The sequence below is a fragment of the Rana temporaria genome, chromosome 2 (assembly GCF_905171775.1).
Source record: "Rana temporaria chromosome 2, aRanTem1.1, whole genome shotgun sequence".
Taxonomy (NCBI): Eukaryota; Metazoa; Chordata; class Amphibia; order Anura; family Ranidae; genus Rana; species Rana temporaria.
In genome coordinates this window covers 282,877,721-282,943,874 of record NC_053490.1, presented here as the reverse complement: position 1 = coordinate 282,943,874, position 66,154 = coordinate 282,877,721, and the positions used below count along the sequence as shown (strand labels likewise).

General features: G+C 43.9%; 1 protein-coding gene across 1 annotated transcript; it reads left to right on the top strand.

Annotated features, from left to right (window-relative positions):
• Nucleotides 1–23,714: 23,714 nt before the first annotated feature.
• Nucleotides 23,715–63,615, top strand: KDM1A (lysine demethylase 1A). The gene is made up of 19 exons (XM_040337123.1): nucleotides 23,715–24,187; nucleotides 37,864–38,029; nucleotides 41,465–41,607; nucleotides 43,112–43,190; nucleotides 43,266–43,358; nucleotides 44,206–44,312; nucleotides 46,398–46,479; nucleotides 50,086–50,180; nucleotides 50,718–50,860; nucleotides 51,027–51,117; nucleotides 52,070–52,204; nucleotides 52,320–52,393; nucleotides 52,486–52,597; nucleotides 52,692–52,824; nucleotides 55,575–55,762; nucleotides 55,863–55,977; nucleotides 59,651–59,778; nucleotides 61,275–61,421; nucleotides 63,031–63,615. The coding sequence occupies exons 1-19, from the start codon at nucleotides 23,876–23,878 to the stop codon at nucleotides 63,205–63,207; spliced, it is 2,520 nt and encodes an 839-aa protein (XP_040193057.1). The 5' UTR covers nucleotides 23,715–23,875; the 3' UTR covers nucleotides 63,208–63,615.
• The last annotated feature ends 2,539 nt before the right edge of the window (nucleotides 63,616–66,154 follow it).

Sequence of the window (66,154 nt, the reverse complement as noted above, 5' to 3'; positions counted from 1 at the left end):
ACTAATCACCACTTCCTGTAATTGGAAGCGGTGATCACTGTCTTGTCACACACAGCCAATCACTCCCTAGAGCACACTTAACCCCTACAGCGCCACCTAGTGGTTAACCGCTTCACCACCAGTGTAATCAGTGCATTTTTATAGCACTGATCGCTGTAAAAATGACAATGGTCACAAAAATGTGTCAAAAGTGTCTGATGTGTCCGCCATAATGTCGCAGTCACGAAAAAAATCTAGTAAAAAATATATTAATAAAAATGCCATAAAACTATCCCCTTTTTTGTAGACTGTATTACTTTTGCGCAAACCGATCAATAAACGCTTATTGCGATATTCTTTGTTTTTTTTTAACAAAAATATGTAGAAGAATATGTATCGGCCTAAACTGAGGGGAAAAAAATGTTTTGATATATTTTTTGTGCATATTTATTATAGCAAAAAGTAAAAAATATTACATTTTTTTTCAAAATTGTCGCTCTATTTTTGTTTATAGCGCAAAAAATAAAAACCGCAGAGGTGATCAAATACCACCAAAAGAAAGCTCTATTTGTGGGGGAAAAATTACGTCAATTTTGTTTGGGAGCCACGTCGCACGACTGCGCAATTGTCAGATAAAGCGTCGCAGTGCCGAATCGCAAGAAGTGGATCGATCTTTGACCAGCAAAATGGTCCGCCCGTTAAGTGGTTAATATATGTTGTGTGAATATGTTTATCGTAACAATTTACATCAGGGTATTTTTTTTTTTTTATCTAGAAAAAAGTTTATTGAAGCACAAGTAAAACAAACATACATCAGGGTATTTTAAATTGGCCTTATCCTGTCCTGCTTAGTAAGCCAAGAGGAGCCACATCAATGCTGAAACAGTCCACAACCAACATTTTTATGAAAAGAGCACCCTCTAGTGGTCAATTTTAGTTTTTAATTTTTCTTTATACATTTTTTAGTGAAGTGAGAATTTCCTGGATTTTAGCTTGTGAGTTGGTGTGAATTTGCTAATGCTAACTGATCACCAGTGTGGAAAAGAGACTTAAAAGCTTTAGCTTGGATTGTTCATTTGGGACACTGAACACAGATGTATTCTGCCTGACTGTTAGGAAGGCCACTAAAAAAATTAAAATAAATAATCTGCTACACCTCTTCCTCGGTCACTGGTTATTCAGTTGTGAGTTAGATCTTGGAGGAGGTTAACACTGTGGGTTCTTTATATTAGATAGTAGTTTGTTCATTGTGGAGCACAGGGGACCTATGCGGTAGAAGCCTTTTTTGGTTAGGAGGTTGCAAATATACTGTACCTAAAGCATGAGAAAGATGGGACACGAAAATTGTTTACTTTTTCACCATATTTGAGTAAGCAAACACTAGATCCTGGTTGGAATAGTGACTGCTGATAAAAGTGACATACTTGAACAAATAACACATAAAATAAACAGGATTTGTTAATTTTCATGATCTAAATGCAGATTTTTCAAATGAAAAGAGTAAGTGCAATCCATGAAATTTTAATCTGGTCTTCCAGATCCAAGATATGGATGCATAGGAGTTTGCCAATGGATTTAGAAAAGATTGCCATATGATTTAGAATGTATATTTATTTCGCTATGAGGGAATGATCTTCTTGCGGCATAGATGTCAAAGAACTGCTGGTTTGTCCAAAACTCGCCAGTCTAGCAAATTCAACCTAAGAGTTGAACAATAGATGCTAAATGAGGTCTCCAAGAACCCCAAAATTTCTTCTGCAGGTAAGACGGTGTCAAAGTGTATGCATCTACAATCAGAAAAACGATACCAATGTAGCGCTACCCCCGTAGGAGCCGCTTAATATTTGTTTGGTTCTGCACTCTGCCGCTCAACCCCAAGAACTGTCTCAACCCCTCTGGCACACCTGCTTCACAATGTAAGGCCCTGTACACACGATCAGTCCAAACTGATGAAAACGGACTGAAGTTCAGTTTCATCGGTTAACCGATGAAGCGGACTGATGGTCTGATGTGCCTACACACAACGCGGTGACGTAAAACACAACGACGTGCAGAGAAAAATGAAGTTCAATGCTTCCAAGCATGCGTCGACTTGATTCTGAGCATGCGCGGGTTTGGAACCGATGCTTTTGCGTACTAACCATCGGTTTTGACCTGTCGGTCAGGCGTCCATCAGTCCAATTTTAAAGCAAGTTCTCTGTTTTTGGACCGAAGGACAAGAGACCGATGGGGCCTACACACGGTCGGTTTGGACCGATGAAACTGAACTTCAGTCCGTTTTCATCAATTTGGACTGATCGTGTGTACAGGGCCTTAGTGTATAACCCAGCAACAGAAAGTGACACAATAATGAAAGAGCATATAGTATATTTACTGAGACCCTGGGTTCTGTCACTTCATCAGTTGGGGCAGTAAATAGAGACTCACACAAGATATCAATGAACAACTTGTAAAAGTTTACTATGATGAAAAATAGTGAAGGCTAACATGGTGTGAATAACAGATAAATAACACAAGTATTGATTGGCGGAGATATTTGTTCAAAGCAATAAGGTCACACCGCTGTATCCAATAGCAACCTGATAAGGGTATATGTGAACAGGTGCACAGTGGAATAGGTCCTCAATACTTTAATACCTGTATTGAAGCACCTCCCCACTGATGCCTCAGCACACAGACCACTGCACGCAGAATACACAACAGTGAACACAATAATAAAAGTACAAGTTCCAACTGTATGTTGCTAAATGGCTCGCCCTAGAGGGCAGTTCAGAGTGATACACAATTGTATAGCAGTAAAGCCATGTGAAAGGATGAAGTATTGAACGTTCCTCCAGTTCCAGTTTTCTTGTCTTCAGCTAGCTTAATTATACCGCAGTGTGAGGTGGTGTATGTATTTGTAATCCAAAATAGCAAAGGAAACAGATACTGCAGAATTTGGTGAGATTGATTACTTAGCTGCAAACTATCCCCACTTGTAATTCCTTCTGTGAGTGAACAGTACAGTACTGACCTTGCAGCATGGGGGTAAAGGAAACAGAAATCCCCAGGATCCAGCTATAGAATACTCAGGTGCAATAGATCCACAGCCGTGGGACTACAGGTCTCATCAACGGCAGTCTGTATAGCAGGCAATCACTTAACAATAGTACAGTCACTACATGGATAGGCAAATGCCTTCTCACCAGTACAGCCTTATGGACATAGCAGCTGTGCACTTGTCCTTGCGTAGTGCAGCTGGCTCAGGACCATTCTCTAAAAGTGTTCTGGGTGGCTGTAGATTTTTCTGTGCACTCCAAATCATCTGGGACTCCACGCTACATGCGGCTCCAGTGCGCACTGCCTTCCTCAATACCCAATGACATCACAATGTTCTATCCTGCCCTTGGGTTTTAAAATAAGCATATTTTAATTTAGGCTTCATTCACAACTGTGAATAGGCCATTTATATGTAGGAGACCCAACAGGGGGTTTCCAGTGATTAGCTACAGGCAGACAGCTCACTGAAAGCAATGGGAGGCATTATCCCATAGCTATTTGCAGTTACGTGCATGTATTCACGCAAGACGTGATTACCTGCAAATGGTCAACCCAGGACACAGACTATCTGTGTCCAGAGATGATTGTTTGCAGGTATATTCTTTGTGAGCAATTACATGCAAGCAGCCGCAAATAGCTGCAGGAACTTCCTGCCTCCCAACTCGCTCGGAACTCGTGGGTTCTTCCAGTGAATTGGTATAAGTCGCTTTGCGGCATTGAGGAGGTGAGGAAGAGCACTGCATTTATAATGAGAGAGGGGGATGGGGGAGATGTGGAGCAGGAAGTGCTTCGGGAGAAAAGCACATCTATGCCTAGGCTGTCTGATATGCGTCTGCATACAGCAAACCAAAAGGGTGAAACCAACGGACAGTCCCACCAAATATGGAGAAGTGTTTCCTTTTGCCCGCATCCCCTCCAACACAGCTCAGAGACTGATAGATAAATTCTAGCAAGGGAGGTGGGCACTCTATACCACCGGGACAGCAACTTATAGTTGTTTTCTTGTGTTTTACAGTCTATTGAGCTAGAGTGTGTGAGATTGTTCCTCAGTGAACTCACACCTGAGATCCCATTCCCTAATGAAGAATGGCTTAGGGTTAGGCTGAGCTGAATCGAGTAATTTATAAAGAGCCAAGATCATATGCGGTTGAGGGTCTTCAGCTGTCCATATGCGATCAAACTCTGTAAGGTTAGTTCTAATCGGGGATAGGTGGCGTTGTCAGGAGACAAAATCAGAGAGTTGACGATATCTCCAAAAGTCAAAGGAGAAACTACCAAGCCGCTCCCAGAGAACATCCAGCAAAATTAGGCTGTTACCTAACACCCCCATCAGTTATCGAGGGGCCAAAAAAGGACAACTTCTCCCCAGGAGGAAATCAGGCCTAAGGACCTATTTAACCTGTCCCAAATTCTGAGAACATGTGCTGTTAGTGGGGATACCCAATCTGATAAACCCCTATTGCTGGAAGGGACCCAACTGTGTAGGATAAATTACGGCCTGTCATAGCCTTTTCAAGGGGTACCCATAATTTAGAGTAGGGATGAGCCGAACACCCCCCTGTTCGGTTCGCACCAGAACCTGCGAACACACTAAATGTTTGTGTGAACTTTATAACCCTGTTAAAGTCAATGGGACTCGAACATTTGAAATCTAAAGTGCTAATTTTAAAGGCTAATATGCAAGTTATTGTCCTAAAAAGTGTTTGGGGACCTGAGTCCTGCACCAGGGGACATGTATCAATGCAAAAAAAAGTTTTAAAAACTGACTTTTTTCGGGAGCAGTGAATTAAATAATGCTTAAAGTGAAATAATAAAAGTGAAATATTCCTTTAAATTTCGTACCTAGGGGGGGGGAGTAAAGTAAGCATGTGAAATAGCGCATGTTTCCCGTACTTAGAACTGTCTCTGCACAAAGTGTCATTTCTGAAGGAAAAAAATAATGAATTGTCGGGTCCCGGCAATTCAGAGAGAATTCATTCATGAAAAAAAAAAAGCGTGGCAGTCCCCCCAAATTCAATTACCGGGCCCTTCAGGTCTGGTATGGATATTAAGGGGAACCCCGCCGTCAATTTAAAAAAAAATGACGTGGGGTTCCCCCCAAATATCCATTCCAGACCCTTCAGGTCTGGTGTGGATTTTAAGGGGAACTCCATCCCAAATTTAAAAAAAATGGCGTGGAATGACGCTGCTGAAGCTGTGACATTTCTTATATTGGTGAGGCGGGGCCACCCGTCACGTGACCCTGCCCCCTCTGATGCAAGGGGGAAGCCTGGGGTTCCCCAGTGAGTAGCAAAAGCTCTATAATATTATAAATTATTGGGGAGGCCAAGGCCTCCTAGTCGTTTGGGTCCAAACAAATGAGGTAAAGAGGCTGCGGAGCTCAGTAAAAAAGCATCTAGGCCATTTGGTCGGGATCCACCTAGAAGCCCAGACAGGCAGCTGGCTCAGCCTCTTAGCGATCTGCCAAGAACCTGAGCCAGACACTCCCGCCCCTCCACAGCCCAGTGTTCCTGTGAGCGCTGGAGGGGCAGAGCAGAGAGACAGTAACTGACAGTCACTGCTCTGAGCGGAGGGGGAGACCTAAGCAATCAGCGGTATTTGATCGCTCAGTTCTTACTGCAGAGCCAGCAGCAATGCTGTATCCTGGCCTAGGCCAACAAGGCCCAGGCCTGGGGCAGCACTTTGCAGGGGGGCAGCACAGAAAGAGTCCCCGCCGGCTTGTGCTACACTGTTAGTGTAACGCAAGCTGCTTCTAATTTTGACTGTCCTATCATCCTGGACCACAAACCTTCCTCATTGTGCTATATGTTTTCTGCTGCACCATTGGCATGGTTATATCTTCTTTTTTTTCACAAGAAAAATGTTTATTCAAATTTTTACAATACAAGCGATGCATAAACACAGTTAGTCACAGAGAAAGCATTACACAGAATCTCACCAGTTCGATGTGTTGCTGGTATGAACAGGAGAAAGGCGGTGAAAGGCTAGCATACACCAATACAATGAGATACCAAATTGGGAACAAGAAATCATAGCAAGGTTACTTAAAGGAGGTTCCGGGGGGGGGAAGCAGGAGGAGTGTAGAACAGGGGGGGAGGAGAAGGGGGGAGGGAAAAGGTGGGGGAACCTCATCCAAGCAGTTAAACATACCCTGAACATACAACGTATAGCTTCCAGGAAATCATAACAGAGGGCCATTGTCATCATTGTCACCAGTAAACTCTGTGCCCCAGGCATCTATCCATCTCGACCATATCTTATCAAATTTAGTAGGACCGTTTCTATTAGCAAAGGTGATCTTGTACAGTGGCAGCACCGAGTTCAATACCGAGCACCATGAGGACACTGTGGGAGGTGCAGCACTCTTCCAGTGGAGGAATATCTCCCTACGGGCATAAAAAGTACCGTAGCTGAGGAATAATTTAGTGTATTTACCCCGCACCCCAGGGCCGAAGACATTCAGCAGCATTGATTTTGGGCTAGCTCCCAGGTCCAGAGCGGTAATTTGGTCAAGGGCGTCAGCCACTCCCGACCAATAATCTCCGAGGCGGGGGCAGGACCAGACCATGTGGAAAAAGGAGGCAGCCCCTAGATTACATCTGGGGCAAGCCACCGGGATGTTAGGACTCATAATTGTCAACCGTTTCGGGGTGAAGTAGGCCATGTGGAGGAATTTGACCTGCATGAATCAGTCTCTAGCCGAAATCATAGTTGTAACGAAGGAAGAAACACATGTCTCCCATTCGTCCTCTGACAGATCAGGAATGTCCATCTTCCATTTGTCCAGAGTTTTTTCAAGTTTCTTTGTGGGAGTTATGAACTAACAGAGATACAAGGAGGACAGGGGCTTGTCTATGATCTTAGCGTTAAGAAACCCCTCCACAGAGTCTGATTCCAGTGTGAGAAGTGGTGGTAACTGTTTCACATAGGCATGGCGTAGCTGATAATATCAGAACAGCATCCATCCCAGTAGTGAATAGGCGTCCTGGAGATCGGAGAAAGAACGCAGCCTGCCTCCCCTAACAATGTGCCTCAGTTTCACTATACCCTTTCCCGCCCAGACCTGTGGATCCGGAACCGAATTCATGTGCGGCAGATTAGGATTACCCCAGAGGGGGATGTGAGGTGAGAACGTCTCGGGGGAGACAAAACGGGTCCTGGTCTTGTGCCATACCGTAATGGTTGTACGCATCAGGTCTGTGATGCCAGGGTGGGATCTCGCCCCCCTGAACACCACATTACCAAGGGAGGAATACGACCCCATTATAGCTGCTTCCAGAGTCACTGCCAGGTTATCGCGGGGTTGGGAGAACCACCATCTGACCGTCACCAGGACAGCCGCCCAGAAGTAGACCTGGAAGTCCGGTAGGGACAAGCCCCCCCCCGATCAATGGGAAGCTGAAGGGTGGAGACAGCCAGCCGCGGGGGCCTCCCATTCGAGATAAAGGAGGACATTATACTTTTTATCTTGGCAAAAAACGCGGCGGGTGGAATCATAGGGGAATTTTGAAAGAAGTAAAGAAATTTAGGCAAATATACCATCTTAATCAGATTTACTCTACCCACCGGTGAAATGGGGAGATTCCTCCAGGTTGTACATTTCTGCGAAAAGTTTTTCAGCAGTGGTTGGAGGTTCAGCTCATAGTATGAGGACAGCGGAGTCCCGACCCTTACTCCCAGATATTTAAATTCAGGTGTCCAGTTTAGGGGGGTGCCCGTCGGCGGGTGAGGGCCCGACGCGTGTAGTGAGAAGAGGAGTGATTTTCCCCAATTGACCTTGATGCCCGAGAAGGAGCCGAAGACATCCACTATCTGAAGCGCGGGTGGGAGGGAGGAAGTATCCTTGAGGAAAAGGAGGGTGTCATTGGCATAAAGGGATATTTTATCCACAATTACACCTATCAGAATCCCTTTCACCTAGGGGTCAGATCTGATGCGAGCAGCCATGGGCTCCATGGCTAGCGCAAACAGACCAGGGGAAAGCGGGCAGCCCTGCCTGGTGCCCCTAAACAGAGGAAAAGACGATGACAGTGAGTTATTGGTGCGTATCCAGGCTGTAGGATTGCGGTATAGCATCTGAACCCACCCAATAAAACGGGGGCCAAACCCAAATTTACGGAGGACGGCCCAGAGGTAGCGCCACTCGACCGAGTCGAAAGTCTTCTCGGGGTCTAAGGAGGCCACCACCCCCGTACCGTCCCCACCTGCCTTGGAGAGATGGGTGAGGAGGCGACGGATATTAATATCGGTTCCCCTGCCCGGCATAAAGCCAGACTGATCTGCATGGACCAATGCGGTGATCACAGTGTTCAGTCGTCCAGCCAGCACCTTGGCCAAGAGTTTGGCATCCACATTGAGGAGAGATATTGGTCGGTACGAGGAACATTGTTCAGGGGTCTTACCCGGTTTAATAATGACAACAATTACCGCCTCAGCCATCGTCGGGGGAAGAGAGTCCCCCTCTGTGGCTTTTTGGAGCACAAGTTTAAATAATGGGAGAATTTCCTCTGCATACGTTTTAAAGAATTCGGCAGGGATGCCATCCGGGCCCGGCGTTTTGCCATTCTGCAAGGATGCTACCGCCCGCTGAAGCTCCTCCAATGTGATAGGGCCATCCAGCGCCTCCCTGTGTGTGGAAGTCAGGCACGGGAGCTCCGTCCCATCAAGGTAGTCCGCAAGCTCTGCATCCGTGCATACCATCCGAGAGCTGTAGAGCTCCTGGTAGAAAGATGCAAATCTGGCATTGATAGCGATGGGATCAGTCAAGGCCGTCCCATCAGAGTCGCATATCGCTTAAATAGTCACTGGAGAGGAGCTTTCCCGCGCCAGTCATGCCAACATACTACCTGTCTTCTCCCCATGCATAAATATTCTTTGGGACTGGTGTAGGAACTGAGTTTTTGTGGCTGCTGTGCGGAGCAAGAGAACATCTCTCAACGCTGCTTGAAAATCTGAATAGACCCTGGGGGACCCAGTAGTGGAGTATTCAAGTTTGAGTGCGGCCACCCTCCCCTCAGCTCTTAGGTGTAACGTCACACCAGTGGCTTCCACTGGGTACAACTATAGTTGCTTCTTTCCCAGTCAACTCTCTTCGTTTCTTCCTTCTTTCCGAATACACTCTCACTTCCTGCGGCCTATTTAAACTCCCAGCACTGACAGGAAGGGGTTCCTCTATTGCTGACAGAACGCCACTGTCAGCTGGGCTTCCAGTCTCACCTGATCTAAGCTCCAGCTTCCTGAACTGGACTCCTTGTTCGCTACAGCTCACAGCAACCAGGTCCAGGCTCCCAGGACGCTCATCCATGCCCAGCTCTCTTCAACCGCAAGTACTCTGCTATAGAAACCAAATGCTAAACGCTGATCTCCATACTTGCTACTTTGCTTCCAAGTTCATGTTTATTGCAATGCTGCCGAATGCTATGGAGATCTGCTGAAGTCTCTACTATAGCTTTCATGTTAAAGTTCATTGCTATAGATATCAATTACTATGCACTGCTCTCCATACTTGTCGCTTGCTTCCAAGTTAATGTTCACTGCTACAGATACCAGCTCTCATGTTAATGTTCACTGCTACAGATACCAGCTCTCATGTTAATGTTCACTGCTACAGATACCAGCTCTCATGTTAATGTTCATTACTAACCCCTAGTTTGCAGTCCCAGTACTGCAGCTATACTTATCCTTATACCATTAATACCAAGATTCACTTTAATGTTGCTTATGCTGGAATAAGCACGATTTACTTTACTGAGGCTGTGATGATAGAACCCAAACTCTTAACTGAGTTAAGAGTGAAACCTGGGTTCGAACCTGAGAAGTCTCCGCAGTTGCGATCCATAAACCTGAAACTAATTTGGCGTATTGTTACATTAGGGTGTCCTCCCTGAGGTCCCTCTGGACCCAACGAATGTGGGACTGCAAACTGCCTCTAGTAAAAGCCTTAAATGCATCCCAAAACATGGTCAGGGCTATAGAGTGATCCAGATCCTGCCAATATTGCATTGCCTCCGATCTATACGGCTCCGAGATCCTCGAATCCGACAGCCAAAACCTGGACAACCTCCACAGGCTCTCCCCCGATGCATGAAAACACATAGTTTCAACACAAGTGACGCGTGGTCAGATATGCCACGGGGGAGAATAGAGACGTCCCGAACTCTAGAGAGAACAGACCCCCCAGCATAGGCAAGGTCTATACGTGAAAGGGTCTTATGTGACAAGTGTAGGCCCGCTGGGAAGGGTTGCGCCACCTCCACACATCAGTCAGGTTGGAAGCCTCTGCCCAAGAGAGCAGCTCTGAAGATGAGCCCGCTATGGGTGAAAGTCTGTCCATCCCAGAGTCCGGAACTAGATTAAAGTCCCCCAGTATCACGACATTGTCTGTGGCAAAAGCGGCCATCTTAGAGATCAACTGGTTAAGTAGGCGTATGGAGGCCGGGGGGGGGGGCAGGTACAGTCCCACCACCACCAGCTCCAACCTATCCACTATGGCATGTAACATAACAAAGCGGCAGTCCGGATTTATTTCCAGTGCCAGCAGTCGAAACAGCAAGGATTTATGCACAAGAATGCTGACCCCTCTGGAGTAATTGGTATGCGTGGAGTGGTATAGATGTCCCACCCAAGGTTTCCGAAGACTCAAGAGCTTGCCGCCCGTTAAGTGAGTCTCCTGCAATATGCAGATTTGGGGGCGATACGTTTTAAGAAATTGAAACACCAATGACCTCTTCACAGAGGATTTTAGCCCCCTGGTGTTCCATGATATTATATTGCATTCAGCCATAATCACTTAGTGGCACATTTTCAGACCCGGATACATTCTCCAGAGTTGGATGCAGAGTCCGGGCCACTGCGCAGGTCAGGACAGAGCATCTCAAATAGTCTATGACATTCATAAAAACATCACTTGTGAAAAAACAGTACAAAAACAAGGTATACCAAAACATCAAATCGCAGTTCACCTTGGGATCTCGCCTCCTTCATTAACGTATCGCAATCAAGGAAGTGAAGCAACTTGAAGATAAGGGTGCAGGGTGGCGCTCCCTGTGGCCCCCTAGTGGATGGTATGCGATGGGCTCGTTCCACTGTAAAAAATGGGGAAAAGCGTGCAGAAGGGAGGATAAGTTACAGCAAGCGCTCAGCAAAGGCGGTGGGATCCGTACCCTCAGCCCCCTCCCCCCGGAAGACCCAGCACCCGCAAGTTATTTCGCCTGTTACAGTTCTCGGCGTCCTCGGCTCGGGCCTCCAGTGCCTTAACTTTAGTTTTTAACACATGCACATCATTTCCCTGGTCACGTACTGTGTCTTCAGTTTGAGAGACCCTCTGCTTCACTTCAGCCATGCGACCCCCGGAGTGTATCAAAGTCCTTCCTGATAAACTCCACATGGGTCTGAATGTGGTCTACCTTGCCTGTCAGGGTAGTGTTCGCCAGCATCACAGCCTTGAAATCAGCCGCCGTGGCTGGCAGCCGCTCCGGATCGTCGGCCTGGTTCTCCATCTGGGCAGGATGTTTAGGCGAGGCCGCGGCTGCGGCCTTGCCCGTGATGTCCGGTTTTGCGGCCTTTTTGCCTCTTTTCTGGTAGCTGCCTTTTCTCATACCCCAGGAGTACCGCCGAGGCTGGGGGCACACAAGGGGGTCTTTTTAGGTGGCTCTGCACCCTATAAAGGCTGGATTTAGAGCCGATCTGCTGGAGCTCAGACACTAGATGTCTGCTCCCATTGCCATCCGGACACGCCCCCATGGTTATATCTTCTTAGTCCTCTCCATAAAATTATCAAAAATTTGTGCTTAAAGTAGAACTATAGGCAACACTTTTTTCATTTTGGATAGAATAAGGGAGAGTTATAGCCCCTGTCAGTTTCTTTTTTACCATCCCTGTCTCATTGCAGAGAATTCCCTTCACTTCCTGCCCCATCACCAAACAGGAAGTGAGAGGAAATCTATGAAAATTAAGGGAATCCAATGCCCCCCCCCCAGTCCCTAAGAACTAGTGTCCCCAATTTCAGGGTGGATCTTAAACAGAAAGGGTGTGTCCTTGACAGGAAGGGGTGGGTCATTTTTAAATTAGGGGGTCACAAGTTTAGTCCGCCGCACGGGCCTATTGATTTCGACGTGGACGTAAACGACGTAAATCGCTATTCACGGACGACTTACGCAAACGACGTAAAAATTTCGAATCTCGAAGCGGGAACGGTGGCCATACTTTAACATTGTAACAAGTGAAATATTTGCGCTGTAAAGTGTTATACAAATTAATGTGTGTGTGTGCATATAACCACATACATATACAAGTACAAAAAATGGGTGGGGAAAATCCAAAAAAGGGGAGTGACACTAATATACCAGTAAACAATATTGTTGAATAGTCCTTAATCGAGGGCACAGTGCTGAAGAGGTCCAGGTACAACAAAATCCAACCATGTAGGGGTGCAGTTCATCAATACTACGTGGATAAGAGCCCCAGTTTTTGCACCTACATGTGAGTGCATCTCCACTGGTTTAAATCAGAAGACATTGCTACCCCTCTCTGTGACGTTATCACACCATTTGATTTCTACCCCTTTTTTACTTTTTCATGTAATACACCTTATGGAGACCCGTATGTGATATCCAACAACGGACCACACCCATCAGGATCAGGCTGATTTAATCCAGCTTGCCAGATTAGAGGTGAGCTGCTGGGATCACTAGAGGTGCATATATGAGATCTTGGTTACGGCTCACTCTCTATCTTTCACCCTTTTTGGATACAAGGCCTCCTTCTTCTGAAATACTTTGACCCTTATTTTTATTTTTATATTTATTTTTATTTCTATTTTTATATTTTATTTTTTTGTTGTGTTTTTCAACATTTTTCACTTCACAACGTTATTGATTGGATTAAGTATTGATGAACTGCACCCCTACATGGTTGGATTTTGTTGTACCTGGACCTCTTCAGCACTGTGCCCTCGATTAATGACTATTCAACAATATTGTTTACTGGTATATTAGTGTCACTCCCCTTTTTTGGATTTTCCCCACCCATTTTTTGTACTTGTATATGTATGTGGTTATATGCACACACACACATTAATTTGTATAACACTTTACAGCGCAAATATTTCACTTGTTACAATTATCACTTTTTGTCTATCGAGGTAGACCTCTTTTTTATTTGCAGCAGTATCCCCACTTTTCACTTGTCCCCTCACTCTAGACAGCACAGGAGTTCACTTCACTCATACTTTAACATTGTTATTCCATCTAATAGATGGAATAACTTTAGGCCTGATAATGCCTAACGTAAACAGCATAAAAGTAATGCGTCGGCCGGGCGTACGTTCGTGAATCGGCGTATCAACTAATTTACATATTCTACGCCGACCGCAATGAAAGCGGACATCCTAAATATTGCAATCTAAGATAGGACGGTGCAAGCGGTCGTATCTTAGATATGTTTAAGCGTATCTCTGTTTGAGCATACACTTAAACATAAGTCGGCGTAGATTCTGAGTTAGGTCGGCTTATCTACTGATAAGCCGGCCTAACTCTTAGGCCCCTTTCAGACCGAGGCAGGAGCTGCGGTGGCGGTATAACGCCGCTAAAAATAGCGGCGCTATACCGCCGGGATTGCCGTGGGATTCGGCCGCTAGCGGTGCGGTATTAACCCCCGCTAGCGGCCGATAAAGAGTTAATACCGCCCGCAATGCGCCTCTATAGAGGCGCATTGCGGGCGGTATTGCCGCGGTTCCCATTGTTTTCAATGGGAAGGAGCGGTGAAGGAGCGGTATACATGCCGCTCCTCTCACCGCTCCAAAGATGCTGCTGACAGGAGATTTTTTTGTCTCCCGCCAGCGCATCGCCTCAGTGTGAAAGCCCTCGGGCTTTCACATTGAGTCTGCAGTGCAGGAGTTTTTCAGGCGGGATAGCAGCGCTATTTTTAGCGCTTTACCGCCTGAAAAACTCCTCAATGTGAAAGGGGCCTTACTGAATCTACCTAAATGAGCAGAAACTTCTGCTCACATTCTGGGGTAAGGCATTGGATGGGCAAAAGCACCATCAAAGATAAATAAGCAGGTTTGGCTCAATATAGTGTGTCTGCATGGTAATGTAGAGTAGCACAGTGTATCCAAACCCAAGAACAAAAACTGAATGTATTGCAGCTTACCTTTCCTTTGATCACTCTGCTGACTTCCATCGTCCAATCATGCTGTTTTTTTATATTCTTTGCATGTGATTGGGTATTCTTTGCAAAGTGAAGCTTTACCTCATTTACTAAGCTCTGGAGCAAAGTTCACAGCCTACTTGCCTTTAATAAATCCACCCCAAAGTATCAGCATTGGATCTGACTGATAGCAAAGCACCTAGCGTTTTCAAAAGGTGGACCTTTACCCTTTTTTAAAAATAAATATTTTTAATAAAATTACCATGCTAGTATGAAATAATCCTATATTTAAAATCAGGATATGGAATATGAAATTCATTAATAATACAAACATTCTGTGCTTTTATTTACAATTGCTGTTTTTCACTTCCTGGTTATGTGAGGCACTGGTGATGTTACCTTGGGCTCACAGCTGCATCCTGGGAAGTTCCTGTCACATGTTTCAGGAACCAGAGTTCAGTTCCAGGAACTAAAGGGAGATGGATTAATCTGCAATTAGTCAAAATGGCCATCTTGGGAGGAATGGGGAGGAAAACAAAAAGATTTATGCAAAGATTAAAAATCCTGCAATTATCGGTTTGTAGATTATCATTACTAAACATTCCTAAAGATGGCTTTGTTGTAATTTTTATGAGAAGGGTGAAGTTCCTCTATTATAGCAGCCTATGTATTTCATCAGCAAAGTCTTATAAAGTGGTAATTGCTAAATGTAAAAAATATTCCTTTAAGCTAGGAGTGGTCAAGACTATTAGCGAGCCCCTTGCCCCGCTACTGGTAAAATCTCTGCCAATACACCATCCTCACTGACATATAGTATTGTGTATAATCAATAAACAGCTCGTGTATACAGTCTAAGTGCAGTTCTGGTAGCTGTAAAGCACAATTCATGTTACTGACGTCAGACCGCTACAAGAAGATTTAATCGGATGGTTGCCAAAGTTACTGCAATTTTTGTTTTGATCCTTGCCTTGTTACAATAATGTACATGGAGCAAATGCATGCTTATTGTATCACTGGAGCATATTTTTTCAGACCTGCTCTATCATAACATGCAAAAGGGGAGAATTTTTAATCATTTCTTGTATTTCTCTTCAAATGCATAATGATTTGGTTAATAGAATATTAACTATCAGCTCCTACAGTATATTCAGCTTCTTTAGCTAAGCCTTGAAAATAAAAGATAGAAGCTGATTGGCTGCCATTAACAATTGCTCCAGTTTTGATAAACTCCCCTCTATGCATACCCAGAAAGTAACACAGATCCACACCTCCTTCAGGACACGTGATTTTCTAGTAAAGAAGGAAATACCATTAAAGAGGAAGTAAACCCTAATGGGTTTTACTTCCTCTGTCTTTCCCTGCAAAGCAAAAGCATAATGGGCTAGTATGCATTGAATACTAGCCCAGTATGTGGCACTTATCTGCAATTGAAACCTGCGCTGTCCCTGCTGGTGGAAGCCTCCATCTTCTGCCCTCTTCCTTCCGGGGGCCGCTGACTCCGGCTCTTTGACTAGCTCATACGTGCGGGAGCCCTCAGTCATGGCACATACAAGCGAAGAAACGGTACGGAGGTCCGTTTCTTAACAGTGCATGCGCCAATGACAATAAATATCTCCTAAACGGCGCACGTTTAGTAGATATTTCCACTACCTATAGGTAAGCCTTATTCTAGACTTATCTATGGGTAAAAGTTAAAATAAAACAAGGACAAGGTGCGCCAGACTCAGTGTAGTATTTAGGGGTTCATTTAATAAGACAAACAAGCTACTCACAAAGGGATGATGATATCAGGCACATAAGTAGTAAAGGGTCCGGAATCACTATGCGGTCCATAATGCAGTCCGTGATGTAAGGAGTTGAGTCCCAACAATAATGGTGGTAAGCCGCTAGAGCAGTGATTCTCAACCTGGGGGTCGAATGACGATTTGCCAGGGGTCACTGAATCCTCTCCCAGCCTTTTTGTAGCCGCCCAGCTGGGCTGTTCCTGGAACCTGCAGCCGCCAACTCTACGTCTTTGAGTCTGATTCACAAGGGCCCTTGCAAGAATCAGTAATTAATGTAAATTAGTGAGACTCTCATGAACCTAGGAATGGTACCATTCATCTAACTGAGAAGGCAGTCTATGCTCGCAAGCGCCCCTAACGGGCAGTTCTACAAATCAGTCAATATCTGTGTTGCGGCCGGGTGGTGCACAATAAAATTATAATCCACGGGTGACAGTTAATGAAGAAACTATGCAAAAAAATGTCTGAGGTAGCGGAACGTTGGTGGATTGATCGCTCGTCAGCGTCAACCGCTTCTGTGTAACACTGGAACAGTTAACTAGGCCGTTAAGCTCTGGCTATGGGCCGAATACGGGTTGGTGGCCTGTGAGATGGCGCTAGGTATCTGTACTAAACAAGAGTCTGAAGTCGAGCAGGTGCTCTCTCACCCAACAGGCCGATCCGCCTGATCTCTCCTCAGGAAAAGGGCGCGTTGATAGATACTACTCCGCAGTCTGAAGAGTCCCAAACGAGGGTGCTCCACTGTGTTTGTTGTCAGCTGGGCTGCCTCTTCGATCTCCAGGAACACAGGCTGGATGCTGGGGTCTTGCTTCCTTCTGGATGGCTGGTCCCCTGGTGAATAGGCCCAGGCTTCTGGCCTAGTAGCACGGCTGGGTTTATCAGCAGCTCTGCAGAGGAGAAGAATGCAGGTCCCGAGAGCACGAGGTAAGCCCCTCCCTTCTCTTAAATAACTTTCCACGTCCATTCTAACTGGCTGAATGGAGTTGTCACTTACTCCAATGGTACGGGGCAATGCAAGGGGCGTAGTTTTTTTTCTCCTTAGAGTCAAATGGAGTCCATATCTCCTGCTACTCATAGCCCTGCAATGCATAACTTCATAACAATGTCTAACATATTTTACAAATGTGAATGTAATTCCAGCGGGGAGGGCCTGCTGAGATTCTGACAGGGTGACCCTGCTACATATATATTTATATCTAGATCAGGAGCAGACTAGATCAGGACAAGGCAAAGCAGGGATCAAAATCGTGACGCCCCGGGGGAAGGGAGGAGAAGCCTTAAAAGGAGTTGTAAAGGAAAAAAAATGTTTTGCTGTAATGACTGTTTACAGGGTATAGAGACATAATAGTTAACTGATTCCTTTTAAAAATTATTAAAAATAGATAAAAAACAATCATATAATGTACCTGCAGTTTCTAGTTTTGTTTTTGCATGTTGTTTCCTTCTTCTCTGATGTACAGAGTCACAGAGCCAATACAGGGCAGTGATGGTTTGGAAAACGAAACTGATTGGTGCTGAGGGGTTTTAGACACACAGTAATTACACCTCCTTGATTAGTGACCACAGAGAGAAAGCTCCCAGTACTGTGGTTATCAGAAAACAGACAACCAGGAAGTGTGGAGATCAGAGAAGAATTTTTTTTTTCATTATTGTGCTCATTAGACTTAAAAAAGAAAAAAAAATGTTTTACTCATTTGGAAATGCCTGTTGCTATGCGGTCCCACAAAATCTGCCTTTGGAATCACCTAGGATTCTGACATCATCTCCCTCTAATGCTCCTGGGAAATGTGTGTCATCATTTCCCAGGATTCAGTGCGCTACCCAATTATCACTCCCCATCCAAGACTTCCAGGAAGTAAGTGCTTGTGGGCTTCACAATGCCCACAAGCAAAATGACAACGGTGTGGACATAGTTTTATAAACTATCTTTTTTGAATAACTATGCGGAGCGGCGGCGGATTGTAAAATAGTAAGTGACCGGATTTATATTATATATTTATATTATAAAAACGCATGATGAAAGGACATACATTTTAAAAATGCTAATTGTGGTTGGAACCACACTTTAAGATAAAAAAAAATCCTTTACAAGCCCTTTAAGTAGCCACCAGGCAGCTGAACACTAATTAGTGTGATTGCAATAGCCTGCTGGGTCCTGGGAGACACCTGCTGGTGGACACTGGAACTGCAGCAAACAGCCCAAATAAGGATAGTGCCACCAGCAGGTGAACTTAATCCTAACAGATTCCCCCTCTTAAGGAGCGGCCTCTGGGCGCTCCATAGGGCCCCACCACCAGGGTCTGCAAGCTGACGAGCGCTCCACTGTTCATGTCTAAAGGCCTGGTGAGAACTCCGACACCGGGGTCCCAAAACTGTCTGGGTTCTCTGCTGGTCAGATCCCTAAGGAGGCGCAACACCAAAGGCTTATTCTTAAAAGCAGCATATGTCCCAATGCTGGGACGCCAAAGGACACCCGACTGCCCAATGCCAGAGTTCCTGGTTCGTGCAGGTACCCCGATGCCAGGAAATTCCTTCACAACTGGACCTTCTCTCTCTCTGTTGCTAAAGGCTGCTCTGCACTGTACCCATCTCTCGGGTCTACCCAGCGCATAGGTTACCCTACTCGGGTCCCCAAATGCACCAGGGATCGCAGAGATGACCCCTGGGTCAGGACAAAGCTCAAATGGAACACTGTCCTTTACCATGGGACCTCTACTACCGGGGCTGTAACAGCAGATTTGGCTCTCAAGGTCAAAGGGGAGATCTGGACCTCCTGACCTTGGCACAACAGGATCCTCTGGCTGCAAAAAGAACTCAGGATGAGCAAATGTAGGGATCTTGACCCTCCCACACAACCCTTTTTATCCACATAACACTGGATTTTTAGAAGCCTCAGACACATCAGTAGGTGGGAGTTTAACCCGATCAGAGTCCAGCTTAACAGCAAGTAGGGATTTGGCATAGTCCAGAGGGGGCGGCAGCCCCGGAACCAGCATAGTCCAGAGGGACGGTAGCCCCGGAACCAGCATAGTCCAGAGGGGCCGTGGCACCAGATTAACAGGCTGGGCAGCGGGCACATCAGACTGGGTAGCAGCCCGGGAACCAGCATAGTCCAGCAGGGCAACGGCAGCCCGGGAACCCGCCTTGGCAAGCTTGTCAATAGATGGCAGGTCACCCGTGGCAGATTAGGCAACAGACGGCAGCATGGAGAAGGATTGTACACCATCGGCAAGCGGCAGGAATGAACACCATCAGCAGTCGGCATCAGCATGGAGGAGGCAGGGACCCCATCAGCAGGCAGCAGCATGGAGGAGGCCTGGACATCAGCAGCAGGCGGCAACATGGAGGAGGACTGGATCGCATGAGCATTCGGGATGGAGGAAGACTGGATCGCATCAGCAGCAGTCGTCTGCATGGAGACTGGATCATATCAGGCACCGGACCGGAGGGAACAGGATCAGCAGGCAACATGGATAGTGGCAGAGTTATAAGAGCAGGAGATGAGTTTTGTTTCTTTTTCTTTGGCTTAGATATTGGAGTCCTGCGTGTAGTTGCCTTGTGCTGACCAGATTGTATTGCTGATGGTGGAAAGGTAGTAACAGTACTAGGAAGAATAGAGGGAAGAGTATCAGAAATACAGGAAGAGGCCTGAGATGTTTCCATGGGTAACGGCACTACAGGGGAAGTGTGCTAACTGGTGGCAGGGTACTTATGTGACTCATCTAGCACTGGGGATATGATCTATGACCAAGCTTGTAGCATAGGTTGCAATAAAGTCAATTTGTCTCTCCCTTGCTCAATTAAACAGTGCACAGAAGCAATACATTCCAACACCACCCGTTGAGAAAATAGTAGCTCAGAACAGACCTAAATTAAAGGTTGTACTTAACTAAATGAAAATTTACCCTCAACGGCTAAAGCATGTGCTGTTAAAATGCTTCCAAGCAGCTCCTCCTCAGTTAGATCCTGCCAAGTGAATGACACAAATCCTTATCCTCTACTGCAAGCTGCACAAGGCAAATAACCTGCACTCTCAGCATTGTGAAAGGAAAAAAACATCCAAAGCAACTGGCTCCCAGTTCCCAAGTGTAGCCGATCTGGTCGTTGGCGGGCGTAACGATTATGTCAGGATCAGCGTCTAAGGTGACCAGACACATAGGCTACACAGAGGAACTGAGACCAAACAAAGGATATATATATTAAAGTGACATTTATTTACAGTGAGAAATAGCAAACAATAAACACAGCAAACACGCCACACAGTAAACATGAACTACCCCAAACAGAACCAAAAACCACACTAACAAGAACTGTTGAACCTGAACAACTAACTAATATATATACAGACCAAACTAGGGACAAGGGTACAAGGATTGCAAGGAACTGTCCTCCCCTAATATATGCCAACTCTTTTTTATTCTCTGCAAGGAAGGGGGATCACGGCTGGAAACAGAACAGAGGGAGGCAGGAGCAAGGCACAGACTGGATCAGGGAACAAAATCTGATGCCTCGGGGGAAGGAAGGAGATGCCTTAAAGAGGAAGTAAACCCTCTTAAATTAATACAGGGAAAAAACCCACTTGCCAAAGAAAGGCATAATGAGCTAGTATGCATAGCATACTAGCTCATTATGTGGCACCTACCTGAAATCGAAGCCCCCGAAGTGCTCCTTGTTCCCCTCCACCGCCATGTCCCCTCACAGCTTCTTCCTGGTATCGCTGCTCCGGCTGTGATTGGCAATGACGTCACTCCCGCGCATGTGCGCAGGAACAACATGAACCCACGCATGCGGAGGGACCTGCATAATCCCATTCAGAATGCCGGGACGCTCAGTGTGCCTGCGCCGTTGTCTTCGGCGCACAAGCGCCGTAGACATCGGTGCAGTGTTTTCTGCATATATCTCCTTAACCGTGTAGGTTAAGGAGATATTTCTTGCACCTACAAGTAAGCCCTAATCTTGGCTTACCTGTATGTTCAAGTTGTCAAAGTGGGTTTACAACCACTTTAAAGTAGCCACCAGGCAGCTGAACACTAATTAGTCAGATTGCGATAGCCTGCTGGATCCTGGGAGAAACCTGCTGGTGGACACTGGAACTGCAGCAAACATCCCAAAGCAGGATAGTGCCACCAGCAGGTGAACTTAATCCTAACACCAGATTTCTTTTTGTCTTTTCATCAGTTTTGGAGGGACATCCATTTCTTGGTAATGTCACTGTTGTGCCATTTTTTCTCTACTCGATGACTGTCTTCACTGTGTTCCATTGTAATATCTAATGCCTTGGAAATTCTTTAGTACCCTTCTCCTGACTGATGCCTTTTAACAGCGAGATCCCTCTGATGCTTTGGAAGCTCTCTGTGGACCATAGCTTTTACTGTTGGATGTGACTAAGAAAATGTCAAGAGAGACCTACTAGAACAGCTGAATTTTATTTTCAGTTAATCAGAGGCACTTTAAATGATGGCGGGTGTGTACTGACTCCTATTTAACATGAGTTTGAATGTGATTGCTTAATTCTGAACACGGCTACATCCCCAGTTATAAGAGGGTGTGCACACTTATGCAACCACATTATTATTATTTTTTTTTTTTTTACTTCCCCCCTAAAAGATTTCAGTTTGTTTTCCAGTTGAGTTGTACAGTTTATAGGTCACATTAAAGGTGGAGAAAGTGATGATTTATCTCTGTCTCATCTTTTTACATCACAAAAACCTGACATTTTAGCAGGGGTGTGTAGACTTTTTATATCCACTGTAGGTCCATATAAAATCTGATAGAGATGTTGCTATGCATATCAGTAAAATGCACGCATGTCCGAATGCTGAAAATCTACCATAAGGATGGATCGATTGATTGATGGGCGACAGCATGTGGAAATGCATGCACTTTACTGAATGCACAGTACATGCAAGGAATTCAACAATAACAGGCTCGTGGTCAGAGGCGTGTGCGCAGGGGGTGTGCCTGGGCACACTCTAATCACTACGCGAAGTGCTGATTCTCCCTACCGCTCGGGCTTCCCTCATGTTGCCCTCGCCCTGCAGTGCTACTGGCTTCTTTCCTCTCCACCAGCTGCTGCAGGGAATGTTTTAGGATAGGGAGCGGGGGAAGGGGCTAGTAAATATGTCATTTACCAGTGCCTTCCTTTTCTAAATGAACACATACTCTCACTGTGTTCATAACTGAAGCATAATAAACTGTGTTTACTATACTTCAGTTTGTGAATGAACAGGAAGCACCTCAGCACAGAACACTTCCCATTCAGTCACTGCATCATGGAGCTGAGGCTGCAGAGAAAGTCATGTGTGTTTGAGCTTCGGGGTGCTCACCCTAATGTAATAGGCTGCACATGCCTATGCTTGTGGTCATATCAGCTGCACACATTGCCTTATGGGCAATACAGAGATATAGGCAAGTTGTCTCTGGAGACTGTATAAGCGTGAGACAACATCATCTTTGATGCAGCCTAGAGTTCCACCTATCTTGCAGTGCTCAGTATTGGATTGTTGGTGTGGACTGTAAGACTTTACCATATACCAGAAGATCTTGGTCACTCACCTGTGACATTCACACATCTTATGGACATACACAGAATCCACTCATCCTTATGGATTTCCAGCATTTGGACATGCGTGCATTTTACTGATATGCACAGCAAATCCCCTGGCATTATTTTGTATTGATATATGCTGTACATAGACGCTCCTTGCCCTGTAGCATCAGCACAGTGCCACCTACAGGGCAGAATGGATGCCTGCACCTCCCCACACACTATATATACTGTACATAGACGCTCCTTGCCCTGTAGCATCAGCACAGTGCCACCTACAGGGCAGAATGGATGCCTGCACCTCCCCACACACTATATATACTGTACATAGACGCTCCTTGCCCTGTAGCATCAGCACAGTGCCACCTACAGGGCAGAATGGATGCATGCACCTCCCCACACACTCTATATACTGTATATAGACTCCCCTTGTTCTGTTGCATCAGCACAGTGCCACCTACAGGGCAGAATGGATGCATGCACCTCCCCACACACTCTATATACTGTATATAGACTCCCCTTGTTCTGTTGCATCAGCACAGTGCCACCTACAGGGCAGAATGGATGCCTGCACCTCTATGGGTGGAAAGTGACAGGAAATTGCACCCTGTACTGTTGTCACCAGAACAGGAAAAGAGGTGGGTTTAACCCTTTCCAACCCTACAACTCTGCTGAAAGCTAAAACGCGTAGCTTTCAGTGTGTGATAGAGCAGGGAAGGATTAGAATCCCTGTCTGATTGTCCTGGTGAAGATGGTGATGGGACAAGGGAATATCTCCCAGCAGTCCCCAGGAGGGAAGGTGCTGGCCAGTCTTTAACCCTACAACTCTGCCCAAAGCTAAAACAAGTAGCTTTCAGTGTGTGATAGCGCAGGGAAGGGAGGGGAATTCCAGATAATTGGCCTCTTACTTCCTGTTGGGTTCCAGAAACAGGAAGTAATTACAAATCTCCCCAAATGCAAACCTGGCAGGGGGTTTATCACGCTTTCTGTCTGCTGTTGCATACATATACACTATAATGGCCATCCGAGTCCTAGAGAGCCCAATGCGGGCACTGACTAGAGGCGACTGAGAGAACTGCAGCTTGTACACACAGTCACGTGGTATGGAGCCACTGATACCCTGAGGGGAGGGGCGACCGCGGCGGAGACTGCAGGTGAGGAAGGGCGCACAGCGCGAATAGGCGGAGCTTGCGGGGGGGGGCGGAGTGTGAGAGCAGGCGGCGCGCTCCCGCTCCAGACAGCCGTGTTGCTCGCCGTGCCCGCAGACACAAAGCTCTGTCCGCCGGTGTATATCCGCTCCCAGAGAGAGAGCCCACCCCCTCTGCTCCCCCGGGCCCTCCCCTCCTCTTCTCTACTCCGGAGCCGCCATCTATTCCCAATGTTAGCCGCAAAGAAGCCAGAGTCCAGCGGGGGCGAGAACGGAGCCGAGTCTCAGCCCCCTGTCCCTATATCTGTCTCCTCCTCATCATCATCTTCATCCTCGTCTTCTTCCTCCTCCGGGATCATGGCTTCCCCGGACACCGGCACCTCACTAGAGAGAACCCCTAGGAAGAAAGAGAGGACCTCCCCCGGGCCGCCCCCTGTACCCGGGATCATGGCGGGTGGGGGAGGGGGAGATCGAGACCGAGACCATGGGGGACAACCGGAGACCCCTGAGGGGCGCAGGACAAGCCGGAGGAAGAGGGCCAAGGTGAGAGCATCGGCCGATCTCCATGAGATTCACTACACACTGACGATCCCCTTCATATTCACCACACACTGCAATCTGATTGGACGATCGCCTTCATATTCACCACTGATTGGACGATCCCCTTCATATTCACCACACACACTACAATCTGATTGGACGATCCCCTTCATATTCACTACACACTGTACAATCTGATTGGACGATCCCCTTCATATTCACTACACACACTACAATCTGATTGGACGATCCCCTTCATATTCACTACACACTGTACAATCTGATTGGACGATTGTCTTCATATTCACCACATACTACAATCTGATTGGACGATCACCTTCATATTCACCACATACTACAATCTGATTGGACGATCACCTTAAAATTTGTCACATACTGGTCAAATTGAAGGATCCCCTTTGTATTGGCCACACACTGTGCAATCTGATTGGACCATCCCCTTTATATTGAACACAGACTGGTAAATCAGATTATATAGAGCATAAAAATAATATACAATCCGATAGTACAGTGTGTGGCCGTTATGGCAAAGCTGCTACAATCGGATTGTATAGTGTGTGTTGCCATCATAAGAGGCTGTGCAATCTGATTGGACAATCCCCTTTATATTGGCCACACACTGTGCAATCTGATTGGCCACACACTGTACAATCTGATTGGACCATCCCCTTTTATATTGGCCACACACTGTACAATCTGATTGGACCATCCCCTTTATATTGGCCACACTGTACAATCTGATTGGACCATCCCCTTTATATTGGCCACACACTGTACAATCAGATTGTATGGAGTATGAGCAGCATACAAATATTATTGTGTGGCTATTATAAATAAGATTGTACGGTGTGAGGCTACCATAAGAGGCTGTGCAATCTGATCATATATATTTTTATGCTGATCACACACTATACAATCTGATTGTATACTAGTTCTTCTCTGTACATACATCCTTGATTCCTGGTGGATCTGTTGGGATAGTAATACGGATTTTCTATCTGACAGCCCATGTGATGGGTATTCCCCACACACACACACGGAAGTGGATGTCATTTGTGTCGGTACGTTATTGATGGCGTATCGGTTTCCACCATGTAATCTGCTGTACAATCGTATTGATGAGCAAAGACTCTCCGTTGTTCATGGAAAGCAATCGTTGATTGAGGCAATGTAAAGCCATCGGGAGGGAGATGAGATGGAATCGCATCTCCATCATGTAATGAAATAGAAGCGCACTTTGGTTGGCCATACACTATACAATCTGATTGGATTAGTTTGGTGTTGTCCTTGTGTATTTGTGGAACCCCCTATAGTGGCCATACACTATACAATCTGATTGTACAAGGGCCTATGTGATTGGATTAGTTTGGTGTTGTCCTTGTGTATTTTTGGTGGCCATACACGCAAGGATCTGATTTGAACGATTGTTTTGCAGGCACACACCATGGATTGGTTGTATTTGATTGTCAATGTCCTGAACATATAATCTGTGGGAAAGTAGATGGATCAGTGAGTGGGATGTCTTTGCCTGTTGGCCGGTAAACGTGACAATGCAATCCTATTGGTGAAAGGTTGCTATGGGTAACGGCCTTGGTTGTAGGTCAGGCTGCTGATTGGATGTCTTGCTCCCAGCTGTGTTAGGTCATGTGACCTTGTGCTGCAGATGGGCCATGTGATGTGACTGCAGTGGCCGTGGTGCTGCTCACTTCCTGGCTTTGTGCACCATCTGCTACAGGGAACAATGGGCCCATTAGAAGGAGAGGAGATGTAACAAAGGGCTGGGCCTGAGCACGGCTCCCAGCTTTTCTTACATAGCAAGGGGCCCGTTCTCCTAATATTCTATAGTGACTGGAGCCTTGTCTATGGCAGCGCCCCCCGCTGGTCACATAATACAAGCTATTGTGGCCCAGGACTATGGCGCTGTGCTGGCTGTGGCAATATAACTATAAAAAGGAAAGGCACGCAGGAGGGCCAAAACCTGCCCTCGTACACATTACTGTCAGCTGCTGTACTAACAATCCCATGTTGGTACAGCAATCGTCTCTGCTGTGTTATTGTGTTCGGACTGGGGGGGAGGGGGTGCATGCAACATTACACCCCACCCCCCGCCACAAAATACCGGGCAGCAGACCTTTTCCAGTCAAACAAAGCTGGCCAAACTTTTGGGCCGATGCCACCCAAAATTTGAGGATTAGCGCCTCATCTGTGTCAGTGGGGAGGAATGGCGCCATCGGTGTCAGCGGGGAGGAATGGTGTCAGCGGGGAGGAATGGCGCCATCGGTGTCACGGGGGAGGAATGGCGCCATCGGTGTCACGGGGGAGGAATGGCGCCATCGGTGTCACGGGGGAGGAATGGCGCCATCGGTGTCACGGGGGAGGAATGGCGCCATCGGTGTCACGGGGGAGGAATGGCGCCATCGGTGTCACGGGGGAGGAATGGTGTCACGGGGGAGGAATGGTGTCACGGGGGAGGAATGGTGTCACGGGGGAGGAATGGTGTCACGGGGGAGGAATGGTGTCAGCGGGGAGGAATGGTGTCAGCGGGGAGGAATGGTGTCAGCGGGGAGGAATGGTGTCAGCGGGGAGGAATGGTGTCAGCGGGGAGGAATGGTGTCAGCGGGGAGGAATGGTGTCAGCGGGGAGGAATGGTGTCACGGGAGAGGAATGGCGCCATCGGTGTCACGGGGGAGGAATGGCGCCATCGGTGTCAGCGGGGAGGAATGGTGTCAGCGGGGAGGAATGGTGTCAGCGGTGTCACGGGGGAGGAATGGCGCCATCGGTGTCACGGGGGAGGAATGGCGCCATCGGTGTCACGGGGGAGGAATGGCGCCATCGGTGTCACGGGGGAGGAATGGCGCCATCGGTGTCACGGGGGAGGAATGGCGCCATCGGTGTCACGGGGGAGGAATGGCGCCATCGGTGTCACGGGGGAGGAATGGTGTCACGGGGGAGGAATGGTGTCACGGGGGAGGAATGGTGTCACGGGGGAGGAATGGTGTCACGGGGGAGGAATGGTGTCAGCGGGGAGGAATGGTGTCAGCGGGGAGGAATGGTGTCAGCGGGGAGGAATGGTGTCAGCGGGGAGGAATGGTGTCAGCGGGGAGGAATGGTGTCAGCGGGGAGGAATGGTGTCACGGGAGAGGAATGGCGCCATCGGTGTCACGGGGGAGGAATGGCGCCATCGGTGTCAGCGGGGAGGAATGGTGTCAGCGGGGAGGAATGGTGTCAGCGGTGTCACGGGGGAGGAATGGCGCCATCGGTGTCACGGGGGAGGAATGGCGCCATCGGTGTCACGGGGGAGGAATGGCGCCATCGGTGTCACGGGGGAGGAATGGCGCCATCGGTGTCACGGGGGAGGAATGGCGCCATCGGTGTCACGGGGGAGGAATGGCGCCATCGGTGTCACGGGGGAGGAATGGTGTCACGGGGGAGGAATGGTGTCACGGGGGAGGAATGGTGTCACGGGGGAGGAATGGTGTCACGGGGGAGGAATGGTGTCACGGGGGAGGAATGGTGTCACGGGGGAGGAATGGTGTCACGGGGGAGGAATGGTGTCAGGGGGGAGGAATGGTGTCAGCGGGGAGGAATGGTGTCAGCGGGGAGGAATGGTGTCAGCGGGGAGGAATGGTGTCACGGGAGAGGAATGGCGCCATCGGTGTCACGGGGGAGGAATGGCGCCATCGGTGTCAGCAGGGAGGAATGTGTCAGCGGGGAGGAATGGCGCCATCAGTGTCACAGGGGAGGAATGGTGTCACGGGGGAGGAATGGCGCCATCGGTGTCAGCAGGGAGGAATGGTGTCAGCGGGGAGGAATGGCGACATCAGTGTCACGGGGGAGGAATGGTGTCACGGGGGAGGAATGGTGCCTACGCCATCTGTGTCAGTAATAGTGTCCAGTCAGTGGGAAGAATAGTGTCCCATTGTTGCTGATGGTGGGAAGAATAATACCCCAAGGGCTGGATAAAAGCAAGCAAATGGGCGCAGTTTGGAGACCACTGGTCTATATTCCGCAGCGCTGATCGATCAGACACTTTCCAGCAGTGCAGTTGAACAAAAGTCGATCGGTAGATCATGTTGTGTACAAACCGCAATGGCCGTATGTGGATCAGAATTCAGCGGTCTCTGCTAAACTGGCCATATGTCAAACCACGTATGATTGTCCTAAGGGTGGGTACAGACCATGTGAAATGTGTGCGGTTCCCCAGGGAGCCGCCGATCTTCGATCTGTGTGGCCATCCGTGTTGGACAGAAGTCAGTCAGACCGAGTTTTGTAGAACGGCCATTTTCATTGCTCAATGGCTGCAGATGCTGATTAGTGTATTCCGTCCCACTGTCAGAATACAACGTCACAGCGGGGAGGATTCCGCCACATTCCTCGCCTGTGCAGATGGAGGAATCCATTTTTTTTTTTTTCGTTTAGCTTACCAGCTGACCAAAAAGAAAGCAAGCAATACATACACATCTTCAATTTGTATGAAAGATCTAAATGGGAATGTAGGAAATAGAGGAGTCCACTTGTAAATGTCATTTAAATCCCAACTGCAGTCATTGAAAAAGAAGCTGAGCTTGTGGTCTTCCCACACTGCCAGGGTTAAACACTTAGGCCCCTTTCACATTGAGGCATTTTTCATGCAGTACAGCGCTAAAAATAGCGTTGCTATACCGCATGAAAAATCATGCCCTGTAGTGTTCAATGTGAAAGCCCGAAGGCTTTCACACTGAAGCGGTGCGCTAGCAGGAGCGCTCCAAAAGTCCTGCTAGCCGCATCTTTACTGCGGTATAGGAGCGGTGTGTTCACCGCTCCTATACCGCGCCTTCCCATTGAAATCAATGGGAAACCGTGGTATTAACCCTTTTTCGGGCGCTAGTGGGGGTTAAAACCTCACCGCTAGCGCCCGAATATCGCGGTAAATACGACGGTATAGTGGCGCTACAAATAGCGCGGCTATACCGTCACCGCGGCTCCACGCCTCAATGTGAAAGAGGTCTAAGGGATGAGGAACATGGCGTAACACTTGCCCCAGTACACACAGTCAGAATATCGGACAAATAATCATCCAATTTTTGTCTCGTATTGAAAACCAAAAGCTTAGTAAAGTTCTGAAAATTCTCGTACGACAAAATACAAATTTGAGAGTGATGTCATGTATTCTTTAATTTCCGAGCGTGCGTGGTCTTGGTCACACATTTTATTTTTTTGTACAAATACTATACTAATAAATTACTCGGAAATCGTTTGTTTGCTATTGTAAAAGAGAATTTTCTGCTTTTCCTTTTGGATATTCTTGCCTTACCAGTCGTGATCAGTTCTCGAAAGCTGTGCCCCAACGATCAGATTATCGGATGATCGCTTCAAAATCTGTATTTTTTCCTCAGGTTTTCTGATCATTTGTAGTAAAGTACCCTACTCAACACTTTGTAAGCTTCTGGTTGTGTAATGGTGACAACTGAAGAGATTTTCTCTGACATCCTTATGTTTAATAAGCAGAGGAAGTTATAGGAAATCTCCCAAGTTGGACAAAAATACCCTTATCCTTTTTTTTTTTTTACATGCTGTCACCAGTGCAGAGCGTGATCATAGAAGTGGTGTGGCGGCGATCAGGGATACTGATTTGCAGCCAGTCATCGGGCGGAGGGGGTTTAATCAGGGATTTTTTTTTTCTTGCTTATAACCAGGGGCGTTGCTAGGTGGCAAAAAGACCAGGGGCTTCAGCCCGAAGTCCAAGGCTGGAAACCGGGAGGGGGGGGGGGGTTGTTTTGTATGTGATGCAGGCTTTTTTTATTTTGGCTGGGCTGTGACCTACCTAATCTACATACAAGGATGGTAGTGACCTACATACACTGACTTACCTGACCTGTTACATACACTGTCTGACCTACCTCAGCTGTGGTGTGCGGTGTCACAGCAGGCAGTCAGTCAGTCATTCTGTCAGTCCTCCTCCGAGGAGAGCCAAGGAGCCTGGAGAGCCGCCGCGCGCAGAGCGGGGATGTGCCGCCTTCTGGAGCCTGCAGCACCTATGGACTTCCCGCAGTCCCGGCTGTGGACCAGTGGGATGTCCATCATAGGCGTTGCGCAGGCTCCAGAAGGCGGGACCTGCTATGGCACTCGGACACATTTTGGAGGCGCTTGGGATCAGATCGGTCCCGGTGCTTGCCCTGAGTGAGCGGCGATCAATGGAGACCGGCCAGCATGAGACTCTGGGCTTTTCGGGTCACATTCGGGGCTCCAGCCCCCTCTAGCCACCCCCTCCCGACGCCCCTGCTTATAACCATGATGATCACTGTTGTAAGCAATAGTTTTAGATGTCATGAATGGCTTTTATTCATGATGGCTTGTAATCTGTGATTGGCTACAGTTAATCACAAGGTACAGGGTGCTGTAATTGAGTCAGCTACCATGTGATAGCTGTGGGCTAATCACAGCATCACAATACGAGGCAAAACATTCTTGAATGGAAGCCATTCATGACTGTTTGTTTACATTGGTCAAAGTGATCACATCATTACCATCATAACTGACAATTGCGCGACGCTGTAATCAAACAAAATTGATGTAGTTTTCCCCCACAAATAGAGCTTTCTTTTTGTGGTATTTATTTTTTGCACTATAAACAAAAAAAGGATAGACAATTGGGGGGAAAAAATAAATAATTTGCTTTCTGCTATAATACATATCCAAACAAAAAGGGGGAAAAAAAACAAGTTTATTCATCAGTTTAGGCCAACATGTATTCATTTACATATTTTTGGTCAAAAAAATCCCAATAAGCGCGTATTGATTGGTTTGCGCAAAAGTTATAGTGTCTACAAAATAGGGGATAGTTTTAGGGACTTTAAATGTATTTTATTTTTTTACTGGTAATGGCGATCTGCGATTTTTAGCGGGTCTGCGACCATGCAGCGGAAGAATCTGACCCTAAGGCTTTATGTAAACTGGACGTTTGAAATCTATCTAGCCTGTTTTTTTTTACCATTACAAATGTTAATAAATGATTCCCCATTAAAAACGCCTATGAATGAAAATGCTAATAAATGCAAAATACTGCGTTTTAGAGGAGTTCACAGGCTGTTGCTAGCATTTGGCATTTGAAATGCCTCTGAACATCCGTTCTGAATGCTTTTTTAGCTTTAAAAAAAACAATGCTTAACTCGACTGCCTAGACACGACTATAAACTATTTCGTGTAACATACAAGTGAGGGGGGGGGGGGTGTCATTTGGTCCCCTGCTGATTTTGTACGTTTTCCCACTGACAAAGAAATGATCAGTTGGCAAATAATTTTAATGGTAGGTTTATTTTAACAGTGAGTGATTTTAATGAGTGAAATAAGTATTTGATTCCCTTTTACCAATTAGCAAGATTTCTTGCTCCCAGGTGTCAGTCCAATCAATCATTCAGATTCCAACATGGCCAAGACCAAAGAGTTGTCCAAGGATGTCAGGGACAAGATTGTAGACCTACACAAGGCTGAAGTGGGCTACAAGACCCTTGCCAAGCAACTTGGTGAGAGGGTGACAACAGTTGGTGCGTTTTTTTTTTTTTCCCCCCTGGAAATAGAAGAAACACAAAATAATTGTCAATCTCCCTCGGTCTGGGGCTCCATGCAAGATCTCACCTCGTGGTTTTCAATGATCATGAGAACGGTGAGGAATCAGCCCAGAACTACGCAGGAGAATCTTGTCAATGATCTCAAGACAGCTGGGACCATAGTCACCAAGAAAACAATTGGGAACACACTACGCCGTGAAGGACTGAAATCCTGCACTGCCTCCAAGGTCCCCCTGCTCAAGAAAGCACATATACAGGCCCATCTGAAGTGTACTAATGAACATCTAAATGATTCAGTGGAGAACTGGGTGACAGTATTGTGGTCAGATGAGACCAAAATCATGCTCTTTGGTATCAACTCAACTCACCGTATTTGGAGGAGGAGGAGGGATGCTACCTATGACCCACCTACAAACATGGAGGTGGAAACATTATGCTTTGGGGGTGTTTTTCTGCTACAGGGACAGAACAACTTCACTGCGTAGAAGGACGATATACAGGGCCATATACCGTCAAATCTTAGGTGAGAACCTCCTTCCCTCAGCCAGGGCATTGGAAATGGGTTGTGGATGGGTATTCCAGCACGACAATGACATAAAAGGCGACAAAGGAGTGGCTCAAGAAGAAGTCCTGCAGTGGTCTAGTCAGTTTTCAGACCTTAATCCCATAGAAAATATGTGGAGGGAGCCGAAGGTTCGGATTACCAAACGTCATCCTCGAAACCTTAACGAGTTGGAGATGATCTGCAAAGAGGAGTGAGACAAAATCCCTCCTGAGATGTGTGCAAACCTGGTGGGCAGCTACAAGAAATGTCTGACCTTGCCCACAAGGGTTCTGCCACTAAGAAACCAAAGGCGTCAAATACTTTATATTACTCATTTTAATGCAAATCGGTTTATAACTTTTTTTTTTTTGTTGTTTTTTTTGGGGGATATTTTTGTTGTTGTTGTTCTATCTCTCACTATCTCTCTATCTCAACGTCCAACTGCTCCTAAACATCCAGTTACCAGCAGCAGTGTACATGAGGCCTAAGTGACACTTTTTGGTGACCAGTGACACCAATGCAGTGATCGGTGCTAAAAAAAAAATATGCACTGATCAATGTATAAATGACACTGGCAGGGAAGAGGTTAACTGTGTTCCTTTAGTGTGTGTTTGAACTGTGTGGGGGATGGGCTCACTGAGACAACACAGATCACTGTTGCTGATTGCTAGGAGCAGCAGATCTTAATGTAGTCCGCTGGATGGGGTTCCGCCTTGTTTACATAGGCAGATTCCCCCGTTCTGCCTCTCTGTGGAGCGATCGCGGGTGGCCGTTGGACATCGAGTCTGCTGGCTCCAGTGGGCACATGCACACCCTCAGTTTCTCGTGCATGAAATGACGTACAGGTACATTCCGTGCAGCCTGGTCGCCCTGCTGCAGTACATGTGCATGTGCAGTCAAGGAATCAACTGCCATGATGCTGCACATGTGATCAGTTATGACACCAGACATTTCATGCCCTGATAGTTGGGTTAAGAGCAAAAGCAAATGTGCCACTTGGCATTCCCTGCATGACAGGAATGGAACTGTTTTTTGAAACCGTTAAATCGCTGGATTTGGTTGCACAAGAGACTCGAAGCATGTTACTATACCTTCTCTATGCTACCTTGTTTACTGTTTGAAATGGCCTGTGCAAAGGATTTCCAGTCAGACTGTAGTAAGTAGCTTTTATTGTGCTGATGTAAGAGTTCTTACAAAATTTGATGGGGAAATCCTAAATGGACCTCTAGTGGAGGAAAACGTCTGTTATTTGAATATTTGGCATGCATAAATATAAGGAAGGGTTGAAAACATTATCCTTTGCTGTAACATTGTCGGTGCTACATGTGTGTACTGGAGGGATGATGTCAGATTGCTTAGGTAGAGGTGCTGACTGGGTGACCATTCCGCATGAACATTCCCCTCATGTACAGCCCTGGCCAAAAGTTTTGACATTGACACAAATATTACTTTTCACAAAGTCTGTGCTTCAGTGTTTTGACAATTGCATGACGTTTATGCAGAGAGTCAATATTTGCGGTGTTGAGCCGTCCTTTCAGTCAACTTCTGGGCCACATCCTGACTGATGGTAGCCCATTCTTGCATAATCAATGCTTGGAGTTTGTGGGGTTTTTTGTTCAACCGCCTCTTGAGGATTGGCCACAAGTTCTCAATGGTCAAAAGTCTGGGAGTTTTCAAGCCATGGACCCAAAATGTTGTTGTTTTTAGTTTCCTAAGCCACTTGGTTATCATATTTCCCTCATGACAAGGTGCTCCATCATGCTGGAAAAGGCATTGTTAATCGCCAAACTGTTCTTGGGTGGTTGGGGGAGGATGTTTTTGGAGCATTCTTTATTCATGGCTGTGTTCTTGGGTAAAATTGTGAGTGAGCCCACTCCCTTGGCTGAGGAGCAATCCCACACATGAATGGTCTCAGGATGCTTTACTGTTGGCATGACACAGGACTGGTGGTAGCATTTACCTTTTTTCTTCTCTGGAACAATTTTATTTATTTTTTTTTTTTTTATAATTTTTTTTTTGGGATGCCCCAAACAATCGGGGGATTCATTAGAGAAAATGACTTTACCCCAGTCCTCAGCAGTCCAATTCCTGTACCCTTTGCAGAATATCAGTCTGTCCCTGATGATTTTACTTCCAAGAGGTGGATTCTTAACTGCCCTTCTTGACACCAGACCATCCTCCAAAGGAGGATTATTTACTAAAGGCAAATCCACTTTGCACTACAAGTGCAAACTACGTTTGGAAGTGCAGTTGCTGTAGATATGAAATGAGGGGAAGCTCTGCTGATTTATTTATTTTTTATCATCCAATCATGCTGGACTTTCTTGGGGCCCCCTAAAGCCTTCTTCACAAATGCAGTGGAATTCTTTTGGGGGGATTTGAGGGACATTGCAATTCATCTGATCACTCTTCGTGTCATTCTGGAGTGTATGCAAATTGCCGAAGTAAAAACTGAGGCAGCAGACTTTGAAAATGATTTGTGTCATTCTCAAAACTTTTGGCCACGGCTGTCTAGTGCATTCGGAAAGTATCGCAGTACTTCACTTTTTCCACATTTTATGTTACAGCCTTGTTCCAAAATGGATTCAATTCATAATGTTCCTCAAAATCCTACAAACAATCTCCGGTAATGACGACGTGAAAGAAGTTTGTTTGAAATCTTTGCAAAAATAAACAAACGAAAAAAAGAATGTACATAAGTATTCACAGCCTTTGCTCAGTACTTTGTTGAAACAAAATGTAGAAGTTGAAAGGATGGACAGCCGCACCTCGAAAAAAAACCTTAGGTTGTCTTTATTTAAAAAATAGGTGGAAAATGCACTAAAAATAACAGCAAAGGGTGGCATACAGCCTACGCGTTTCGCACTGCGATCAGTGCTTAGTCATGGCTAAAACACCTTTTGGCACCAATTAAAGCCTCAAGTCTTTTTTGAGTATGATGCTACAAGCTTGGTACACCTATTTTTGGGCAGTTTCTCCCATTCTTCTTTGCAGGACCTCTCAAGCTCCATCAGTTTGGATGGGAAGTGTCGGTGCAGTCATTTTCAGGTCTCTCCAGAGATGTTCAAGTCTGGGCCACTCCTTTTTATCTTGGCTGTTCTTAGGGTCGTTGTCCTATTGGAAGAAGAACCTTCATTTCAGTCTGAGGTCCAGCGTGCTGTGGAACAGGTTTTCATCTAGGATGTCTCTGTACATTGCTACATTACTCTTTCCCTCGATCCTGACTGGTCTCCCAGTTCCTGCCGCTGAAAAACCTCCCCACAGCATGATGCTGCCACCACCATGCTTCACTGTAGGGATAGTATTGGCCAGGTGATGAGCAGTGCCTGGTTTCCTCCAGACATGATGCTTGCCATTCAGGCCAAAGACTTCAATCTTTGTTTCATCAGACCAGAGAATTTTGTTTATCATGGTCTCAATTTGCATATGCTCCAGATTGTTATGAAAAGGGATCCCCTCCTCCAGTCCAAGAAACTCTTGCGGTCTCTGAAAAAAATATATATAAAAATTGGTCCGAATGAGCAACCTTCTGTGATATCTGTTCTGGAATTACAAGTCTGTGCCAGACTTTCATTGCTTACTATAATGTTTGGGGTAAAAGAAACGAAAAGTTTTAGGCCCCTTTCATGGGCTGGATCTGTTTTTCCTCAGCAGGGGTCCGTCCACTAATCCCCCCCCCCCCCCCCCCCCGTTGAGCTGAGCAGGTGGATGACAGGTCCATGTCTGCTCCATTTATGCAGAGTGGACACGGGCACAGCCCGCTCTGCTCTATGGGTAGTCGGATGTATACGGGACTGCCTGTCTGTTTTCACCCGACTGCCGTTTGGTCCCATCTGGCCAGATGAAGGGGAAAAGGTCCACTTTGTTTCTGCTAAATTGGAGGTAGGCAGGTGTAAATGAGAAACAATTTAGTTTACATCCACTGCTCCACACAGTAGGAATAAGGATTTGAACTGGTCTGCTGCCTGAAAAACGGACACCCAATTGGGCTGGTCGTGTGACTAGGGCCTTAGAACAGGGGTCTCCAAACTGCGGCCCGAGGGCCAGATGTGGCCCTTTGCTAGCCTTTATCCAGCCCTCGGGGCACAAATCTTCCCACTGACATGAGGCACTATTCCTCCTATTGACACCAACAATGGGTCACTATATTATCCACTGATACCAATGATGGGATACTATTCCTCCTACTAATAGGGGGAATAATCCTCTTCCTATTGACCACCAACCCTGAGGCCATATATGTTCTCACTGATGCCGGGCCCGTGACATTTTCCCTCCAGGAAGTTGGGATTCACTGCAGCTGGATGGGGCCCAATGGGTTCATCTTTAAAGGGCTTGTTCACACCAGCCTGCATACTAAAACAATCTGTTTTGGCTTGTGTCTAGTGTGTAGTGCCGTGCTTTGCATTGTTAGAAGGTAAGGTACTGATTACCATTTTTAAAGTGGAACAAACCGCAAGCATGTAGGATTTTATTGCAGGACAGACATGCAGTATCTCTTCAATAAAAAGCCCCACTCCTCTCCCCGGCGCTGGCATTCTTACTGTGGGCGCCCAGCTGTGGCTTCACAGCCGGGCACACACTGGGCGTCTATAAACAGGGTATCCGCTACCCCAACCCCCCCCCCCCCCCCAAAAAAATGACATGCCAAATGTGGCATTTCAGGGGTGTCACCTGCACGTAAAGTGGAAGTTCCATTTTTGGGTGGAACTCTGCTTTAAATTCTTGATATTTAATTAAGGTTAAATGCAATTATAACGTATATAGATTTTTTTTTTTTCCGGTTTCAGCCAAGTACATCCTGAAGTTTGGACACCAAAATTTCCATTCGATGCACCTCTAGTTTTTGGGTTTCATACCACTTTAATGTAACATCACTTAAAAAAAATCATCTGTAGATGAAATGCATACATTGCTTAATGTTAGAAAACATTTTGCACACCCTTTTCCCTGTAAAAAAAAAAAAAAAAGTGTCCTTCGTCACATGGATTCTGAATCTGAGCATCCTTCTAAAGACAAATGCATAATCATAATACTTTGTATAATAAATTATAACCACCTTGGAACAGTCAGTGTTGTAATGTAAAACCTGAAGTATCTGCATCCCTTTAAAAGTTGTGTGTGAACATTTATTGTGTGTTGTACCCAAAACTTGACTTGGATCTCATACTTTGAAAAAAAAAAAAAAAAAAAGCGGTGAACCAAACACAAAGGCAGTAGTTAGATTTATGGGGGTGTTGGTGTAAAGAATGCCGCCAGAAATGACATTTGACAACTTTGCAATTGCAGATTGGACAGAAGGGTGGTTTTATATCAACATTAAGCGTCAAAATGGTTTGTATGGCAGTTTTACAAAGGTTATGTCGGTATGTGTTTTTTTTTTTTCTTTTCTTTTTTTATAATGTTTTTCTGACCTTTCCCTCATGGTACCTTTTTTGGGAGCTTGGATCCATTTGGGTGCCAGTCCTGGCGTCTGGCTGCTGCTAACTGGGACTAGTCACAAAAAAAAAAAAGGAATGTCATTTCATTGAATGGCAGTATTACAGTTTGGTGCTTCATTTTTGCAGGTCGAGTACAGAGAGATGGACGAGAGTCTTGCCAATCTCTCAGAAGATGAGTATTATTCAGAAGAGGAGAGGAATGCAAAGGCTGAGAGGGAGAAGAAGGTCCCCCCACCCCCTCCCATAGCTCCTCCTGAGGAAGAGCCTGAAAGTGAGCCTGAAGAGCCCTCAGGTAATCTTTAACTGTATTAGGTTTCTTCCTAGTGACAAATGCCTTTTACTGTTCATCAGAATGTCTAGTTTATAACAGGTTAAAGTGGTATAAAAGTCCGCTTTATTTCTTAAACCAGAAAAAAAATAACACGTGCATTTATTTTTCCCCTCAGTGTTTTTCCTTTTTCAATTGTCCTCTAATTGGGCTGCCCAGAGAGTTAGTCGTGTGTGAGGCCCAGCAATGTGCGCACTCCCGCTCTATACTACAACGCTATGTGCAGCTGTTCCCAGCACAAGAAGGACAGAACAAAAGCCTTTTCTACTACCCCTCTACAGCAGTGGCTCCGTGCCTCTCTTGTGTTGGTTGTGTGTCACTCTGAATGGCTAACACTGAGCTGTAGTACAGAGCTCTGATTGGGGCACACAGAATGAGAGCACCCAATTTTCTTATATATTGTGAAAGATAATGTTACGCCGAGTAAAATGATACCTAACATGTCACGCTTCAAAATTGTGCCCGCTCGTGGAATGGCGTCAAACTTTTACCCTTAAAAATCTCAATAGGCGACATTTAAAAAATTCTATAGGCTAATCTTTTGAGCTATAGAGAAGATCTAAGGCTAGAATTATTGCTCTCGCTCTACCGATCATGGTGATACCTCACTTGTGTGGTTTGAACACAGTTTTCATATGCGGGCGCTACTCACGTATGCGTTCACTTCTGCGCGTGAGCTCGACGGGGGCGCTTTAAAAAATGTTTTTGTTTTGTTTTCTTATTTATTTTTATTAATTTTTACACAAAAAAAAAGAAGAGAAAAATTGATCACTTTTATTTCTATTACAAGGAATGTAAACATCCCTTGTAATAGAAAAAAGCATGACAGGTCCTCTTAAATATGAGATCTGGGGTCAAAAAGACCTCAGATCCCATATTTAGACTACAATGCAAAAAAAATAATAATTGTCATTTTGAAAAAATGACAACCAGAAAATATTGCTTTAAGAAGCATGGGCGGAAGTGACGTTTTGACGTCGCTTCCGCCCTGCTATGGGGACGGGTGGGGGCCATCTTGCCCTCACTCGTATCCCAGTCGAGCAGAGGACAGGACCCGATGGCCTCCGCCGCTGCCGACGGCTCCGGTAAGCGGCGGGGGGGGGGGGCCCCTCTCCCGCCGCCGATAACGGTGATCTTGCGGCGAATCCGCCGCGGAGACCATAGTTATCGTTGACAGGACCGCTCACTGAAGAGATGGTTATCTTGGTTGTGGCAGCGGCTGCTGCCGTTACCGAGATATCCATCTTTAAAAAAATTACATGTGTGTATATATACAGTGAGCGGTCCTTAAAGGGTCACTAAAGGAAACTTTTTTTTTTTTTTTTTTTTTTTTTTTTAGCTAAATGGCTTCCTTTACCTTACTGCAGTTCTGGTTACATGTCCTCATTGTTCGTTTTTGCTCTGATGTTGCTGTAATTTCTCTCTGTTCTGGACACTTCCTGGTTGTCTGTTTCCTGATGACCACAGTACTGGGAGCTTCTAGTTTCATTTTCCAAACCATCACTTCTCTATGGCTCTGTCTAGCAGGCAGGCAGGATAACATGCAAAAACGAAACTAGAGGCACATTATATGATTGATTTTTATCTATTTTTAATAATTTTTAAAAGGAATCCGTTAACTATTATGTCTCCATACCCTGTAAACAGTCATTTCAGCAAAACATTTTTTTTCCTTTTAAGTGGTTAAAAACCTTGTTTCTGTATATAGTTTGTAATTATATTATAGCATGTACTTGAGACAGCCATATTATTTTTTTTTTTGGGGGGGATTTTTCTGAATCTGCATCCAGCATTGCAAAGCTACACAGTAGTTGTGCTTTCTGATAAGTTGGCTTACTCGTACACATTGCACTACTCCTTTTTGTTGCTGCTCTATTACAGAATGATTTACTAAGGCTTCTTTCAGACAGGCGGCAATGCTTACTGCCCTCTAAAAAGCGATGCTTGGATCACTTTTTGGAAGGTGGTATAGCAGTGGTTGGCAGGCATTCAGGAGGCATTAGGGTGTGTTCTGTGACTGGGAAATGCTGTTTTTTGACAGGCGGTGCCCCATCACTGCAATGCAAAGCAGCGATGGCACTAAAAGTTTTATTTCGGAGCACTTCTATTTGGTGTTGGGATTTATCACTCATCGACTTTTTGCTTGCTATTATGACAATTTAATTTATTTTACCAGTGTACACATTTATGTTTGATGTTATTGTACATATATTCTTGTGATATGTTTTTTTGAACATGCATAGTGCCTTATCCTTTATTTCAATATTTTACACATCTTCTTTTATAGTCCTGTCAGAATGTAATGTTAGCATTTGTATAGGCAGATGGGAGGTTGGTCGGCAGAAAAACCAGCTCGGTCACTTTTTTTTTTTTTTTATAGCCACCTGTGTGAAAGAACCCTAAGGCTGGTTTCACATGGGGTGTCCTATCGGGTCACCTTTTCAGGCAGACCTGATCAGACCATCTATAGCTCTCTGTGGAGCAGCAGATGTCAGCAGACTTGTGTTTGCTGAAATCCGATCCTGTCTGCCAAAAAACTGCGGATCTGATCAGATGACGGTCGGATGGAAACAAACAGGTGATCAGTTTCCATCCAACAGCCCCATGGAGGAACAGCAGGGACTGAGTCCGCTCTGCATAGCGGAGGGTACATGGACCTGTCATCCGCCTGCTCAGCGGGGAGATCCCCTGCTAAGCAGGTGAATGCAACTTTATGGAGAACGCCCATGTGAAACCAGCCTCAAGGAGTTGACTCTTCACTGAATAAATTAAGGGAATATTCTCTTCAATTATCTAGGCACTTGAAAAGCAGCTTCCTGTTTATTTCATCTGCACGTCATTGGGTATATAAAGTGAAACACCTTTTCAGTTTTCTTTCTTAAGGCTGATTTAATAAAGTGACTTTTTACTCAATCTGTATATAATCATTTTTACATAACTACAGAATAAATAACGAAGGCCTGGTTCACACCTGTGTGTGTGTGTGTGTGTGTGTGTGTGTGTGTGTTTTTGCAAAATGCAAAGAAAAATTGCACTACCGTCCATTTAACATGGCTTTCTTTGAGACACGTTCACATCTATGCTTTTTTTCAGCTGCTGTATTTTTGGAAAGAATCAGGGAATTTTTTTAAATGCAAAAAAAGCATAAAAAAATGCAAAACTCATCAAACATGTGAATAACGCACAGCAGAAATGGATCAAAAGCAAACTGCATATGTGTGAACCAGGTCTAAGTGTGTGTGTGTGTATATATATATATATATATATATATATATATATATATATATATATATATATATATATATATATATATATATATATATATAAATATATGTGTATTGAAAAATATATGCTTTCCCACCGGTTTTGACAGATTTGCTTTATGCAAACCTCATTTAGTATATTCAGGTGTAGAAGGTGCAGCTTTTCAGAGCAGACTTCCGCATGACAGGATGACATCTCAAGAGGCAGCATGCTTCCCGGATATCATCAGCGGCCCACAGCCAACTCAGAAGGTCTTCCTTTACATCCGGAATCGCACAGTAAGTGGAACAAAAGTTTTAATCTGTATATGCCATGAAGCCCGTCCTTCCTTTTTTTTTTTTTTTTTTTTTTTTTTTTTTTTTTATTGTAATTCAGTGAGGGTAAAGTATTTGATACCCTGCTTATTTTGTACATTTGCCCACTGACAAAGAAATGATTAGCCTATAATCTTAATGGGAGGTTTATTTTAACAGTGAGAGACAGAATAACAAAAAATCCAGAAAAACGCATTTCAAAAAAGTTATAAATTGATTTGCATTTTAATGAGTGAAATAAGTATTTGACCCCTTCGCAAAACATGACTTGTACTTGGTGGCAGAACCCTTGTTGGCAATCACAGAGATCTGAAGTTTCTTTTAGTTGGCCACCAGGTTTGCACACATCTCAGGAGGGATTTTGTCCCACTCCTCTTTGCAGATTCTCTCCAAGTCATTAAGGTTTTGAGACTGATGTTTGGTAACTCGAACCTTTTGGCTCCCTCCACATCATTTTTGTGGGATTAAGGTCTGGAGACTGGCCAGACCACTCCATGGCCTTAATATGCTTCTTCTTGCGCCACTTGCTGCCTTGGTCGTGTGTTTTTGATCATTGTCATGCTGGAATACCCATCCACGCCCCCTTTTAATGCCCTGGCTGAGCGAAGGAGGTTCTCGCCCAAGATTTGATGGTCCGTTGTCCTGTCCCCTTGGCAGAAAAATTCCCCCAAAGCATGATGTTTCCATCTCCATGTTTGACAGTGGGGATGGTGTTCTTGGGGTCATAGTCATCATTCCTCTCCCCCCCCCCCCAAACACGGCAAGTTGAGTTGATGCCAAAGAGCTAGATTTTTTTTTTTTGTCTCATCTGACCACAACACTTTCACCCAGATCTCCTCTGAATCATTCAGTTTCCCACCAGATCTTCAAGTCATTAAGGTTTTGAGGCTGACATTTTGGTAACCCGAAACTTTGGCTCCCTCCACATATTATTATTTTTTTTATATTTTTAGAATTTTTTTTTTTTTTTTTTTTATAATTGCACCAACTGTTGTCACCCTCTGACCAAGCTGCTTGGTGATGGTCTTGTAGGCCATTCCAGCCTTGTGTAGTTCTACAATCTTATCCCTGACATCCTCGAACAGCTCTTTGTTTTTAGCCATGGTGGAGAGATTGGAATCTGAATGATTGCGTCTGTGGATAGATTTTATTTTTTATTTTTTTTTATACAGTTAACACGCTGAGATTAGGAGCACTCCCTTTAAGAGTGTTCCTAATCTCAGCTAGTTACCTGTATAGAAGACACCTGGGAGCCAGAAATCTTGCTAATTGTTAGGGGATACAATACTTATTTCACTCATTAAAATGCAAATCAATTTTATACCTTTTTCGAAATGTGTTTTATGGATATTGTCAGTGGGCAAAGGTATAGAATCGGGGGGAGATCCAATACTTGTTTCCCTCACTGTAGATGAACAGGGGGACTTCTTTCTCACTTCCATTCCATTTGTCTTCTCTTTCATTAAAGTTGCAGTTGTGGTTAGACAATCCAAAAGTTCAGCTAACGTTTGAGGCAACCCTTCAGCAGCTGGAAGCGCCTTATAATAGTAAGTTGCGTTTAACCCATTGTGGAAATGGCAGTGCACATGTTTGCAATAGACTAACAAGGTTGTGTTATTTAGGTGACTCTGTGCTGGTTCACAGAATACACTGCTATCTGGAAAGGCATGGGTTAATCAACTTTGGTATTTACAAAAGACTGAAACCTTTGCCTGGTAAGTAGTCAGACTTTCTCTCATTTTTGTCTCTCCATCTCTTATGGCTCTTTATTTGGCAATAGGAAAATGTTAATGAGCTCTTTTTTCAGAACACCACAATCACCATGGTATGTTTACAATCTAATTTATGCTACAATTGTTATGACCAAGTGTAGTAATAAAAAGATCAACTATCTGAGTGCTGTACAGTCCAGCACTGTGTTCATCTAGAGGTTTTCTCTCCCCAATTCCTGTTACAGATGCAGCAGCCCCTGATCCTCTTTGACAGTGAGCGGGGGATCTGCCCACTTGGCCGTATCATTTCTGTAAATGTGAAAACTACAAGTACCAACAGCCTTTGTGGCTACTGGAACATGTTGCACCCTAAAAATGTGTGGAATGTGTTCCAAAAGGCGAACTTGTCCTTCAACTCTTTTTTGCTGCTGCCAACCTTACTATTGTGATGGTGGCAGTGTTGGCATGTAAACATATTTACTGCTGGCTATGTAGTAAAAGTGGTTTGGGTGGCTGTAAAACTGCCTGATTACTATGTCTGGCCGTATTTTCTACAAGTCATTTTGCAGAAACCATTCTGCGCTTGCTGCATCAATAGATAAAGCAGCTTTTCTGTGCTGATTTCAAATTCAAATCCCATCCAAAATGTTTTTTTAGCGTTTGGATAGAACCCTGATGGCTTAGACAAAGTTACTAAATTAATGTCAATTAACACATAAATGAATTCAAAGCCTGACGGATGGAAGAGTTTGAATCCAGTCTGAGCCAAGTTCTTGATAATGTGACATTGCTTTATGTAATACCACCTATGTTTGTGATGTTTGACTGCTCTTTTCTTTTAATTTATTAGTCAAGAAAACAGGGAAAGTAATAATCATTGGCTCTGGAGTGTCTGGATTGGCTGCAGCTCGCCAGTTGCAAAGTTTTGGCATGGATGTTACTGTTTTAGAAGCAAGGGTAAGTAGAAAATATATATAATTTAAAAAATTTTTTGTATGTGAAGTATAATTCTTTACACTAGAAATAAGGTCCAAAACTGATTTTTAATGTTTATGCTGCATGCAATAGAAGTTCACCTCTGCCTTGGATCTTTTGTTAGGAACTTCCGTTTTACTGTGCAAGCATAATGTTCCCCCAGAAGCTACAGTGGGACTCACGTTTGATTGGTCATGCATAGTGTTGTATTCAAATGATTGTTTGGTCCAGCATGGTGAATATACAGCTCATAAGCATGGCCAATATCATTGTCCCTTCACAACTGTATGGAAATGGCAGCTCCTGTCGCTAGCGTCCTCTATTGCCAAGATGCATGCAGGACCTGCTGCATAGGGTGCTCGGTTGCCAGGAAGCAGGCAGTCCATAATTGCTGTGCGCATGTAACTGTTGGCACAAACTTTTACATGCGTACATTAAATATGGTCCATATGCAGACTGTGTGGCTGTAGATGACTTTTTTTTGTGTGTGTTTATGTATGTAGGGTGTTTTTTTTCTTCTTTTTTATTTTTTTTGCCACTGAATACAGCTCCAGGTTACAGAGCTGTCACCATGGGCCCATTATTTAACATACAGCTGTGTTCAGATCTGTAAGGAATGCACATGTTACAAATCTGAACACGGTGCATTTTAATCCTGTTATTGTATCATTTTTTTTTTAAATCAGAAGTTTGTATATTAGTGGACCTCTATATTTGTACTGGAACTTTAAGGCTCAGTTTACATGTGTGAATTGGATGCATTTTGAACTGCATCCGATTCGCATGACATTTGAACCAAACTGGCTTTCTTTGGTGCCGGTTCACATATGCCTGGCCCAGCCACAGTCATTTTTTTCAAGAGTCCTGTATTTTTTTTTTAATCAGTTCAGGTGTAATTTCAAGTAAAAATTTGCACCTGAATCGCACCTTAACAGGTGAATGTCTACCTCTGCGATTCCTTATGCTATAAATTGGTATTGTGTGAGATGCTGCAGTCGTTGGAGAGCAGGGGCAAACCTATCTACATAAGGGAGTGGGAGAGAGACTTTCAGCATGTCTTTACCAAAACACAGTTGGACTATTTCTACCTTCTAACGCATACAAGTTTGTGGACACGAAAATGAAGGAAAATAGTTTTAAGATATTCACCCGGTGGTATAGGGTTCCCTCTAAGCTTGCTAGGATTTATCTATCTGTACCTGACGCTTGCTGGAGGGAATGTGGCCTTTGGAGTGGCTCCGGATCATTAGCCAATGTACCCACGTACCTGGTATCAATTTGATTATGTCAAGGAGTGCTGTTTTGTTTACTTTGTCCCTCTTCTTATCCCTCCCTAGATTCTCATCCACGTTACGGAATCTAAATCAACTTTAAGGCTCGGTTCACACGGCTGCGATGCGGGATCCCCGCGAATCCACTGCGGATTCCCACATCGCATGTCTCCCAGTGGCAGTTCACACTTCCCTATGCGAACTGCTGGGAGTTTCAATTAAAAGTTAATGACACCCCCAAATCGGTTCGCTCTGTTACAATCCATTCACACCTACATATATTGTAAAAACACACAAATTTGTGTGCTTTTAAAATGCTCTAAACCCACATATTGCATTTACAGTGCCATTCATTCTTCATGACACCCTAAACACGGCAAGCACGCACATTTTTCAATGCGCAAAAACGCAGTGGAAAAAAAGTGCAAACTGGAACGTAGCTAAAAGCTCAATGAGCTACTTTGCCGTGTGTGAGGCAGCCCGTGAAATCAATGGGGTGCCCTATGAGTAATAGTGCAAAATAAACACGTTTATAATGAGCTAGGTGTGGAAGCTATCAGTGTGAGTCCTGGCAGAGTAACATGGTAGAGCCTTTAAAGGAATCTGTGATTGAAAAGTTTTCATTCTTCCTAGCCTATGATTTGTGTGGTCCCCATACTTTGACAGCTCATCCAAGCTGACAGGATGAGTTCTAAGGTTTAGGGTCCACTACAGACTTGTGATGAGGGCTGTTGTGACCTTTGGCAGGTCAGTGCTACACATCATTGTAGTAACATTCTAGCTTTCTGTTACATAGGACCGTGTTGGAGGAAGAGTTGCCACATTCCGTAAGGGAAGTTATGTTGCTGATTTAGGTGCAATGGTGGTCACGGGACTTGGTAAGTTTTTTTTGTGTCGTTAATATATACTGTATATAGTATACTTGGCCCACTGACAGAATCTCAGCAGTTGGGAGTTTCATGTAAACATGTCAAAGCATAGCTCAATCTGGCTATAGTAACAAACCACTTTTCAAGATGAACTCCAGATATAAAAAGCATAGACAGGCAACTGAGCATCGGTGTTCTCTTGGTTTGTACTGTAATAATGATTCTTGTAAATAGAGAATTAAAGCTAAATAAAAGCGTAAACACCGCTCTGTATTCATGTGTGCATCCTTGATAACATTTATTAAATTAAAGCAGTTTTAAGTACTTTATTTGGAAATGGGATCTGCCTTTTACAGTACTGTGTAGCAGACCCCCAAACTGAAGGAGCAAGCAGCAGCATAAAGCCAGTCAGTTGTGCTTCAGTGCAAGGAGCAGTCTGATGGGAGGAGAGAGCAGAGTCAAGCTTATCTGCCTGCTGCTTATAGGGAGATTCACATTCAGAATACTTTTATTAATCCCAAATGGGAAATTATTGCAACACATGAGACACACAACAAAGACAACACAAGATTTTTTAACAATGAACCGAGCAAAACATAACATTTCCAATAACAGCCATTGGCACCAAAGAAAACAAATAAACTACAATCTAATAAACAATCCATACAATTTTTAAAATGCAGCCTAGAATAAATAAAACGGATTAAAAAATAACAGATCATCAAACTACCGAAATGCAAATAATACACCACTTTCTCTAGCATTACACCAAATGATAATTAACATAATACCAACATACAGTACTATAAAAACGACAAATTCAAATCGTAAACCATAATAAAATCTTCACCTCCAGCCCTCACGGAAGAATTGTAGAGGAAGGCACAAGACCTGTAAGTGCTATTGAACTGCATCAGAGAAAAATCTGATCTTCCGCCTTGCCAGGTATGGTTGGGCTGCATGGCAAAGATGTCTTGAGCTACTTTCACGCCGGGGGACGTCGGCCCCTGCTAGCGGCCAAGGAAAGGGTTAAAAGCCGCTGCCGAAACGCTTTTCAGGCACTTCCTAAGCATTGTCCGTTGATTTTAATGGCAGGGGCGGTGTATACGCTGCTCCCGCACCGCCACCAAAGATGCTGCCTGCATCCAGCCCCAGCCCTCAGGATTTCACACTTGGGTGGCTTGAGAGGCACTTTACAGGTGCTATTTTTAGTGCAAAAGCACCTCGGTATGAAAGGGGTGTTAGGATTATATAGACAGAATTGCAACAAGTTCATTGTATTTAGTGTTTTATCCGGAGTTCAGCTTTCAGAGCACACTTTTTTTTTTTTTTTGCCTGCTAACCTGATCATCTCAAAGCATTATATTCCTACCATCCTACCACTGCAGTCAATGGGATACCTTTTACAAGGGTTAATCTGGATTTATTTTCCTTTATAACTGACATTTCACTAAAGGTTTTTATCGAATAAACTCATACATTAGGCAATTAAAATATTGCAGGTTTTTAAAGCGGTAGTAAACCGCATCAAATAAAAAAAATAATAATAATTGGGCCTACTAGCACATTATGACAGACTTGCCTGAAAACAAAGCTCTCCAGTGGCACACTGCCACCACTGAAGGCGCTTCCATCTTCACCCCGTCTGCTTTCTGGGGTTGTAGGCTTCGGCAATCCTGAATGGCTGAGCCGGCAAAGACATCTTGTACGTGGGAGTTGCTGTTAAAGGCACGGCTCTGAAGGAACGGCGCATACATTCACCAGCTGAATCTAAAGTAAATATCTCCTACATGGTGCACATTCTATGAAATATTTACTGTGCCCATAGGAAAGCCTTATTATACATGGGTATTCTCCCATGTTAAAGTGACATTTGTAAAAGTAGCTAACCAGTATTGTAAGAACGTTAAAGACCTTGTTAAATAATATGAATTAGATGTGATGTAAGTAAACTGGCAAATTTCATGCAAATCTTTTGAGGTTATGATACCTTGAGTCACTACACTCTAGACTAGAGGACTCTTCACAATTCTGCTGGGGTATCACATGGCAGTTTTGCATAATGCTGTTCCAGAAATTTACTTAAAGTGGAACTTCCGCTTTAAAGTGGAGGTTCACCCTAAAAACAAGTTTATACCATTCAATCCAGCATACTGCCGACATGTACAGTATGCTGTTATTTTTTTTATTTTTTTTCGGTTTACATGCCGTAGTATAGGTATTTTCCCCTCAGGCTTCCAGGTAGTGAATCCCGCGGGGGTGGGCGTTCCTATTCAGAGACTAAGTGATTGACGTATTACAAGAGCTTCACCCCCGGCGCAAAAGGCGCGTCACCAGTTTCCGAAAAAAGCTGAACGTCGGTGCGCAGGTGCCGTGTAGAGCCGACTCGCAGTTTGGCATATTTTGGAAACTGGTGACGCGCATTATGCGTCGGGGGTGAAGCTTTTGTCATACGTCAATCACTTAGTCTCTGAATAGGAATGCCCACTCCCGCGGGATTCACTACCCGGAAGGGGCGGGGGGTACCTTTACTACGGTATGTAAACCGAAAAAAAAAGCAGCATACTGTACATGTCGGCAGTATGCTGGATTGAATGGTATATACTTGTTTTTAGGGTGAACCTCCACTTTAAGCACTCCTCGCCCCCTTACATGCCACATGGGGGGTGGGTACCTTCTTTTGAGAGGGACTTCCTGTCCTGCTTTTGTTTCTCGGCCACCTAAGTGGCGACTCCTCCCCTCACCCCTAGGTGGCTCCTCCCTCCTTGCAATCTACTGGGACACATCACAGGTCCCAGAAGATTGCCTACCGAATAGGAGAGTGCAGCACATGCGCGACCAGCTGTGAAGTCGCAAGCTGTCATGGCGGAGTGCCCACAGTTGCTATGACAGCGCCGTGGAGAGGAGCGAGGCCTGGGGGGGGGGGGGGGGGGCGCATCGCTGGTCTGTAGGCCAGGTAAGTGTGTGTTAAGTCAGCAGCTACACTTTTTGTAGCCGCTGACTTTTAATAAACTAAAAACTGTGTGGAACTCCACTTTAGGGTGTTAACTATAAACATGGCCACATGCAAAAACTGTGCAATGGTTATATGTATGCCTCAGGTATAAACAAATTGCATTTAGTTGATGTTCACCACATGGTATACAACTTCATACCCTGGTACTACTAATAAGATCACTTTTAATTCCTGTGACAAAAAAATAATAAATCATCATCAGGTCTTTGGAGCAGATATGCTTATGTGTGATAATGCAGTGATTCATATCATGCAGATCTCTTTAACTGATTGCATTGTTGGCTTGGCCTGCTGCACTGTTCCTAAGCTATAATCCACTAAATGAAAGCATTCTATTAAAAACTGGTAAAAAAAAAAAAAGGGGGGGGGGGGTTATACTTATCTGCTCTGTTCAGTGGCATTGCATGGAACAGCTCCAAGCCTTCTACTTATAATATAAGTAGTTGCTGAATTCAGTGTACAGCTGACAGTTAAAATATAGGCTGACAAAGTGTCTTTTTCTAATTGTTCCCATTTCACAGACAGCTAATTTGTATCAAACATGTCTTCCAAAGTGATACTTTGCTTACCCCTTTTGTCTCCTGTACATTTTGGTTTAGGAGGTAATCCAATGGCTGTGATCAGCAAGCAAGTAAACATGGAGCTGGCAAAAATAAAGCAAAAATGCCCCCTTTATGAAGCGAATGGGCAAGCTGTAAGTTCCATTGTTATAAAGTGCTTGGTTTAAAGCATATGTGATCATTTATTTTACTCTAATCGCTCATATTTCTGGGCTGGTTACATGAGATGAAGAGGTCTTTGAACATTGGGGGTTATTTACGAAAGGCAAATCCACTTTGCACTACAAGTGCACTTGAAATTGCACTAAAAGTGCTCTTGGAAGTGCAGTCGCTTTAGATCTGAGGGGGACATGCAAGAAAAATAAAAAACAGCATTTTAGCTTGCACATGATTGGATGATAAAATCAGCAGAGCTTCCCCTCATTTCAAATCTTCCCCTCAGATTTACAGCGACTGCAATTTCAGTACAATTTCAAGTGCACTTGTGCAAAGTGAATTTGCCTTTCGTAAATAACCCCCAATGTCATGTACAGGAGAAGGTTCTGTGTTTCTAATTTCACAGTAAATCGCCTATCCGCCATTTCTTCTAGGCTCGTCTGCGGTAACTTAGACCAACATATAGTTCTTCAGAAATATTTATGTATTCATTTTGTGGTCCTCTTTGCTTTCAGGTTCCAAAAGAAAAAGATGAGATGGTGGAGCAAGAGTTTAACCGTTTGTTGGAGGCCACTTCCTACCTCAGCCATCAGCTAGACTTCAATGTTCTTAATAACAAACCTGTCTCACTAGGTCAGGCATTGGAGGTGGTCATACAGTAAGTCGGGGTATAATGATAGTCTTTCGCCAAGTGTTATGTAGCTGCCTTTTTTAAGTACATGGTAACAATTTTTATATGTGACGAGGGGGTAGAATTGTAAACGTGGGATGTATGTTTGGCAGCTTTCTTTCTTTATGTTTCATAGTAAATTTTTCTATTTTAGACTTCAAGAGAAACATGTGAAAGATGAACAGATCGAGCATTGGAAAAAAATTGTAAAAACTCAGGATGAATTAAAAGAATTGTTAAATAAGGTTTGTAATTGTCGAAGTGTAACGCCATCCCAAACTTAATTTTGGATGCTTTGTGGAAGGGTGGGACCCTTTTATATTGTTTCTTTTGCATTCAAATTCATTAAAGTGTGTGTTTTTTAAAAAAAAAAAAAAAAATGCGTTCGAAAAATTGCAGTGACTGCCTTATTTTTTCTAGGGTCTCTGCAAAAATTTAATTTTTTATATAATATATTAAAAATAATTTTTATTTTAGCAGAGACCCTAGAAAAAAAAAAGGGCAGTCACTGCAATTTTTCGAACGCATTTTTTATTTTTATTTTTTAAACGCACTTTAATTAATTTGAATGCAAAAAACAATAGTGTGTGTGATTATATATATATATATATATATATATATATATATATATATATATATATATATATATATATATATATATATATATATATATATATATATATATATAAACACACACACACACACACGTTTAAGGCCTGGCAAAAAAATACTGCATCTGTTTATGCTTCTGTGTATTGACCTAAACCCCTAGATGACCAGCTCACGCAGATATGCTGCGGCAGGTCGGCTCTCCTGTGTAAAACCGCATACTGTACATGGCGGAAGTATGCTGGATGTAATGGTATATAATTGTTTTAGGGTGAACCTCCGCTTTAAGGAATAGTTGGCTGCATTTTATACAGTGTTCCCTTGATGGATGGGGAAGTACACAAATTGTTCGTGTCTCGCATAGCCCAACTTTCCCCTGACCCTATCCCCGTAGCTTCTCAAGAGAAAGCTGTGGCAGTAATTTCTTTCCTCCTCCTTGTTAAAATAGGACAACTATATCAAAACTTCAGAGAAACATACCTAATTATGGGACCTCGCTTTTCAGATTGTAGTTGGGTCAGGGGGTTGTAGTGTTTTAGTAGTCCAGGTACAAAATGGATGATACCCTATACTCTTGTGTTTTAACAGATGGTGAATTTAAAGGAGAAAATAAAGGAGCTCCATCAGCAATATAAGGAGGCTTCTGAAGTAAAGCCTCCTAGAGACATCACTGCAGAGTTTTTAGTGAAAAGCAAGCACCGAGATCTGACAGCCCTCTGCAAGGTATAATTACATGTATACTTGGGTCTTGCATTATTTTCGTTGGGAGTGAATTGTCCAATGTAACTTTTTTTTTTTTTTTTTTTTTATTATTATTCATTATTTCTTTTTAAACTAGGATTATGACCTGTTGGCAGAGGCACAAGCAAAACTTGAAGAGAAATTGCAAGAACTTGAAGCCAACCCTCCAAGGTATTTTCTGGTGTATACACTTTCTGGAATAGAGCAAAGCCTTCTGTAAATCCTTTTCATTGTGTGCTTATAATTTTTTTTTTTTTTTTCAGCGATGTTTACTTGTCCTCCAGGGACAGACAGATACTTGACTGGCACTTTGCAAATTTAGAGTTTGCTAATGCAACCCCTTTGTCTACACTTTCCCTAAAACATTGGGACCAGGTAAGTCAAGATGTCTGCGTGTTTGTTTTTTTTTTTTTTTTTAACCTGTATGCTTTTGTTTTACTCTACCCTTTTTTTGTTTGTTTTTTACTAGGATGATGACTTTGAATTTACTGGCAGTCATTTAACTGTAAGGAACGGCTATTCCTGTGTTCCAGTGGCATTGGCAGAAGGACTGGATATTAAATTGAATACAGCTGTCCGACAAGTACGATACACGGCTTCTGGTACGTACTGTTTGGCAGTCTTAATGGACAATAAAATATGTTTATAATGTGAATTATATCCCCTACCTGTTAATATTTAACCACTTAAGACCCGGACCAAAATGCAGCTTACCTGGCAGAATATATCTTGGCTGTGTCCTGGGATCACAGGATTGCATTGCAAGCATGGTCCTCGTCTGAGGGAACGTCCACTCAGAACTACGAAAGGCCCACCTGGCCTATTATGTATAGTGACCAGGCTTTACAACCGTTTTAAACTTCAACTTCTTCCCACCCGATGTATGCAGCTCACCCTGCAGCCCCCCTAATACTTACTTGCCTGAGCCCGATCCTGTGATGTAAGAGTGTGGCTGCCCTCCGCCGCCTCAATGGCTGGGACACAGCAGCCAGAGCTATTGGCTCCTGCTGTTACCAGTCACAGCCAATGAGGAGGGAGCGGCAGGCGGGGCCTAGCCCCCTTTTGTGTCTTATGGAAACACAGAGCAGGGCTTGGGAGGGAGCACGCATGAGTGCTCCCCTAGCAAGCGGCTTGCTATGGGGGCACCCAGCAAGGGGGTGGAGCTCAGAGTGAAGGCGGGGGACCTGAGAAAAGGAGTACAGTGGAACCTCGGATTGTGAGCAATGCGGTTAACGAGCGCTTGGGAATACAAGCAACTTTTTTTTTTTTTAATATCCTGACTCGGTTTGCTATTGTCTCGCAAAACGTGCACGATTCAACCCTATGCGGTGTGCAGTATCGCATTTGGCCAGAGGTGCGGGGGCGCCGGTGATACTCTGAGTATTTCCGAGTCTCTCTGGCACCCCCCCACTTCTGGCCACATGCAGTATTGCATGTCATAGAAGTCAATGTGGAACAGATTATTTTCGTTTCCATTGACTTCTATAGGGAAACTCGCTTTGATATGCGAGTGCTTTGGATTACTCCTGGAACGGATTATGCTCGTAACCAAAGGTTCTTCTGCATTGAGGCTGCTCTGTACAAAACCATTGCAGGTAAGTATAACATGTTGTGTAAGGCTTTTTTTTTCCCCCATCACTTTCATTTTGGGGTTTCTGAAAAAACAGATTCTAATCTCTATATTGCCTAGAGTCGACTTTTGCTTATGTGAGTTCTCAAACTGATCACCAGTGTCTTAAAGAGACTTGGCTTTTTGTCAGATTGTTCATTTGGGACACTGGACAATGAAGCAGTATAATAGTCTGTTAGAAAGTTGGGCACTAAAAAAAAAAAATACTCCTATACCTCTTTGCCAGCTACTGGTTATTCAGCTGTGGCCTGCATCCTGTAAGAGGTAGTACATTGGTCAATGGGAAGCACAGGAGATCCATGTTGTAGAAGCCTTTTTTGTTTGGAGGTTGTAATATTCTGTACATAAAACGTGTGCAAGAGAATGATAAAGACCGACTTTTGCGCAAATTTCACCTGCATGAGAGTTTTGTTTAGTAAAAGGCTTTGCTGTTTGGAGCTAGATTATAGTTCATTGAACATATAGGCAAAGACCAGACCTTTTAGAACAACGTGCTGAAGACTTATCATAAGATGGTTGTTCAGTCAGTTTCGGTAGACTTTGCCACAAACCAAAGACAGTATTTCAGAAGAACCTCATAACTACTTTGAAGAATATCGGTGGAAATGTTATGCTTTGGGGTTGGTGTACTTCTCCAGTGTCTGGGAAGCTTAGTCATCGGGTCAGCTGTACATTCTATATCGTATCGGTGTGCTTGATAAGAATGTGAGGCCATGTGTCCAAAAGTTGCGCCGGAGTCATTTTGACATAATAATCTGACGGATGGAATGCCAGTCAAAGCCTTGTTCATTTATTTTGTCTAAAATGTTGTAGGAGATTTTCAAACTGACAGTTCATGCAAGAAAACCCACAAGCCCCTTGCATCTAAAGTGGTCAAAGATTTCAGTGTCTATGTCGGAGACCGGTGGGCTGTTCTACAAAATGCTGACAGTGGGGGTCGGCAACCCGTCGATCGCTGGCAGGTGACGGGTAAATCGTGAAACTATCCCTACTTTGCCGACCCCCGCTTGCTGTGCCGCACCTTCTCTCTCAGAAACACTCCCCCGCCTCTTTTGCCGAGCTTTGGCTTGCAGGAAATTAATGAGGCAATATCGGCTTTTGATCCCAAAGGAAAAGTTGTTCTGGTGTTCCTATCTGGGTATATTTTCATTATCTGTAGTCACGGTTTGAATAAAGATCTTTTTGCCTGTAATTTCCACACGGGGGGGAATTAACTTGAAGATGTTTAAACCCAAAACTAAAAACAAAAACAAATTAATTTAAAAAAGAAAATTTAAAAATAGTTTAGTCTCGACCCTCTGACACACGTGCAAGAGAACTTGCTCTTTTGAAAAACTGCACACTTGCTTGCTGGCCAGTTAACCTGGAGGAAAGAGAGCCTAAAAAAAGCAAACTAATACAGCTAAGAACTGGTAAACTGCAATATGTTGGATTTGGGTTTAATACCACTTTAATTTTTTACATGACTGTATGCAGACATGTATATGTGTAAATCGTTTTATCTCATCCATGTGCTAACAACAAGTTTATCACTTGTAATGGGTGTCCACATTGGGAGAAATCCTGGTGGCAATCTTATCAGGAGAACCTTCTGCTTTGTGTTTGTTACAGTTACATTCCCACAGAGTTTGAGTCATGAGGTAAATTTGTGCATATTACAATGAGACTTGTTTTCAGGTTATATGGCTATTAAATAACAATTCTTGCTTTTTCTCACTCTAGGATGCGAAGTAATAGCAGTGAACACACGGTCTACTAGTCAAACATTTATTTATAAGTGCGATGCTGTCCTTTGCACTCTGCCTCTTGGCGTATTGAAACAACAACCTCCTGCCGTTCAGTTTGTTCCTCCACTTCCGGAATGGAAGACCTCTGCTGTTCAAAGAATGGGTTTTGGAAATCTGAATAAGGTAGGCATACTGTTCTAATAAAGCTACTGTATCACGTAGAATAAGTTCAGGTATAAAATGCAGGTCATAATATTTAAAACCTTTTCCTGTTTATTTTCAGGTGGTACTCTGTTTTGACAGAGTATTTTGGGACCCCACTGTGAATTTATTTGGTCATGTAGGCAGTACAACTGCCAGCAGAGGGGAGCTTTTTCTTTTCTGGAATCTTTATAAAGGTAAAAAAAAAATGTAATGATATTTTAGACTAGAATTTTTGCTCAAATGGCACTGCATTACTCTAGAGATGTGCATGCAGCAATTTTGGAACCACACTGCAGTCGGATTGCGTGTCGTTAAGATTGCACTGACACCTGCATAAATCGCATACAAATTTACCTTTTGCTGCGAAAAAACTAAATGCTATTCTTTTGCCTTGGTACACTTTAGCTCCGTCCCTCTTTTATCATTCCAAATGTATTTGTCGCGCCATTTGTCAATAAGGTGTTCATTTACTGCTAACTGTCCATATCTTAAAAGTAGTGAAGATCTAATGTATCGGGCATCGCTTGTAAAGCTGCTGCTATGCAAACGTTTATTTTACGCTAGTGAAAGACACTGTAGAATATTATTCAACAAGGAGTTTCAACACACGGCTCACTGAATAATACATTGAGACATGACCACGGCTAATGTTATTGAAGAATAACTATAGAAGAGAAATATGGGTGCTTTCATTGTGGATTGCCTTCTATAAATGCTATTTGCATGGCTGTCAATTCTACCTGCTTGCCTATGCCAGGTTGGTTACTAAAACTATGGCCACGAGAATTGGCGTAACATCTGTTAAACGGCAATAGACGAGTGTATTTCTTTCTCGTCCTTAAACTCTTTAACTTTTCAGGTTATTTTGCTGTCTACAGGATATTTGAATACTGGCAAACACAACTGTCGGTCAACCCAGGATAATCTCCCACTACTGGCATGTTTTTATTTTATTTTTGCTTTTTTGCTTTTTTTAACATTCCAAGTTTATTAGTGTTCCAGAAAAGAACAGAATAAAAGTGCAGCCAACATAACAGTACAGGATGATGATGACAGTTACACACAAAATTCTTATACATCCACAATTGACAATCAAGACTATTATTATTTATACTTCTAGCAGCTCAGCTGTTTCCTTTTGCACTAGTTTTTTTCCCCCAACTATTTCTATCAGGAGATAGAAGCATCCTAATAAACTGTATTATATCCAGTGCTTATTAGCTTGTATCCTTTTTTGGAGGATTCTGTTCACACTGTGGATTCACTAAAGTGCACTACAAGGTCCAGCCCAACAAAAGGCAGTCTGTGGTTTCAGCATGGTGAGGACAAAGATTCATTCCAATACACAGGGATCCTGCAGGCTTGCCAGGTAAAGATTCAGGGAGCTCAACCCATAAAGAATGGCAGTGCAAGATCCTCATTAGAATGATTTTTTCCTCAAACAAATGGTACACTTGCATGTTAAAATCTTGGTGATCAGCATGGATGGAGGTGAGAACACCACAGGGTTGTCCGCAGTGTGATGTATGAAGAAACCACGAGGATGTCCGCATATGAACCTGTCCTATCCCTCTAGCCGGCATCGGAGATTGATAGGCTTTCTGAAAGCTGTCATGATCTGATCTCCCTGATGCCGACTCAATGGATAGGGCAGGCTCCTATACTGAAGGCCTTGCGGTTTCTTCATTCATTTGTCACACTGCGGACACCCCTGTGGTATGTTCATCTCGCATCCATGCTCATCACCAAGATTTTGACATGGAAGTGTACTATTTGCTTTTATGGAATAAATTACTTTATCATTCTTATGAGCATCTTGCACTGCCATTTCTTTGTTTTGAGTACTGTGGGTAGTGTAGTGTCCCACCCTTAAGTATAACTAAACCCTCTTTATCTTTTACAGCCAAATAAGCTGCCATCCTGGCTTCTGTTTGATCTGCAGTTGCCATAGTGCTGCAAATGTGATTAGTTATGACACCAGGCATTTGATGGCTTGACAGTTTGGTTTAGAGCTAACATATGCACACTAGAATCTGACAGTTGTCATTCAAGGTATGCCTTGAATAGGACTTTTGCGCACAAGTTAATTGGTGGACTTCATTCAGCTTCGACAAGGCCCTTGCTATTCCGATAGAAAGTGCACCTCCTATTTAAGAACCAAACTGATAAGCCATTGTAAGCCCTTTCTAGAACCCTGTTCTTGCTAGCTGGTCCTCCTCTTCATCTCATTCTAGCTGTGAACTTACTTTGTCAAACTATGCCTGAATGGTTAAAATCCATTAAGACACCCAACTACTGCTGCAGATGATCCAGTGAGCTAGATTGGAGTACTTTTTTTTTTTTTTTTTTCCATAGCCTTTCCAACCAGGGGAGTGGTACCTACACCTTGAGGTGTTTCCAGGCCTTTGTTGGACCACCTGGCCTCCCAGGTTCAACAACATGAGACAGATTTGTCTCCAGGTAGAGCTTCTCAATGGAATCTGTTGCTTTACCGATTCTGTTGGATCTGTACACCCCGATATTTGCCTTTTCTTCCCCTTGAAATGCTTCCATATCTGCTTCACTTGATTGAGACCGTAGCAGTTTGCCATAATGCTTCAGTCAGTAGCTTTAACAGCATGGGACTTGAAGAAAGTCTACTTCTCACAAGGTTAATCATCAGACATGAAAGCCATATTTCACTTGGTGCAAGTCTTAGGGTGTTCACCCCAGCAGTTTCACCGTGGGATGCATTCTCACCTTCCTTCCAATGAGTGTGGTCTCACCCTGGTAGTCTTTACCTGTGTGAAAAAGTGCGTCTGAACTGACAGCCTTATCCTGGAAAAAAAACCTTTTGGATTTGCAGAAGTACAGTGTAATGCCCAGGACTTCCTTTTTGCCCAAGTTGTTTTCTACCTTTTCATCTCATCCAGGACATCCTGATTCCATCCCTCTGTCTGGCACAAATTAACAAAATTAAATTTCCTCCTGTTGTCTAGTTCAGGTTTGGATGTGGTTCAGGTAGTGAGAGTCTATAATTAAGCGCTTGCTTATTTTTCTTGTTTTTGTTTTTTTGTCTTTGAAGTGTGGGAGGAACCCAGAGTACCCGGAGGAAACCTACGCAGGCACAGGGAGAACGTGCAAACACCAGGCAGGTAGTGCCATGGTTGGGATTCAAACCCAACAACCCTAGTGCTGCTAGGCAGAAGTGCTGCCCATGCCCCTGCTTATTTTTTAGTTTGATTTACCTTTTTGTAAAGTCAGATGGACACTATAACTGTGCATTAGCTTCTAATTCCACCATCCTCTAAATAAGACAGACCATCACCCAGTGTAAATGATTGGGTTCCATCCTTTCCTGTCAAGGTAAATTACACTGTATTCGATCTGTGAGGGCTTTTTGGCATCGGGCAACGGTTTCCCTGATTTGAAAGGCTACACTTGGTTTTTAATAGATGGATACCACAATCTGTGTTTTTGCTCATGCTCCTATACTGGTATACAGGCATCATGGTACCGTGAGGGGTTATTCTTGGTCATCCTACAGTTTTGTTTGCTGGTGTCCAATCCTCCAGTAGGTGCTGGTATAACAGAAGACTCCTTTTGGGTTTATTTACCAAACCTGTAGAGTGCTAAATCCGGCTCTACATAGAAACCAATCAACTTCTGACCTGGTTTCTCTGTAGAAGCGAGCCTGATTTTGCACTTTCCGGCTTTAGTAAATCCGCTCATGTCCTTCAGTGGACAAGAAAATGACAAAAGTCCTGTTGCTTTTTCTCATGGGATGCTTTTAAAAGTGTTCATTAACTCTCAATATGTCCAATGCACAAGCAGCTGTTTTATTTTTATTTTTTTCTTTGTCCTTAATAAATTTGTTTTGTTTGACAGCACCGATACTTCTGGCCTTAGTAGCAGGAGAAGCAGCTGGAATCATGGAAAATATCAGCGATGATGTTATAGTTGGACGTTGTTTAGCCATTCTTAAAGGAATATTTGGAAGTAGTGCAGTTCCACAGGTACATTTTCCACAGCTTAATATATCTCTAGATTTTTGTTGGCTTGTAACTAGAGCAAAACATGTTGCGGGTGTTTTGATTTGGATGGAGTGGAGAGGGATTAGAACTCCTGACATTTTTTTTGCTGTCTGTGCTCCCCTTAGGGGATTGTACCCTCTGTGTCCTGTTTACCATTATCAAGGTGTGAAAGAAAATAAATATTTTTAGGGGGAAATATTCTGGTGGGAACACTAGTGTTTTTTTTTTTGTCTTTTGGTTCCTTTACCCCTTCTTCCTATGTTTTTTTTGCTATAACAGGAACTGAAGAGAAATCTCCCCAGTGGGATACAGATAGCAAACAAACCAAAACATCTGGAGTTATAACTCTCCCTTAATCTAGCCATAATTTAAAAAAATGTTGCTTCACTTTTAGTTCAAATTAAAATTTTATACACGTTATCATGTAAGCCATACCTTTACTACCAAGCCCCCAAATGTAAGCTATGTATGAACCATGAAAACAAAAATGCAGCTCTTTATCTTAACTGTTAGCCTGCAAATGTGAAAAATTACAGTATTGCAATATTACTAATGACTGAAATGGTTCTGTTTAAAGCCGAAGTCCACTTTCTTTAGTTTTTAAATAGTATGGACCAAGCTGGCCCAAACAACCCATTTCTTTACTAATTGAAGCAGTAATTGTCAGTACTTTATAAACATTAAGTAGAATCGGCTATGTACAGTAATGCTGTGCTTCAGCAGGGGTACCGGAAAAAATTGCCACTTCTAGCCTGTTCTAATAGAAGAGGTAATATAATCATCTCTCTGACAGCCTATGTCTTCGATCTCCCCTTTGTTGCAATGTGTCAGCCTTTATAAAGTTGTTTGGCATTCAAAGCTTCTAGAAGTGTTGAATGGCTTTGACCCTTGGCTACATACTGTGGCTTCATCCTCTGATCTGAGTCTTGTAGTAACGTAGAGTCCAGAGGATGGAACCACTGTATTGCAGGGGAGACTTCGGCTCTTATTTTATCCCTGCTATGGAATCTTAGGGCCTGTCCACACGCGAGAATTTTGTTGTGGTGCGTTAATGCACGTGCAGTAGGGCACACATTGTGCCTTGCATTAGGGCAACCCATTCATTATGAATGGGCTGCCAACACATCTCAATGAATTAAAAAAAGGACACGACCCTTAACAATGCAGAGCAACACAACTTTACTGTTTTTTTTTGCTCAGAATGAATGGTAATGCATGGCACATAGAGCAGGTGTGTGGCAGTGCATTGTGGCAACACACCAATTTTAGTACTGTCAAGCAGTTGACAGGGCAGCATTACAAGACTTCATGGCATTCAAGGCATTACATAGCCTTGATTTACTGGAAATTTTAACTAAAAGTAACTTGGCCTAACTTGGAAAAATCTTGTATATATAAAAATAGGGAGCTATTATTTAAGGACTGGTTGTATTAAAATGGAACATTAACATTTAACTATTTGATATAATTACGTCTAGCCAAAGGAAACTGTTGTGAGCCGGTGGCGTGCTGATCCATGGGCCCGTGGTTCTTACTCTTATGTAGCAGCTGGTTCTTCTGGCAATGATTATGATTTAATGGCTCAACCAATTACTCCAGGCCCTGCCATTCCTGGGGCACCTCAGGTAAGTTGGATATCACAATGAAAGCTGTACTTTTGTGTATTCTGTTTTGTTTTAATCATGCACATCCATACATTTATTGCATATGGGATTAATTACATGTTCAATCTCTCGTGGTGCCTAGAAAGGTCATACAATTATTATGCTATACATCTGGCCTAGGTTGTTTATTTAAAAACTTTTTTTTTTTTCTAAATGAAACATCCCTCTTTCCTAGCAAAGCCACTTCCTCCTTTCTACACATCTTAATGTGCACAGGAATCTATTTTTAAATGGCTTGCCAAAGTCATGATCCACTGCTATTCTCACGTGGCTGACAGTGGCACATGCATAATACCACATCCCTCACTTTTCTTCAAAGAGCTGAAGGATCGGGTCCATGCAACATAATTTTGCTCAGCCCATTCTGCCTAATGCATTTTTTATTTTTTTCTGTTATGCAACACACAGTAGCGCTATTGTGCGTTGTAGTGCACTTTAAATGAAACTGCATTTGTAAGGTACTTGTGGGCACGATTTAAAAATGTGTGGCACAACAACACACCAAAGTGTGTAGCTGCAGTACAACAATGTGAACCTCTCCTAAAGGCACAACGAGGCTTAGCAAATCCTTGTCATTAGGGCAACTGGAAAATGCCCAGATCAGAGTGTATGTAACCGTGTTGTATATTTTGGTTGTTGTTGCGGCGGGACAGGTATAAGATATACTGTAGAAAAAAAAAACACAAAATGATAAAGATACAAATTAATACTTTGAACTCCACATATGATGGGAAACTGATGTAGAGACCGAAATATTGAAATAAACCATGAGTAGGTCTCATGCTGTGGTTGAGTCTGAGTGGAGAAAAAAAAAAAAGATATACTGTAGATGAAAGACGCATTTTTAAGTGCTAGCCTAAAAGATTAGGTTAACCAAACTGTGTGCTGTATTTCTTGTTACTATGATTTGAGTGAGTATTCTCTCAATCTAAATTTAGCTTGATCAGGCAGTGGAGGATTAGAGGAAATTGCTTTACTATAAGACATATTTTAAAAATTATACTGATGTAGAACAGATATGGAAAAGTCTGACCTAAATGTGATATGTTGTTGCACTTAAAGTGGAACTATCCTGTATCTGGTCACCAAAAACATTATTTAATACATTTTTAATATTCAGAAGTAAACTCCCCCCAGCTGTCTGTTTCTAAGGTTTATTTTGTTGAGAAATCATTTTAAAAAACAATCCCCTAACTGCCTAGCATTTTTGGCCGTGGCCATCTTGAGTAAGGGCAGATGACTCGTGTAGCATTTACTTCCTGGAATTCATCTGCCATTAACTGGAGCATGCATGGAAGGTGTGCTTGGCTGCGAAAACCCTTCCTCCTCTCCTGAAGACTCATGGGATGTATGACATAATTTGTCTAGGCAAGAAACCAGGAAGTAACTAAAGAAATGTGAAAAAAATATAGTAAATATTTATGTACATTCCTATCTATTTACTAATCCTAGCAGCTTAGGAATTGCTTAGGAATTGCAAATAATCAATGTTGATTGCGAGAGTAAAGTTCAAGTGATAACCACAGTATACCTAATAACGTGATTTTTTTATTTATTTTTTCCCCTCTAGCCTATCCCTCGCTTGTTCTTTGCTGGTGAGCACACCATCAGGAATTATCCAGCTACTGTTCATGGGGCTCTCCTAAGTGGTTTGAGAGAGGCAGGACGTATTGCTGATCAGTTCCTTGGTGTCATGTACAATATACCTCGTCAACCCACCGCTGTGGGTCCTGCACCAACCATGTAGTTTATTATAGAAGGACATTGGATTGATTTGATTTTTGGACTGGATTTCTCCATTTGAACACACCTATTTATGGCTGCTGAAGTATTTCAAACCAAGCTGATCATCAAAGTATTAATGGATTTGTTACTTCAAACTGTTTTGTACACTAACATCAAATTCTGATGTTTAATTTTGTCAGATCATGATTGCTATTTTCTGGCACTTGTAGCTACATTTGCATCCAGAATTATGCCCCTTTAATGTTTAAACAAACATTCTGGCATTGATTTATTACTGTTTTTTCTTTGTCTTGGGTCTGTCTTCTTTTTTTTTTTGTAGTAAATTTGTGTAGTAACTGTCTGATCAAGTATTTTTATATTAAATCTCTTTATAAAAAAATAAATAAAAGTAATAAAAATGCAAAAACAATCCAATTTTCAGTGGGTTTATAACTTATCCGCGCACAATATTAGGATTTCAGGAAAATGCTTTACAGGGTTTATATGCCATAAGTTTGTGCAGTGTTTATAAGCAGAAGGCTGGCACATTATGTGATTACAGGTACTGCAGGTGTGCACTAGTTGTTCAAAGCGCATACAGTAAATTGGACAATGGGACAGAGTTTCTGGGTATGCAAAATGTAGTCTCTTTTTGGTACTCTGTAGTGGTCTAACACTACATAAGTAGATTGCTGTGTCCTGTACAGAGATTTCTCTTGTGGTGTCAACCAAAAGTCACCTGGCGATGCCTGCACATACCTGCAGTAGCATCTCAAATTTTTCTGCCAAAGCCCCAACACTATATTTGTCCTGACCCTACCTGCTTATCGTAGTGATGAGTCATCAGGAATTTTGTGGGGGCAGGGCTAGCGGTAAACTTGCCTTGCCTTTCGGAAAGTCTGGCATTTGGCTACAACAGGAGGGTTTGAGAGACCTCAAGTTGCCTATGCTTCCCACCCCCCCCCCCCCCCCCCCAAGACAGTCTCTAAACTGTAGCCACAAGGCTGTAACTGGGTTGACAAATGTTTTGTATTTAAAAATTTGCACAGCTATGTAAAAAAAAAATCGCAAGCAACAGAAGACTGTAAACAAAATGGGGGTCATTGTTTTTGACCTCTGTTAAAGGGTTTGTAAGGGTTTTTTTTTTTTTTTATCTCAATAGCTTCCTTTACCTTAATGCAGAGCTGTTTTCATGTCCTCATTGTTCGTTTTTGCTCTCAAGTTGCTGTAATTCTTCTCTGATCTCCACACTTCCTGGTTGTCTGTTTCCTGATAACCACAGTACTGGGAGCTTTCTCTCTGTGGTCACTAATCAAGGAGGTGTGATTACTGTGTGTCTAAAACCCCACAGCACCAATCAGTTTAGTTTTCCAAACCATCACTGCCCTGTATTGGCTCTGTACAGCAGAGAGGCAGGAAACAACATGCAAAAACAAAACTAGAAACTACAGGTACATTATATGATTGATTTTTATCTATTTTTAATCGTTTTTAAAGGAATCGGTTAACTATTCTGTCTCTATACCCTGTAAACAGTAATTTCAGCATAACAATTTTGTTTTACTTTCAACTCCTTTAATAGTTGACTGACATGTTATGCTAGTGATTTGGGCTAAAATCTTTCCATTGACTGGCCTGAAACAAGTATAGAGTCGAGGGAGTGCAACTTTCATATAATGACACAAATAATGCTACTCCTGTGCACCAAGCTATATAACTACTCTTTTGCGGGGGTAAATGGGTATAAAAAGAACTGGAGAGAGAGTAACAAATTTAGGCTGCATTCACAGCTGATCGTTTTATCGCCTGAAGCATGAAGCTCCAAAACGCTAGAGGGGAAAAAATACATTATTCTCAATGGTGATGGTTCACATCTCCACTCCAAAACGCCGAACGCCTGAAGCTCAAACAAGTTCTGCAAGAAAATCCCGCTGGTAGCGCTACACCATGAGAAAGGTAATACACAGTGTTCTGTGTTATGAAAAGTAAAACAAGAAAACCTTCCGTGCAGCTGTCAACCACTTGGAGATATGGGCAATAAACAGAAAAACACAAAAAAGACAGCGCGCAGAGGTTAAGTGGATGACACTTTATAGTCTAAAATGTTGAAGAAACAAAAACATGAACTGTAGAATATTGCAGCATAAATGGACAGATAAAATCAAATGGACAGTCCCCAATGCAGACACAGAAGTGTTGTGATGATGGTGGGATGGAAACCAAAAAATCACTGTGGGAAGATGATGAACAATACTTCCAGAAAGTATCCCCTCACAGTTGTGTGAGGGGATGGTGTACTGCCTTGGCAGCCGCTTTCACACCTCTGAGCAAAAGAATGGAAACAAGCAGTGGGAGGAGCATCCACGCTGGGAGCAACGATGGTGAGGCTTACGTGCAAGGAGGGGTATAGCTGGTCGCCCGGATACAGAGAGAGGCCGATGGGAGCGGGGATACCTCCTCTCGACTGGAGTGTAAGGCGGCGGGGAAGGTCCTGGATGGATGCGGCCAAAGCCGAGCCAGCAGCGCCGCCGCGTCAGTCTTACACTCCAGTCGAGAGGAGGTATCCTCGCTCCCATCGGCCTCTCTCTGTATCCGGGCGACCAGCTATACCCCTCCTTGCACGTAAGCCTCACCATCGTTGCTCCCAGCGTGGATGCTCCTCCCACTGCTTGTTTCCATTCTTTTGCTCAGAGGTGTGAAAGCGGCTGCCAAGGCAGTACACCATCCCCTCACACAACTGTGAGGGGATACTTTCTGGAAGTATTGTTCATCATCTTCCCACAGTGATTTTTTTTGGTTTCCATCCCACCATCATCACAACACTTCTGTGTCTGCATTGGGGACTGTCCATTTGATTTTATCTGTCCATTTATGCTGCAATATTCTACAGTTCATGTTTTTGTTTCTTCAACATTTTAGACTATAAAGTGTCATCCACTTAACCTCTGCGCGCTGTCTTTTTTGTGTTT

Excerpts from the sequence above, each read along its gene's own strand:
- KDM1A (XM_040337123.1), top strand. The coding sequence starts at position 23,876 with ATGTTAGCCGCAAAGAAGCCAGAGTCCAGCGGGGGCGAGAACGGAGCC. Across the intron at positions 52,205-52,319 it reads ATCTGACAGCCCTCTGCAAG|GATTATGACCTGTTGGCAGA; the intron begins GTATAATTACAT and ends TTTTTAAACTAG. Across the intron at positions 55,978-59,650 it reads TTTCTGGAATCTTTATAAAG|CACCGATACTTCTGGCCTTA; the intron begins GTAAAAAAAAAA and ends TTTGTTTGACAG.